The sequence below is a fragment of the Onychostruthus taczanowskii genome, unplaced genomic scaffold (genome assembly GCF_017590055.1).
Source record: "Onychostruthus taczanowskii isolate IOZ18803 unplaced genomic scaffold, ASM1759005v1 scaffold18, whole genome shotgun sequence".
In the NCBI taxonomy this organism is placed as follows: Eukaryota; Metazoa; Chordata; class Aves; order Passeriformes; family Passeridae; genus Onychostruthus; species Onychostruthus taczanowskii.
The window spans coordinates 4,940,507-5,012,595 of NW_024499017.1; the positions used below are offsets into that span (position 1 = coordinate 4,940,507).

Consider the following 72,089-nt stretch of genomic DNA (forward strand, 5'->3'; position numbering starts at 1 on the left):
TTGTTGGGGGAGGCTCACCTCAACTAAATTAAATAATATTTCAGTTTGCTGAAGAGAGAGCTTTTCAAAGGTACTGCTTTTTGAAACTCAGATGTCTGGGTTGTATTGGACTTTCAGTCAGATTCACTGCCCTGACCTTGTGCTGACATACCAAGGACAGGCCAATCCCATTTTACAAAATACAAAGCTGGTGTTTCCCTTGGATCCTTCAAGTGTGATTCATCCCTGCACTGTGACAGCTACAGTTTAAATCCCTCCAATACTCTGCTGTGTTTGAACCGTGGAGAGTTCTTTATGTCTGGAGATGTATGGACAAAATTGGCTTCTCCCAGCAGTAGTATTTTATTGGCAAGAGAAGAAGTTACATTAAAAGGACATGCCCCAGCTTGGAGCTGGCAGGCAAAATATGTGCTGGATTGTCTCTTTGGTTCTTAAAAAGCATCAGTTTATGAGGACTGACTTTGCCAGACATTTAAGGTCTATCTCACATCCAGTGCTGCAGTTTAAATAGGCAAAACACGACCCTGCTGCCAAGAAGCATGGCCTCATCCATTGCTACATGGCTGGACAGCTGCTTGTGCCAGCACAGAACCGGCAGGGGTTTAGAGGAAAAGATGTGCACTTAATGATGCTGTTCCAGCAGCAAGAGCCCTACCTGCATTATTTCAAGAGTGAAGAGAGAATTTTGGACAGACATTGCCAGGCACAGACTCCATTTTAGTCAGCTGTCCACTATCAGGGTGTATTCTGTTCAGAGAGCAGAGTACAGACTGTGACTCCCATGGGGAATTTTCTTCCAAAACCCACCACCTGCTGTGGGTCTGCCTATGCTGTCTGACACGGGAAATCCAGAGCAAGGGGGAAACACTGCCCAGGGAAAAGCAGCACTTTGTATTGGCAGCATCTGCCTATAGATGCCCTATCTGACCCGAGCCAGGGGCTCTGCGGGGGGATCACTACTCCAGAACGGAATGAGAACCTACGACCTCCCGAGCACAGCACGAGGCAGTTTTTCCCTTCCCGGGGGAACCACTGAAGAAGCAAACATTACTGCGGATGACGCAGATGAGAAAATGGGAAACGGGGACGGGGGAGGAGGAAAGTGGAAATGGAACTCTTTTAACCTCGCACGTTTCCTTGGCTCTCAGCGCACGCAGAAAGCAGGGAAAAGCGCTCCCGGAGCGGAGCGGGGCCGTCCGCACACGCGGAAGGCGGGGAGCGCTCCCGGAGCGGAGCGGGGCCGTCCGCACACGCGGAAGGCGGGGAGCGCTCCCGGAGCGGAGCGGGAATCCCGGCCGGAGCCGCTCCGGGAGAGCCACGGGCGGCGGCCAGCGCCCCCTGGCGGGCACGGCGGGAACGGCAGAGCCGCTCCGCGGGGCCGCGCGGGGCGAGCGCTTCCCGCAGGAAAACGGACTGCACGGGGATGTCTGACACTGCACGGGGATGTCTGACACTGCACGGGGATGTCTGACACTGCACAGGGATCTCTGACACTGCACAGGGATCTCTGACACTGCACAGGGATCTCTGACACTGTATAGGGATCTCTGACACTGCAGAGTGACCTCTGACACTGCACAGGGATCTCTCCCACTGCACAGGGATCTCTGACACTGCACAAAGGATGTCTGACACTGCAGAGTGACCTCTGACACTGCACAGGGATCTCTCCCACTGCAGTGATCCCCGTGCTTCCACAGGAATGTTTGTAACGACTCACCGACTCTTTAAAGTGCACCCTTCATGTTTTAAGTGCAATTCCCCATACCAACGGGTGAAGAGTTTAAATCAGCTCTGTCACACTGTATTTTAGTTGCTATGTTCTCATCTCCTTAACAAAAAAGGTCCTAGCATAGGAACAAAAATGGAAGATGACCATTCAGGTACCCTCAAACAAGATGACTCAGATAGAAATTACCTTTTTTTTTTTCCAGCGATCTTCTCTTACACAACCTTTTCCATGCTACTTTGTTTCCAGTGCTGTGAACAAAGTCTCAGAGGAGCTTATTATGAACCTTCTTCTGGATGTAATGAGAGCTTACATAATTGGAACCTATAAAATCCTTAGGGTCCCCACAATGCTGAATTAATGTGAAGGTTTTAAGTCCCCATGGTCTGTATTCACCTCTGAAAAAACAATCTACTGTATTTGTAAAGAGATTCACTTGGTTTCTTTGATGTTAAAACACAATGAGCCATAAAGAGATTACTTGGGTCAGGTAACAGATGGCACTGAAATCCTTTTGTGAGGTGGAGTCATCAACCAATTGCATAAAATTTCATAAGGAAAAGGTGTATATGTTTCTTAGAGTGCTTGCATGAGACCACATTTGCTAAAAGTCTGAGGAACAAAAGATTTCATATTGTTACTCCTATAAAAGAATGTTTGCAAATAGGTATTAACTATCAAAATTGCTGTACGCTTGCACTTCATTACTCAGTGCTCTGAAGATGTAAAAATAATTTGTACAAATAGCACAGTAATTGCAAATAAGAAAGCTTTATTCTTTTCATTGGTTTGAAAGCGTGATATTAATTTTGGCTTTCAAAATCAAAAAAGCAAAGACTTGTTAAAATAAAAAAAATACCCAATAGAGAGCACACCCCCGCGGTATTTCCTGGCTGTTGTCTCAAAGGGATCCTGGCACAGATAAATACCATCCTGATCCCATCAAGTATGTCCTTTACAGAGAGAACAAACAGGCTCTAACTATAAAACTCCTATGAACTGCATTTTTATTAAGTTATTCAAATAAAAGTCTGGATAGTTTCTCAGATTTGCATCTCTCAGCCAAACGACCAAGCTGTGATCAGTGAAACACCCAGGAGTACCACCAGGGCAGAACTAGCACAGCACCTGGCCAGAGCCCATGGGACAGAAATGCGTCAATCCCTTCCTTTCTTCCAGGTCCCTGGGATGTTATTCACCTGCCCCTGGTTTGCATCACCACTCTCCCACACACAGAACTCTTGAGGGGGCACGGCTTGTGTGTGTGCAGTATTCTACAGGTGCAGAGTTCTGTGTGCTGGGGGTTCTGGCAGTGCCCCAGAGCCTTCACTCCTCACACACACACACCCCATGCAGGCCTTGCCACCCATCTGGGTGAGCACCAACACAGCCCCAGCCCCTCACCTGGAGGGTGCAGCAGTGCCAGTGTTGGAGCAGGGCAGGGCAGAGGCTCCTCCTGCACAACCCACCCCTCACACAGAACAGAGAGCAGGTTCAAAGTGTATGCAACATTTTATTGAAAAAATACGAATGTTCTGTACATAAAGTACAATTTAATGGGCTTGATAAAATCTCCAGAGACTTAATGGTTAATATAGGTCTTCTTTTCTTCTTTTCCCTCTAAGGGCATAAAGCATACAATGAAGCAGCAGGTCCCTGTGCCTGTGCAAGTGCAATCCCATCGCTGTGCGTGCAGCTCAGCACCTGGCTCTACACGGGACTCCCAACATGCCCAAAGTACTTTTGATGGATGGTCTGCAAGAATTTAAAGCATGGAAGAACTGCACAGGACTGGTCCTTCAATCCACTGGTGATTCAGAATTTATTGTGAGATCTCTGCTCTCCTAAACAGTGTGCATCTGCATATCCAATATTTCTGACAAATAAATACAAAAATAAATAGGGATCTGGCCTCACAGAACCTGAAGTCTCAGAAGCAACAAAACTTATAGCAAGCTACATACATAATTTGAACTATGTCAACATAATTTATTTAAATCTCTATCAATAAATGTATTAAAAGTATAAATTCTTACCCAATACTGAGAGTTTAGTTCTGGAAATAAACCCAGAAAAGGAAAGCTTTTTCAGTCCTCTCTTACTTCAGTGTGCTCTTAGAAAATGCTTTATAGCTGAACTTCAGCAGAAACTAGCTGCTATATAATGCACTTCTATCCCCCAAACCTAATATAAAAAGCTTTTTAAATCTTTTTACAGTAACTGGCTTTCATGTCCTAACTTTACATACAGTTACTAAAAATACTGCACATAGCAGTGCTGACTAAAAATAGGTTTAGTGTTAAAACTACATGCACAAATGCCGGGGTACCAAAGCAGAAACTGAATAATGTGGCAGCTTCACAATTTATGTTGCTAATTGGATGGTGTAACAAATATTGCAATCCCAAAAGATATGTATGTTGCAAATGGAAAAACAATGAACAGGACTGGATGAGGAGAAAGTTAGGCAAAAAACCTTTTTTTCTTCTCTGTTTAAAACTGGAATGTCCGTAATGGCCAAGAAGGTAAATGTAGACCAGGGCTAGAAGCTTCTAAATCAGGAGTAAATGGTGATGACTTCTCGGCCACCACCTCTCACAAGCAGTACCCTCTCCAGACCCTCAGTCAAGACTTCGAGAAACTCCATGTCTGTTTCAGTAAAGTCAAGGACAAAAAGCATCAAAACCAAAATACACAGGGCTTAGACCAGGGCCAGCTCACAGCCCCCAGCTCTGGTCTCACTTAGTGCAGGTACCCCTCTAAGGATCAAAATCCTGTGAGTTTGTGGCACTTTTTCCTTTAAGCAATTACCACCTTATAGCCACAAGCCAGAATTCTCCACTCAGGGAAAACTTTATCACATATTGCACCTCAACAGCACTGGTGGCCATATGAATTCAAGAGAACAGATTAAAGAAAAACCTTCTGTGTGGCCCAGGCCTTGCCTGAAAGGATACAGTTTTCATCTCCATCAGTATTCTTTGGAGGACCAGGCATGTTGAGGAGCACAAGTCTGGCATCATGGGATCTATTTACAATGACTTCATTGAGCTTCACTGCTGTGTGCATCCTTCGGACATTAGACTGGTTCCTGGAGAAGAAGCACATCAGACTTCCTGTTAGAAACACGCCTCTGAACACTGAATTATTAAAAAGGTCCTCTAAAACCACACTCAAATCTCCTAAATACCCTGTTAAATGTCAACTCAACACAGTGATTTTCTTCAAACTTTATGATGAAGATACAAAAGACATTTCCCAGACTTACTCAGATACAGCTAGCCCGCTAGTTTTTAAGATCTCTGGAGTCAAGTCCAGTTTAGAAAGTTACACTGCTCTTCAAAAAGCATACTTGATAAAGATGATTTAGTGTTGCATAAGAAACTATAGCACAGTTGCAGGAGGGGCTGTGCTCTTCACCCAGGCACAGTCATGACTGCAGGGCCCTCCATGTGGGCAGCCCTGCCAGGAGCCCTCACCCCTGGCAGCACAGGCACCTCTCCAGAGCAGCAGCACCAAGCCCTCTCAGCGGCTGGGAACCAGCATCAAACTCTCTCAGTGGCTGGGAACCAGCATCAAACTCTCTCAGTGGCTGGGAACCAGCATCAAACTCTCTCAGTGGCTGGGAACCAGCATCAAACTCTCTCAGTGGCTGGGAACCAGCATCAAACTCTCTCAGTGGCCTGGGAACCAAGCAGGAGCCTGGCACCATCGTGCTCAGCCACACTGGCCAGGAGCACACTTCCCTCCTGGTGCTGAACAGCAGCTGGCATCTCCAGAGAAAGGCTGGGCCACTAGAGACCGCAGTCACCTAATGGGGAAACACAGGATGGCAGCCCAGAACAGGCTGGATGCAAGGGGCTTTTCTGGAGGGTTATAAGGATGTTAAGCTCTCCTTCATGACACTAATCAACCTCTCTGCCTGGCTGTTTGCAAGAAACACTTTTACCCAGGTGTCCTTAAAATCTCAATCACACTGTCAAACTTGAGCAGCCATTTAGTTCAAAATTTAGGGGAGAAAAGGGAAATACGTGCAGGATAATCTCATACACATCTGCTCCATAAGAATCCAGGCTAAGAGGGATGAAAGCATTAATTATTTGGAACATATTAACACAAAATAACATCAATTCATGCAGGAACAAAACTCAAAAGTAACCTTTGGAGATTTCAAGCCAGGGAATGCTTCCTTCTTACAGGAAATCAACCATTATTTTGGTAACAAAAAAGGAATACAGAAATAAATAAACTTATCAAAGTTTACATATCGGAATATATTTATACTTTTGAGGCTTTTTCAGTTGAGTTTTTGTCTTCATTTTAATGTAAAAAAAATAAGTATTAGTAGAAAGAAATGAAATATGAATCTATGCTTTCATTGATTCAGCTTTACACAATGAGTGAAACTCTTTAGTAACCTTGCTGCTCTTCTGAATATTCAGATTTGCAAAGAAATTATTTATATGCACAAAAAGATGTGGTGGGAAGAACCATGTTTATTATGCTAACAGAATAATTTACCCACTGTGAATTACCTCTCTGTTACTTCATGTTCTTATTTAATTTGGAGCAAGGACACCCTCTGTCTTCACCACATCAGCTTCAGAAAGCCAGGGACAACACTGAGGCCAGATTATGTTTACAGAAAGTGAGAAAAAAACAGCAGCAGGAACATAACAGTTGTTAGCTATATATAGTTAGGAAAGGAAGCTGAAAGCTAAACGTGTGGTTTTCTCTAAGGTGATATTTAAAACCGGCATCTCCCCAGTGATTTGAAGGTGTAGGCTACAAGAAAGGGCTTGTTTAGTGCCCAGAAACTGCCAGCACTAACATCCCAGCAGTGCTGTGCAATGAGAGCTTCTCTAAATGAGTAATGTTTCCTCCTGCTTGTGTCATACTCCACTTCAGAAAATAGGTTCAGACTGGAATTGTTTTCTATCCTTAGTTCTCGTCAGGACAACTCTTGTAGTTTATTACATCCTACTTATAATGATACTTAGCTTAAGTAGCTAATCCTGCTCCCTTTCAAACATTGCTAAGAATGCTCAACTCTATGCCTTTTCTTCCATCAGTACACACAGTTTTCCCGCTTTTATCTGAGAAAATTAAGACTTTCCTCTCAACCATCTTAATGTACTTCTAATTTAAATAACAAACTTACAAGATTTCCCACCCTCTGAAAGCATGGAAGAGGAAAAAGTACAAGTAGTTAACACCAAATTCAGCAGAATTTCTACAGTATGATTCAGTCTAAAACAGATTTGAATTCTGATTTATGAGGAAAAAAAATCTGGAACTTTGCCAAATATGCAGAACTGACTGAGCTCTTCATGTGAGATGTAGGACATCAGAGAAGTCACAGGAGATTCACACAGTTTTACACAAAGCCAAAATAGACCTTTACTTCTCACTCTTCAGTGGTAGTACCCCAGCTGCTGTTACATGGCAGTGCTCCTGCAGCAGCAAGTCTCAGAGGGTTTATCACACACAGATGCTGCTCCAAGCCATTCATCACCATCTCCACAGCTTCTTCCTTTCCGGGTTAAACATCCACACTACACACTAGACGGTGAAATTATCATCTTTTTTTTAAATTCTGATTAGATCAGTGAAATTATCAGTGTGTTTTATGGAGGGACTTGGGAGACGGTAGGGAAGTTGTCACAGGATTTAACAGTTCCAATTTAGCATTTGGCTATACCAAGTGAAATATTGAGGGATGTGTTAGAGGTTTCTGGGGATGCTAACTGCTGTCTTTTCACAGCCAGCTCTCAATGTTTATAGCACAAGTCCAAACCAAGGATTAGGAAACAAAAGATAATTAAAAGCACAGCACATGTAGAGCTTCAAGAGATGCAAAGTGTAGACTTAGACAAGACTCACGGCTTAATGCTGATGAGATCTCTAAAGCTTCCCACAGCACTGCCTCGGTTCCGCTTCTCAGCATCACATTTCTCTTTTGTCCAGGTCATCTGGATATTCTCAGGAACAGGGTCTCCCTCATCTTCCTCATCTGAGTAGAGGCTCTCCAGACGTGCTATTGAATGTCTGTCCTTGACAAGCTGAGCCTGGAGGGCACATGAGTTACCAGGTGAACTCAGAGATTTTATTTTATGCTCTCTGGTGCTCTTTAAACAATTATAGACATTTATTTTGCTCACTCAATTTAGGCTTCAGGAGAGTTCTGATACCAGGCATCTGCCCCAGCCAAAAGTCTTACATACCAAACTGACTTTTAACAGTTCTGATGAGTTTAAGCCAAGCAGAATTTGGACTGACAGAAGCCTCTATTTATACAAGAAAAAATGTCAGTCCAGCTCATGTCATGACATGGTCAGGAACGACAGACAAGACCAGCCCAAAAGTTTTTTAGTTTTGACAACTAAAAAAAACAAAAGCCTAACAAACCCATGCAGAAAAGATGGATCATCTTTCATAGCTACATGTCATAGACATCACAGTCACGTGTCCTATAAGTCCAAACTGGAAAGACATCTTCAGTAGGAAAACAGGATATGCTATAAACAAATACCGGATATCCCATATAAAGAAAAAAACAAGAACTACATGCAATTTTGGGAAACAAAAAAAGCTACACTAAAAGTATTTCCTTACATCTTTAGAGCACAGGAGTTAAATTTAAGCAGCAGCTACATAACACACTGCTAGGAAGGCACTTTGTGTCATCCTCCTCAGCAGCCCATAGAGAACAACCACAAATGACATACCTCCCTTTCCCTCTCAGTTTTTGTCAGCCTCATTTGCCTCAGCATCTGAGATCTCTGCTCCATCATAAGAGTTCTCTCATAAGTATATGCTGAGATATCACTATTGTGCTGCAGAAATAAGAACAAATATTGTGTTTGCAATCAAGTCACAACCATACATCATCATGTGCATAATAAAGTGAAAAATGGGCTCAATTCCCTTACCATTTCTACCACTTCTACCTCTGCCTCTATTCGGAGCTGATAGAGGAAAGTAGCCAAATCTTTCTTCATCTGGATGCTGTTATCATCCATCTGAGCAACAGTAAAAATTCTCATTTTGCATTTTCTCCAAACCTGGTGAGGGAACACCAACTCTCAGTTATTTGAACCAATAGTACTTTGCTCTACAAAACAAAAACTCAGCAACATGTCCATTCTCATTTATCAATACAGGCTGTACAACTGGACCATGTTTTTTTAAACTAAAGAATGTAGAAATAAGTGGGGAACATTCTCTGTGTAGCTGCTTACTTTGTGCTGTTTTAGAAGAAAAGGAAGCAACATCAACATGCCTCCATCATGCACAATCCACCACACATCAATGTTGCCTTCGTTGTAACGCTCATGGTTGCTGGGGTAGAAAGAGACATTTTTGGGAACCAGCAGAGCCAGATGAGCTGCAGTTGTGCAGCGAACAGTACCTGCCCAGGAGGGGAAGAACACGGTTACTTCCAATTCTGCAAGTCATTTATGATTAGAAAAATGCCACTCACTGAGCAAGTGTCAGCAAAACATAAAGTCACCACTTAAATAAAGAAAAGTATGTACAGCAAGGCTTGCACAGACAGGTCAGACCAAGTGACAAAGCCAGGGAAAAGCAGACTCACAGGAACACAAGCCTTATTTCACACTGTAAAGTAAAGCACCTTCAAAGCTAAGTATGAGGAGACAGCATCTGCTCTGATTTGAGTAAGTAACTGGACCAGAGTAGAAGGAGAGAGATAGAAGCAAGGAGAGTGTTATCCACTAGGGAAGGACAGGTTAGAACCACTGACAAAACAGGGATTATCTAGGAAACAAATTACAGTTTGCCACAAAACCAGCATGTCTCAAGCCTATAATTTTTTAAGCATTCATTAGACACGAGTTTTAGCTGCTAGATTAATCTTTGAAGATCTTTCTTAGGTCTTTTACCTAAAGGAACAGGTATTTCAAACAGCAGTTTTGTGAGAAAATACCTGCTTCTCCATCAAGACTAGAAAAAAAGACAAACTCAAAACCAATCTTACAAGGATTCTGTTAAAATCCCATATGTGTAGTAAACACCTCTGTTCACAATGTCTGATCACACCAAACCTTTAAAGCTCACCTATAAATGTCTTCCAAGACCTTGGATCTTCACTCTGTCTCCAGCCATAGGGCCACCCCAAAACCACAGTGTTGTGCTTCATGCCACCGAGTCCACAGGACTGGATCAAGTGAGCAATTCCTTCTCGAACTTTATTGGCTACAACTACTTGACAAAACCCTTTAACCTTCTCAATTTCCATCATATTCTTAATAGTCTGGAAGACAGACAAGGAAAAAATCTCAGTTTTCCTTTCCAAAAGGAACTCCTTTATAGACAGAATGTTTCTCTATCACGAAATTACAATGTAAATTCCTGGTTCACATGTCCATAGGTAAAGCATATTACAATGAGAAGTTCTGCTCATCAGATTTCCCTCATAAAAAAGAGAAAATACCCACTTATTTAAAACAGTTTCTTTCCAAACATCAGCATTTCTAACAGATTAAAGTCAGGATTTTTTGGTTTGTGGTATCATCCCTTATCAATAGTAGTAGATTGTGATATCTGTATTGCTATTTTACTTCCCATTTTCTAATCCTGTAACACTCACATTTTTAAACCCAAGGCAAATTGACTTCATTTGGATTTCCAGTTTCAGATTCCCACATAACATGCTGTGTTATATTAAATTTACAAATATAAGCACCAAATCCCACACACCAGCAAGTATACCTTTTATTGGTTTAAAAAGTAAAACTTGATCAACAGTTTAATGAATTAGTTTTCCTTTTGTAACAATTTTCCTACAGAAAAAGCCTCTGGAGAAAAAAGCAAATAGCCCTGTTTACATCTATATAGCACAGTGTATGATGTCATGCTTACACAATGAGGAAGATTAAGTAATCTATTTTAAAAATTTCAGGACCATCCTTCAACGCTTTTTGCAATAAATTTATCAACTCACTGAAAAAGAACACATTTGCTAAGTTTAACAGCTACTGAAATCACAGAATCACTAGGTTGGAACAGACCTTTAAGATCACCAAGTACTACCCATGCCCTAACACCAGCTCAACTAAACCATGGCACCCAGTGCCACATCCAATCTTTTCTTAAGCACATCAAGGAATGGTGACTCCACCACCTCCCCAGGCAGACCATTCTAGTACTTTATCATTCTTTCCATAAAAAACTTTTACTTGGAATATTCAGAAAACTAAATAGCCCTCTTGCCTCCATTAAGCAGCATAGAGAAACTTCTACAGTCATTATTTCCTATAAATGAAGGCAGTTTTATGCAGTAAGGCTGTTTACAATGGTGAGCATTGATCTGCATTCCCAAAGGCACAACTGGCAGCTGAAACATGTATGCAAGTCCCTTACTGAACAGCTGCAGCACTGCTGAACGTGTTCTGTGTCTCATGGAAGCCTTATTAAGATGCTTTTTTCCACGTATGGTTATGAAACAAAATTTTGCATGACCTGCCCACTCACTTTCAACTTCAGGATTTAGGACACTGACCTGCTCAGCAGCCTGGGCTTCTCCATAAGTTTCCAAGAAATTCCCTTGGATGACTGATCCTATGATAGTCAAACCTTTACCAGCTTTCAGCTGGGATGCAAATGTTAACAGTCTAGGGTATTTTACATGCAAATCTTCATCAAGTTTCAGAAGCACCAGCAACTGAGGCCTGGAGAAAATAAAAAAGACAATATATTTTTTAACTTAAGTATTAACAATAACAGTAAAAAAACTGCCTCTCATCACTTATATTGTGCTTGATTATTAACTGTGAAACATTCTGTCTCTCACACATTCGAGGGGTTCAAAAAAACTGCCTCTCATCACTTATCTTGTGCTTGAATATTATTAACTGTGAAACATTCTGTCTCTCACACATTCGAGGGGTTTTACTTAATACTTTGTTTCTCTTGGTTAAAAGTAAATGTGAAACTGTGGGAATTCTGCTGCTGCATCATGCTGAGAGTAATAAAACCTGCTGATATGCTCAGCTTGAGAGGCTTGCATTAGTGTTTTATTTACAGGCATGCTTTTCAAGACTCTTTTAAGTACTATTGGAGCCCACATAGTGTTCATACTGTAGGGCTGTTCTCCCAGATCTTTCAGGGTACTTGTGCCAAGAAAATATCTGTATTTTGTCTCCAGAAACTTGGCACATGGAAAACACAAATATTTCCATCTAAACACAGATCCCACCTGCCTACTGTTCCTTAAGGTATTGCTACACAATCAATCGAGTTGCTGCCTGTCTGGCTGAGCGAGTATAGAAAGATTTATAAACTCTGTCTTTGATAGATTCCTACTGCTCTTGTTCAGAGCCCAAGGGTTGTGTAATGCCCAGCCAAGAAGAGGGTTCTTGCCCACTCTGTTTTCAACACCAAGAAGGGAAGACATCAGAAGGAAGAATGTTGGCCACTGCTCATTTCCTGGCCTCTACACCTCTGTACTCACAGACCTCCAGTTTCCCCAGGTTCCACTTCTGAATTCACCAATTTGGAGTCCAGTTAAAGATCCAAAGGGCACTAAAGGTCTGCCAATACAGAGTCCACACAGTGACAGCTTGGCAGTGACAGGACAGCTTACTGCAAACTCAACACTTTTTTAAATATCGTGGGCATTTAAATTCATTCACACATCTTGTTTGGAGTCCAGTTTAATTCCTTGAGTGTAAGCAGATAACCATGCCAGCCATTTCATCAGTGCAGGGTGAGTACCTCCAGTTCTTGGTGTGTGGAGGGCCCTCCTCCAGCCTGAGCAAGGCGTATCTGGCTGCGCTGAGCGACAGGCCCCGGATGCCATCACCCCACTCCTTCTCTGCACTGTGAAGAACAAACACTTCAGCCAACACATGGCTCCAGGAGCACTCACCTGCACACTTATGTCAGCTTATAAAGATCTGAGCACCTTACAGTGACTTTAATAACATGACACGTATGCCATCTACATTTATAATTTGTGCATGAATGTCTGCAATATCACAGATCACATAAGAGAAGTGAAATGTTTCAGTAAAATATATATGATGAACCACCATTCTGGGCTTAATTTGTAATCAACACTACAGAGAAGGCTTCCCAAGCATATACAAATATCTGACATTTCAATACCCTATTTAGTTAATCGGCCAAATTAAGTTAGAAAGCCACACTACAGCCTGACTCCATCCAATGCTGATCTCCAGCAACCCAAGCAGTCAATTCAACTTTACAAGAACTGTTCTAGACAGACCTTGGCAGCAGATAAATTGGAATATAATGGTTGGCATCAGGTGTTCTGAGCCTGAAGTAATCATGTGCAGTACACAGCAGATAGATCCCAACCAGCATTCTGCTTCCTGTGATTAATGTTTCACCTAACACCTTTAGAGGCTTAACAACAAAGTATTTCAGGGGCTTTTGCTTAGCAGTGACACAGTAAAATAATGAAAACAAAAATTTACTAATAAGGAAAGCCCTCCAAATCATCTCTGGACAGTTCCTTTTCCCAATGTAAAGACTCTAGAGATAATTCATTAAAGAGATCCAGCCTTCCTCTTACCCTTTCTTATCCAGTTAATACTTACCCTTGGTACTCAATGTACTTGTAAATCATGCCTGCAATAAGCATAGCTACCAAAGCATAATACCACGATGAAATGAACATCAGTGCCAGGCAAATACTCATGCCTAAAAATGAGAGGGCCCTAAAACGAAAAGCAAAAATATTAATAAGCAGTGGGGCAGAAAAGCTTAAAAAAACCAAGTCAATTACATTCTTCCTCTTTTTTATTTAAACAGTCTGTGCTGAACTGGCAGTGAAAGCAAAGCCTCCACTGGATCTTCCCAGTCCCACCAGTTTCAGTATCCTGTTGTTAAAATGAAACTCTTGTGCCATGACATATTTGAGTCTGGCTCTTGTGTACAGCTGATACCCAGAGCAATAAAAGATGCTCCCTGCCCGCCTGGAGAAGGTGCTCAGGTGCAGATTGCAGGCTCAGTGAGGTGCCAGCCCTCCACTCACCAGTGGTAATATTTAAAGCGGGGCCGCCAGTTCGGGGTTCGCAGAAGTGTCTGGACTGCACATGCAAGATTAACAAAGAGGTAACACATCAAGAAAAACCTGAAAAACAGAAGTGCAAAACCTTTTAACATGCACATTTCTAGATCCTGGCATATATTATGATTACCTGATTGATTTCAAGTCAAAATCCTGTTGCCCTGTCCCATGCAGTGTACCTCCACCCCTCTGATTTTTATTAGCCTGAACTATCAGCATAAAGTAGCTAGAACAATTTTTTAATTGGATCAAGTTAGATCTGTTCACAACATAATGCTGTCATTGTTCTGTGATTAAAATGTTTTTTCAAACTGAATAAAAACATAATAAAAACTTGCTTATTCACAGAATACTCCAGAGCAGAAACAAACAGTTTTATGTGTAGAGCCTGAAGTCAGAGCACTCATAGAAATTACAGAAGTGGAACTCAGGCTCTGGGAATTTGCTTTACTGGTTTAAGACACAGCTCTGAAAGACAACCAAACTAGCAAAACTCAAGAATATTTCTATTCCCCCCCAAGACAGCAACCAGCTCTTTCTTACATTGAGAGAATTGGAGCCACCATGTCAAGTGAAGCAATAAGGATTCCCAGCTCAGCAATTAATGCTGTTAACAGAAGAGCCCACGTCGGTTCACCATTCGCTTTTCCATGACCAAAGATCTGAAGAAACAGAAACATTAAGCATATCTTCCTGGTATTTCATAATGGGAATTATGTAATGGGAAAAAAGAAAATTACATATTTTAAAATCAACAGTCATTCTCCTACTAGTAAGGAAGGAAGTAATACTTCCTTCTCTAGAGCAAGGAGTCTAATTAACCTAATGGCTTCCCATGCTTTACAAAATTAGATTTTAAAACTTCTTGATAAAATTACCCCCTAAGTCTAGTTAAAAAATCCTTCAAAGTATTCTTTGTTTCCAACAAAAGAAAAAAACCCATCAAAATAAAAAATACTGCCCCTCACTTCAGCGCTGGGCAAAGCGGGGAGAATAAATCTGATTTTAAGGGGATGAAGTCAGGCAGCTGGTGAGGCAGCACGAGCAGCAAGGCTTTCCAAGGTACACACCCAGAGGAAAGGGATGATGTTGTCCTTGGCGATGGCCTGCAGCAGCCGGGGCGCCCCGGTGAGGCTCTGCAGCCCTGCCCCACAGGTGGAGAAGAAGGAGCCGATGACGATGACCCAGGGCGAGGGCCACGACAGCGTGCCCACCACCAAGTTCTTGTTCACCGCGTCGCCGAACCTGTGGGCAGGAAGAGCCCAGGCACTCATCGGGAACAGCCCAGGCACTCATCGGGAACAGCCCAGGCACTCATCGGGAACAGCCCAGGCACTCATCGGGAACATACTCAGGCATTCGTACTCTAAGGACTATTTTGAAACTCATCTTTCAGGTTTTCAGGTCACTTTTAGCATGTCATTTAAATACTATTATTAATAATGCCATATTTTTAATATGTTGTACTGTATTTAATATGTTGCACTGTATACTGTATTGTATACTATATTATTTTCTTAACTAGAGAACACAAAAAGTAGCAAATCTCAGTTACTTCTGATATACGGATTGGAAGTGTCTGCAGCTTGATTTCAACATTTATTTTCATCATATATATTTTTAAATTATTGTATTATTATCACAACATTATTTTTTACAATTACAAAAAAGATACAAGAACTAAGACACAGGATGGAAAATCTGAGGGTGCCATGTCAGAAAACATCAAATAGAATACAAGAAGATTACAAAAACTGTGCTTACAATTTACATACAAATATGGTTTAAAAGGCACCCAGAAGTATTTTTTTTTAATTTTTAAAAATAAATTAAAAAGAAAAAAACAACAAGAAGAGGAGTGGGGCACACAGAAAACAGGCAAGAAAACACCTACACTGCAAAAAAATAAAAGTAAAACAAAGGAGAGCATTAAAGCAGTAACACTTACTTATCTCTCAGGACAACACCTTCTATGCAGGCTCCAAATAATAACACACAACTGAAGTCTGGAGGACAGAGTGTGTTAAGGAACTAGAATTTATTTAGACATGGCAGATTAAAGTATTGTGGAAAGGACAGTATGTGCCTCCATCCTGTGGCACTTGCACTCCAGCTTCTCCACAAGTACATGGAAGCTGGCAAGGAAATTAATGTCTCACTGCTCACAAGCATCTCCTAATGCTACAAAGAAAGCTTCTTCTAAATTTCAGTTTTTAAAAAAGGACAGGTTTAAATGCTATGAAAAAGGAGAAAAAATCAAATGAAGCATTTTTATACTAAAAGGGTCAGTTTAATCTTCTCTAGTACAGAAGCTGATATTAAAATCTTTCTTTTCTCTCTCCTTTGCCTGTGTGTGATATTTTACACACACACTTTTTTTTGTATCTCTGCTGGCATTCACATCACCAATAAGTCTTTGGCTATTAGGTTTGTTATTAACTGTACTGCTTCTGCATTGGGGAGTACAAAATACCTCAGGCTTTTTGGATCTGGCATTCCTGTAAAGTTTTAGACCTCGTGAATTAAGTTCACACAAATGGTTAAATCTTGAATTCTACCCCTGAGATGCAACTATAAGTTACAAACTGCAATCACAAGAGAAACACTGCTCCCACCCTGGTGCAGCAGGAACAGGGACACACATCCAGTCACCCACTGGGTGAGGCCAGAGCTGCCAGCAGAGCTGGGGGTTAAAGCTGGGACCTCTTTTAATATTTATTACATCCACAAGAAATGCTGACTTCTTGGTACAGGGTCAGTTCCCAAAGTGACAGCAGGGAAATGCTGCACTGCTAAAGAGCTGGGACAAGCAAGCTGCGTCCTGATTTACAGCTTGGCAAGCTTTGGCAAAAAACCAGGAATGAAACAGCAGAATTTCCAGGAGAGTCACCGTCGCAGCCAGCTGACTTTTGGTGAAACTGATTCAGAAAACTCTTTAGACTTATTTTTTTTAGTTTTCTATGTTGATAAATTGTCTCTTAGGACACCAAGAGCTAGATAAAGCTGAAAGATCTTGGCTCATCTCTTCTTAAGCAGGAGAGCAGAGATGAAGACAGTCTTTCCTAAGCAAAGCTCCTGTTGCCCCAAGCCCTGAGGAGCTGAAAAAACGCTTCAGAACACTGTCTAATTTCTGACTCCAGTTTATCTTGTTCTAAAATGTTCAAGAAAACCTATATTCCTTAAACTCACTCCAAAGAAAAGGCTTTTTTTTTTTTTTTAGAAAAGGAACTGAAATTTATGAACTCTCCCATTAAAGTCTCCCCTCATCTTAAAAGTCTCACTGCAACCTTAAAAAAATATCTCCAAGTACACCAGCAGCATGAAAAGCTAGAGATCACTGTATAGCAAAGAACAGCAATGGGAACGCAAAAGAAAAGAACCCACCACAAAAAAAGGGGGTGGAAAGTAACAGGGTAATAATTACAATTCTTTGAGCTCTAGGATTAATGTTCTGTTGTTTTGGGGTTTGCCTCCCACTGGCCAATCATACTTGCACTGACAATTTGGTGAGCTGAAAGCAGCTCCAGAAATCCGATGCAATGTCCCAGCACTCCAGTAATTTGAAAAGGATACAGACTAGTGATGTGGTGACAATGGCAAGAATGGTTCCAACAGGGATGGACTTCTGTGCATCTTTGAGGTCCCCTGATCTGTTTGAACCAGCCATGATACCTGAAAGTACATTTTGGTAAGATCACAGGGCAGGAGGAAGCTCAGAGCCCCAGCAGCCCCCTCATGCCAGCATCTCACCAGTCACTGAAGGGAAGAAGATGCCAACCAGCACCATGAACGACGTAGTGATATCTGAGAGCACATACAGGTGCAGGTTGTTCTTCTGGCCTGCCACATCCACAGAGGGCTGATGTGCTCTCTCCAGTATCTCTCCTTTCTCCAAATAATTGCTCCATAAGTTATCTTCAAGTTATTATCAGACCACAGAAAAGAAAAGCATGTTTCAGTTCAAATCTGTTCTCATTATAATGGGTTTACAACTGATGATTACAAATGCAATTCAGTGATCAACACAGGAAAATGACAAACATATATCAATAGTCTACCGAAGTCTAAGCAATTTAAACTTTATTATTACTAAATGTAACATTCTTTTAACCTCATACCTACTTCAACCCAAAGAAATACACTAAATATTTTTATGAGCCACCATACAACACAGTAGCTCAGAGAATACAAAGCAATATCAACCAGTTTTCTAGACAGAAATGGGTTTGTTCTTCAGTTAGTGGAAGAATTACAGAATTATATGTTCGGCATTTGAAATTTCACTAACAAATGCTGAGTTTTCTTGTAATCTTAGAAACTAGACTGCTGGTTTCTGTGGAAATGGGAACCTTTGGCACTCAGCACCTGCTCTCTGGTGTTCATTTCAATAATGAACACTTTTCAATTATACTTTATTAGGAGTGGGCAAAGAAAGAGACATACTATTTCTATACAAGTACTCCTATCTTTCTGAGGACAATCTTAACCTGTCAAAAGAAGAGAGATGTCACTATAGAGTTCTGAAAATTTTTAATAACTTATTCATGTTAGTATAACTTAAAATTACAGATTAATTCATGCAGAAATTATGAGATGAACACGGGAAATTTAATCAATTTTCAGGAGACAAGTACTGTATCAGGATAAAAGTTCCATCTCCTGTTTTTAAAGGTTATAAGACTTTATTGAAGATCATTTTCTTCACTGTAATTACATTTCTTCATTCTTTTTTTCTTAAACAGCAGGGAAGAATTTGACCCATTTCAGCTGCTCAGCATGCCTCCTTTTTAAGGGAAATAAAACAATGTTCTACCATACCTATTAAAATGCCACTAGCAGCTCCTGGAATTCCTGCTATCTCCGAGACATTGTTCATTAGGAAATATTCATCACAGTGTTCGGTGGTTAAGTTTGTGCTGTGGCAGAAAAGTTCCCAAAGCTTGGAGGCCACAGTCATGTTATCCTTAACTACAGTTTTGGCACAAACATCAAACTGATCTCTTGACAGAGTCCTGTTGCCCAACATGCAAATCCTGGAAGAGAAACATGAACACCAGAGTTATTGGATGTTAATGGGAAAATGAAGTCCAGGCTTACCCATATTTATTCTTTTATATCATCTGGAAACTTCCAGTGGCTCCACTGTGCTACATCATTTCTCACCTTCAAAAGGAAGGTCGTAGCATGACAAACACTGTATCTGTTCCCTTTAAGGGCCAGAAATATAAAGCTACTTTTTTGATTTATGGAATTTGATTGATTTATGTTAAACAATAAAAGGGAACAATTAAGACAACTTTTGGGGGTTTTTTAGGTTTTGGCATTGGTTTCTTTTATTAAACAAAACTACTGGAGTGGAAGAAATGTGAAGAGTACTAGAATTCAAATTACTAGATACTTAGAATATCTAAAGATATTTGGAATCTCATTAGCCGAGTTTCTATATTGCAACACTTGAATTGCAATATAGATATTTTAGATTCAGAAGTAAGAATATATATTAAAATCACAATAAGCAAAGGATCTTCTTGTCAGCAGATACTGGCCTTAATTGCTAAAATCCTGCACTGCCTGTTGTGTTTCATCTAACCAGAAACATCATTTATTTCAGCACTGAAAAATTTTTAATCCACTTGTCTGAAGTCAATTCCACCAGACAGTGATGTAATGTAACAGCTTCCTGCTCCTTAAAGTTCATTCAGCATTTCTTCCCACTGTCAGAAAACACCCACAAGAAAATAAAGCTTCTTTCATTTTAATTTTATTGAATTTTAATTCCATTTTAATTGTTTCACAGGTCCTATTGATCACTGAAGACAGGAAAATGGAAAACACAGGGCTGTTTTTGCACGGTTTGCAAGCCTGTGAACTGTAACTTCCAAGAAGCCTTCCCCTACAAAATTAAAAGTAAATACACTATCTTGTTACTTCAGGAAAAAAAATAAAAGGATTACACTCCAAGAAGAAATATAGGGAAAACATTCAAGAACAATCTAAGAGATAATGAGGGGAATGTAGAGACATTGTTTTACTTTTACTGCTGTAAACCTTCACTGTTGTAAAACACTATAATCATTGGGCCTTAAATACCCAAAGGGAACACTTGAGAGCTGCAAGTACTTAGTTATGGGCAAAGCATTTCAAGATGTGAATAATTATGCATATTCAACTCCCCTATTTCCATTCCATTCATCTCTTGTCAGCAGTATGAGAAAACACCGTTTGCATTCCTGGTAAAACACATACATCCGCATTACTGCTGCTCCAGCTCTCAGTTCAAGAAGCTGATTCCATGTTTAGCTGCCAACATGCCAAGGAGCTCCTGATGGGTCCAGGGCAGGGAAAAACTCCTCACAGAGCAGGGAAAGCTTTCGTGGAGCCTCACACAGCCCCACATGACATTCCCAAGAGGTGCCTGTCTCTCAAGGATTTGACGACACCACGAATTTCCAGCCACGAGGGCAGCGTGTGGTGTCTGACTGGCCTGGGGAAAAGGGACCTGCCAAACTGCTCCCTGAGAACTCAAAATAACCCAGCAACACCATCACTCATATCCCAACAGCTGCAGGCCAAGAGACTGGATTGGCTTTGCAGGAAGCAGAGCAGTGTCAGCCTCCATCAGCCTCACCACGAGACTTCCTTCTACCAAAACAGCTTAAAAAATGTAATAATATGTTCATTTTATCCTAAGAAACTTCAGTTCCATGAGCTCTGCACACTGACATTATAAACAGCTAAAAATATTGGAAGTAATTCACAAAAAAAAGATAGGTTCAAGAATGTATCAGGCACAAGCTTTAAGCAACCTACATTACAGCCCAAATTCCAGACCCACAGGCAAAGCTACAAGCCCCATCCAGGAACATTACTCACGGAAACTCAGGTGGATCAAAGATGGACTTGATAGCTCCAGCATAAATGGACAGGATGGATATTACTACACAGGCCAAGAAGAGGGAAGCAAATTTGTTCACATACTTCACACCTACAAACACCACCACTGCCATCAGGATGAGGAACACAGTGCCATAGACCCTCATGTTGTTCAGCATGGCACTGGATGCATCGTGGGCACCAGAGGGATGAAAAATTGCTGCTTGTGGCACAATATATGTCTGAAACAAAGAGAGAGCAAAAGTGAGCTGGAGGAATGCCAGCACAGAACTCTGGGATTATGTACTAGAAACGTAAATCACTTTGCATTCTGCTGCATGCTCTTCACTGGGAATCTTTTCCAGGAAAAGTCAAGAGATAGCAGCCCCTTCTGTGTCAGCAGTACAACTGAGCTGCCTCTACAAAGATGAGCATGAGTCTTGGGTTAAGCCACACTTTCATCTGTCTTGTCAGAAGTGCTCCCAGTCTGCACACTCAGAGTGTGCAGCTTCCAAAGGGAAGCACTAGAGGTAAAGAACTGGACACCAAGGAACTGGAGACCTTCCAGTCTCTTCCTGTAAATGTATGCAAATATGGGACAAGAGTACTGGGGCACTTTCTGTATGTTATTTGTCTTTAAAGCAGGATTACTCTGGTACTACTCACCAATAAAATTTCAATGGCACCAAGGATATACATGGCTCCTGCAAATGTTGTTCCCAAATAAAAACACAGCCCTACAGCTCCACCAAACTCTGGGCCCAATGACCTAGATATCATGAAATAGGAGCCACCAGCTGTGAAACAAGAAAAGTGAGAGTAAAATTATAATTTATTGCTATAAACATTTAAATATTCACCAAAATAATACAACAGAATTATACACAGTGTATCTGCTATTTGAGGTTCAACTGAAGTATCATTTTTGCTAGCACATGAGTAAAAGCCAAATAAATTGATCTTTAGGCTGATTGATAACAACAAGAAATACTAGATATCAATTCAGGCTAAGTATTCTGGATTATGCAAATTTCTCCAGAATAAAACCACGTTAACAGCTTATAGCAACTTAGGTTTTGGGGGTTTTTTTACCTTTAACACAACTGAGACACTTGCTAACTACACTTACCTGGAACAACACCGTTCGTGGCAATTGCACTCATTGATATGGTTGTCAACATAGTCTGGGGAAAACAGGGAAAAGGAAGCAATTGTGTCAACAACATTTGTTTTTTAAAACATTGCTTATTTCTTGATAAAATAAAGCTGCCACTGCATATAAGATACAGCATTTCTATTTATTCTCCCTCTCACTATACGGCATTTCTATTTATTCTCCCTCTCACTATCTAAAAGAAAACAAGGGCAGCAGGAATTTAATCACTGAGCTGTTGAGACTTCTGTTTGAGAGATGGCCCCTGCTTTATCAGGTCCAACAGTGGGTGTCTGCAGACAAAGCAAGATAAGGGAATGCAGGTGTTCCTCCATCTGCAGAGCTGCCATTCCAGCCAAGGCTGGTCCAGCAAAGCCCACACATGGGACAGGCATGGAAAACAGCTATTTGCTGAACAAACACTATTTATAAGACTGTATTTACACTACAGTTTGCCAGTTTAGAAGTAACAGTAAAAAATAAAATTTAAAATCCTCCAGCTAAGAACATGGCAAAGGTGGCTGACTTAAATCTGACTTTTCTTTACACAAGCACCTACAATGACGCCTCCCCAAGTTTCCCGTTAGTTTCACAGAGGTTTTGTCACATGCATTATTGTACCTAAGTACTTACACAACAGCAGCAAAGCAGTACAATCAGGAAGGACTGAAGAACTCCAGCCATTCCCACCATCCAAGTCAGCCGAAGGAAGAGAATAACCCCGAAGATATTCTGCATGCATGGCAAATACACCCCCATCAGGGTGCCCATGCTGGGTGACTGCAAAAAAATAGTTGGCATTCATTACCTGAAATTATTCAAAGCAGAGGTAACCAAAAAGGCCTTGAAGTTCATTTTTTTAAAAATGAATAGGAAACCTAAGTTAGACACATGGAAATACTGTTGTGCTGGACTTCCACAAAACACAATATAAACTCCAAAATCATGAATTTCTGAACAAAATGCTGCCCCTGTCACATACTTAACTAATTAACCTCAATATTTAACACTGACTAGTAACAATAGGAGATATATTTATGTGGGTTTTTTTGTAGACCCATAGAGCTTTTAGTACGAAACGTGTCAAGTGCTGCAGACCCCAAGATAGATCCGTACCCTACTGCCCAGAGTTTTCTCAAATTACTTTCAAGGAAAACATACTTTTGTCATGTTACAACTAGAAAAGATTTGGAAGCAATCTGGAGACATGGATAATGTATTTTCCTCCATTTTATATATTTCATATAAAACTAATGGTTCTACCCTTTCTTAAGTTCAATGTCAGCATCAGACTCTGAATTACTTTTGACAGTGACTGAGAAAACACAGGTTACATGACTTCACAGGAACTACACATGACTGGCCTTCAACATAGCATCCTGCAGAATAATCATCCAAAATAATTGCAACAAAATGCCACTGGTGAGGGCTTTATTCCAAGGAATATAAAAATGTTTGTTGCATTGGTACACCTGGCACCAGCAGCATTTCAGAGTCCCAAATCTCTGTGGTTTCCTGCCAAGACATTTCATTGCTTCTGCTTTTTTAAGGTTTCCTTTTGCACTTAAAATTATACTGAATTCTAAAACACAGGGGGAATAGAGAGTGTCACTTCTGAAAGGCTCATCCCTTTTCATCCCTTCTATAAATAAATATGAATTCCAAACCACATAAGATAGACAGCATTTAAAGAAGCCCTTGAACAGTCATTCAAATGAGAAGGATATTAAAGGGAGATGACAAAACTTGTTCAAATTTGACTCCCCACAGCATTAACTAGATGCAAAAATAAATAGCACCTTTATAGACAAATGAAGTAATGAACCCAGAGCAACAATATGTAAGACAAGCAATAAAATGTGTGCCAAAAACTTTACATAAGGTAATTCAAGAGTGTATTTCATTACACAAAGCAAAACCCTTAAAGAATCACATGTTTATAAGATCACCAGGTCAAAAGCAACCAAGGAATTTAGCGCTTCAACTTGCAATGACATGTTACAATCCAGAACTTCCTCACCTCACTAGAAACCTGCCCTGCCAGACATGAAACAAAACTGTGCCCAAGAACATGATCTGAACTGTTCTTCGTTAGAAGTGCCAGGAGCTGCTGACTGAATTTTTTGAAGTCAGCTTTGAATTCCTTGTCTGACTAAAGCAGAAACAGATCAACCAGGCTTTTCTCATACACACCACAGCTCAGGTGAACCTCCTGAAGGAAACTGGATGACAGAATCATGCACTGAGGGCTTGCAGGGGAGTTACCCTGTGAGACCTGCAAGCACAGGGCCAGAGCTGTTCCTGTGCCACAGTACCAAAACAAATTAATTCCCTAAACCATCACCTGCCATTTTATACAAATTGCCATCCTAAATACCTAACCTGATCAGCTTTGCCAGGACTGTGTATGAGGACAAAATGAATTGTTGTCTGATAGTAACAGAAATTACACTTGTTACATAAGTGGCCTGATCAGGTCAAGGTGAGGATTTTTTACTGAGTTATTCCAGTGCTATAACTGAGAAGGCTCTTCATGGAGTATTATTTACAGTGCACTTGTTTCCTCAAGGAAGGGAAGGTATAGACACTTTTGATTCCAACACTTTCATCTGATTCACACTTTTTCTTTAACTCCATAAATATAAACTCAGAAAGGACTAAATCATGTTGCCAGGCACTGGGCTGATATTGCCCAGCACAGGGGCTTCCCACTGTCACATTAATGTATACTTTGTCTCTCAACTACACATTCCACATAATTTTATCATCATCTATCTGACCATTCATCCATCAACCCCTCCCTCACAACATCTCTGAGCCCATCAAGTGAATTTATCAGATATGTGGATATCTCAGGATAAAGGAGTTAAAGAGTTTGTCAAAACTGGCATCTCAGAAAAGAAGCCCATCCTGTTGCTCCTGCACAGGAGAATTAAATGACCATGGTTATTGTGTTTTCTACGTGATAGTCCTCCACACACCATGAAAGCAGGTGAGATTTCAGCCTGCCCTTTACACACCTCCCAACACCTGCTTCCTTTGCACAAGAATCCACTTTAGCTCAGCTCTTTCCTACCTTCTGCCCTATGTGGTCCCTGCAGCTTTGCTCCACTGCTCCATTATCTTCTCCCTCACCCTCCTAAATGGCCTCTCAAGCCTATCAAGTTACAAGCTCACTTCGCCCACAGAGGAAGAGAAATTGTGCATTAGCTGTACACTTGTGAGACCACTGCAGAGCAGAGCAGCCTAGGAAATGCCCAAGTGTCTGCCCAAGCAAGTATTAGTAAGTGTATCTCAGGAATAAGAGTTTAGTCTGGATCATTTTATCCTGTGGAAAAAAAATTACTCATAAGAAAGAACAATTTACAAATATTACTTGAACCAGCTTGTTCACAGAAATATTTAACACCAGTAATCTGCAGTGACTTGATCCTTTTTTTTCATCACTAGGTGATACTAAACCAGTGCTGAAGTTTTAACAGAATGTGACCTTAAGTAAGGGTATTATTATGTTCAGCCTCAACAGCAACCACATGAAAAAATGTAACATCCCATGATGCATAAAAGAAATAAAAGAGAGACAATTTGGAGAGCACCATTTTAGAACAACCAAGAAGGGACAGAAAAATCTCGAAAACAGTCTCAGTTTCAGTGATGTGGATCATGTTTCTGTTCACTCTCATCAGCTGCAGACACATAATTTATGTAAATATTGATCTGAGTCTGAAGGACATATTTCCATTGTGCCAGTGTGATGGGTTATTAAAGCACTTGGCTGCAGGGCTGAGGGACATTGATCAGCAATGACAGCTCATGGTTGCTCTGCAGCATGAGGACAGGCAGCAGCACAGAAATTAACTGCCTTGTTAAAGATACATGAACCAAAACAGTTTATCTAATTTTTTCCCTCATGAGAAAGGGATATTTCTATAGCACAGTGACTGTTAAGTGCTTTATTTCAAAACTGTGTTTAGAAAAGAAAAAGCAATCCAATTTCCACCTTATTACACTGGAGTTGTGACAATTTTACCTGATGTGTACCCTAAGAGGCAATGCTACTACCAAAAGTATTTAGTGGGGTTGCTGAAACAAGATACTATGTTCATATCAAGATGTCTTGCACTAAAATAAAATGAATTTGAAAGGATGTGATTGGCAGGCAGGGCTGTGCTAGGTCCCAAAAGGTCCTCACTTTGAGACCTGTCTTACCTGCTCAGAGAATTACAGTCACTTACTAAAAGGATTTCTTTCCTCAGATCATTTTTAAATATCAGATCCAGAGCCTGCTCATCTGCCTTGCTCCAGCTCTTGCCTATGAGATGCCAATTCCAGCAGGTGACAGGCAGGTCACTCTTTGTCACAGCAGCTTTGAGCACACCCAGAGCAGCACCCACCAAGGGAGGGTCACCAGTGATTTATCCACTGAAAACAGAGCTGCTGGTGCTGGAACGGACTGCCAGACCTCTGTTCTCATGCTCAGATGGGAAGGATAAGGTAACAGCAGAACAGTGATTTATACTTCAAAGATGACTAAAAAGAAGTGTGTAGATGAATCCTGTTTGACTTTTTCTGAATATCTTCAATCCATATCCTTGTCCAGTTACTGCTTCTAAACTTCTTGGGTTTAATGGTTATAATTATTGGCCAAGGTTTTCAGTCTTATATTCTGCATGATGTTCAAAATTTTATATTACTCATGGCAAGAGAAGGAGAAGAAATTCAAGCTGCAGTTATGATATTGCAGCTGATGAAATTTATCTCAGAGACAGACATGCAGACAAAGGTTTGCCAAAGGAAACTGCAGTGTTTACACAGAAAACACTGAGATATTAATACAGCATGATACTGTCACTTTTGGAAAGGTCACCAAACCCATCCTACAAAAAACATCTGAGAAGTCTGTGAACACACATTTTTGGGACATGGGAAAGCATAATTCAGGAAAACACAGTTATTAAATCTGAACTCCATTTTGCCATAGAAGCAAAGCTTTAATAAAGATAATAGTCCTTTTTAATGGCAGTAAATATCTTGAAAACATGCAAGCATGAATCACACCTAAATGTAGAAATATTAACACCATACCATGCACAGTACTCTACCAGGGATTGAAAACATGTTCTCAGTTTTCTTTCTCAGTATTTCTGACCCAAATACCATGGGTCAATGGTATTTGACCCATTTTTACCCTGTGAAGTTTTATATACATTTGCTTTAACCAACTGTATACTACAGTCCCATTGCCAAATTCTCCCAATCCTTTTTCCATCAGGGAAGCAAGGGACTAGCTTCCAGATCGCTCTGCATCTTACCCCGGTATTCTGGTCAGGCAATTAATAAGGAAATAAAGAACAAAAGTGATCAGAACTTCCTCAAAATCACAACAACTGTATCTGTTGTATCCTCCACCACTCTACTTTTGTCAGAGAAAAAACTAATCTGCTTCTGATAGCAAGAGGATGAAAATTATTTTAGATTATGCAATAATACCATACCAATAATACAATACTAGCAGCTGATGCCTGACATTATTCCCACCAAAAGCATGCTAAAACAGAGGTGCAGCTGACATTCCCTATTAGTAATGTGAAGGTAAAAGCTTTGGATAAGACTCAGCCATTAGTATAATAACAAGTACCACACAAAAGAAAATCATAATTAAAATGTTTAAATTACTTTTTTAATGTCAGCTTATAGGACCAGAATGCAGCTACTTCACCCAGGTGACCTTAGCTCAGTCCTGTCATGATGTAAAATTAACCACAATATTGCAGCACTTTTAGTGGATGTGGTCTCAAATAAAATTGAATTTTAAGCTTCACGTTGACAAAACAATTTTGTTATCCCCAGTGTAAAACTGCAGAGTAAGGAACTGGAGTGTGAGTAAGGGCATTCAGCATGGGGTAACATGCTTGCTCCTTGAGAGCACTATTGCTTTGCAACATTATCACTGCCATGTCTTTCTGAAATGGCTCAAGCTTTGTAGGGCAGTGCCAGAAAACCTGCAGAATTCAAGTGCTATCTTAGCTTCTTTGGAAACCTTTCTTTTGACAGAGCCTGTAAACAAACTGACAGGCCTGCCAGCCATAAAATGCAATCACACCACTTGCAGGTGTAGCAGTAACCCAAGCACCTGCAGCAGTGCCAGAGGAGAGGGGAGCAGTTAAACACTGCCCTCCTGATAGAAATCAGCCACCAGCAATCCAACCTCACCTGCTGCAGGCACTCCAGGGCCAGCCCGATGGGCCAACCATCTAAATGCAGATGCTTTGGGGCAGAATTCACTTGCCTAAGTGCCTGACACCAGAATGACTCCTGAGCTGCCCCAGGGTGTCCAATCTGACCTCCACCCTCCACTCCAGACGGGTGTTGTCTCCTGCCAGCCCTGTGTCATCACCTACCAGCCTTGTAGAGATGTGTCAGGTACCACTGGGCAGCTAAAACAGCCCTTGGAAAAAGCTGGGCGGTTGTTTAGCGTTTATTTGTAGCCCACTAAAAGCCTTCTTATCTACATCCACACCAAGCATAGGGAATGGCACTGCAGTGCAGTTTTACCCACCACATCTGCCCCAGTTCCCTGTAACAGCTGGCTCCCTACAGCTTCCATGGCATTTCTTTGCAACATTGTCATGGCTCCCGAGAGAACTTAAGAACTCCTGCCAGCCCTGTGTCATCACCTACCAGCCTTGTAGAGATGTGTCAGGTACCACTGAAAAAACAGCCCTTGGAAAAAGCTGGGCGGTTGTTTAGCGTTTATTTGTAGCCCACTAAAAGCCTTCTTATCTACATCCACACCAAGCATAGGGAATGGCACTGCAGTGCAGTTTTACCCACCACATCTGCCCCAGTTCCCTGTAACAGCTGGCTCCCTACAGCTTCCATGGCATTTCTTTGCAACATTGTCATGGCTCCCGAGAGAACTTAAGAACAAGCAGAAGGGAGGCCCCAAAAATCACACAGGGAATCATCCCATTCATCAGTTTTGGCCATGGAGAGAATCTTCACTTACTTTTGATACTTTCTTCTTCGATCCATCGGTATTTTCTGCTTCTTCATGTTCCTTGACACCTTGAGTAAGATTTGTGTAGTTGACCAACTTGCCAAGCAGAGATGACACTTTTGGTCGTATATCAAGTTCTTCCTGTGGAAGAAGACAACAAATCAACCTCTGCAGTCCACAGCATTTCTGAAGAGTGGCTGGGATCACACCATCCTGGGCATGCCTGAGGCCACCAGGGAACACACCAGAAAAATCATCCAGGAAATGACAAGAGTATTTCACTGTGCCTCAACCACTGGTGAGAGGTTTTAATTTCTGAAAGGAGGGCAACTCAGATAGGAAAAGGCCAAAATGTCTGCACCATGTGAATCATTCTCCTTAGGTGCTGAAAAGCAATGAAGAAGTCTGAGCCTTAGAACTGTGATAAAATGAATGTGTAGCTTGCATGTATCTCTAACGTCAACTTACATCAACAGATACACTTCTTAAAAGGTCAAGCTGACAAACAAATCAGAGATTTAGTGATTAAACTCTGCTTACTGTAGACATGTATGCACTCTGATGATTTTATTACATTTTCCAAACTATGCTATCTAATTCATGTGGATCTAGACAAAATTCCCAAAAGCCACACGTATGGAGGGCCTGACACCTTTATACTCATCCCATCCAATTTCTGGTTCTGGTTTGGGGGCAGGGGGGATGAAAAGAGACCCAAAACAAAATAATTCCTTTTCCCTTTCAAATTAAAGTCTTGTATGTCTGGTAACACAATAAGGAATTGCATGGTGAAGAGAAACAACTTTCCACACAGGAAACAAAAACCAATTGAGAAAGATTTCACTGACTGCAGCTTTATCATATCTTTAGATATCACCTTGAACAATTTTTGGTAAGATCAGTAGCATTATGTTCTTTGTATATGATGCAGAAACTGACCCCAAATGGAATCATCCTTAAAGGGATGACATGAGCCAAGCACCCCTTTTCTTATCCCTTCCTGTGATCTGACCTGCAGCTGATATGTTTAAAAACCTGATTACAATTTCTTCCAGAAAGGGGCTGAGATAACATGTACCTCCTGTTCAGGAGAGCAGCATGGCCTTTGGGATCCTGGTGCATCCCCCCTCTACTTAGTGCCACAGAAGAGCCTGCACACCTGGTGTGGTCCTGTGCTTATGGAAAGATCTCCAGCAGGAGTGCCTGCCCCTCCTTAATTGCAGATATTTACATTTATACAGAGTTATAACTCTGCCTCACAGACCCAGCTGTCACCACACAGGATGTCACTGCCCACTGGTGTCCCTGACAACAGATGGACACCCACAAAAAGGCACGTGGGGGAGAAAGATGCGCTCAATCCCGCCCATCATGGAAGATCACAAATCACATTGGAAGTACAAAGAAAGGCTAGAAATTACCTCAAACAAAGCCAGATTTCTGTCATAGTAATCGCCTCCCTTGCCAGCTTCTGAACTGTTCAGGAAAGGACTGTTTTCTTTATGGTTGCCATGACCTGTGAAGAAAAAAAGAAGCAGATTTTGATAACCAGAGAATGATACTGTAACTTTGAAGAATCCGTAGGTAAAAATCTCATTTCATTAACTGAACATATTTCTTTTTAGTATCTCAAGTCATACAATGTTAATAATATCAAAGGTGTTACCCTCAAGGCAGAGTTATTTCTATTTCTACTCCTCTGTTTCCTTAAAATAGAACAAGAAGTCACCTCAAAGTAAAATTTACAAGTGGGGTCACAGCTACAATGCTATATATGCCTTGTGTGTGCTCACTTCTGTAACTGGTTTTATACAGAACAGCTGCAAGCACTGGGACAGCTCCTGCGCATTTCGAAATGACTCCTAATGACAACAACATCCTTTGAGCTGTGTGTCCAACTCAGTTCAATACCTTTAGCAAGACTGAACATTTCAAAGACTAGTAATGACAATACAAAACACCCCCAAAGCACCTTTTTAGTTCTTAACTGCTGTTTGTTATTCACTATGCCCACTAATCCCCAGACATTCAACACCCTTACTGTGTTTTGAACATTTAAGCCGTGCATTCTTCAGGCTCCGCTTATACTCCTATATTAAAACCTAATATAATATACATTAAAATTAGAATCAGAGCATTCCTATATGCAATGAACAATGTCAAAAAAAAAAAAAAAAAAAAAAAAAGAACATAGAAGATCTGTAGAGTTTTCTGTAGTAAAAAAGAAAAAAAAAAAAAAAACAAAGAAGATCTGTAGAGTTTTCTGTAGAAAAAAAGAAAAAAAAAAAAAAAACAAAGAAGATCTGTAGAGTTTTCTGTAGAAAAAAAGAAAAAAAAAAAAAAAACAAGGGCACTATAGTTTAAAACAACCTCTGAGGGGGAAAAAAATTAAATTGATTTCCATCTTCAAAATAAGTTCTTGGATCTATGTCTCCCATCACCCTCTGCTCAAGAAACAAAAATTCTTCTCTTTTGCCTGTACTTCTTCACTCCCTGCTCTCCCAGCCAATACAAATGAATTATTTCCAAGAGCATCTCCTTAAGAGAGGATTAATCCAAGGAATACACTTCTCTATTTACAAAAGATATAACCACTACAGAAATTAAAAAAAAAAAAAAAGACATTATTATGTCAAATGAAAATACTACAAGTTAAAATACTCTGCACTGAATACACCAAGAGATTAAACATCTGGATTTTTGGGTGCATCTTTTCAATTATTACAGCAATCAATTCAACAAGGCTACACTTAAATATTGTAATGCAATTCAAGTGAAAATCTCTCTGCATTCTGAAATTTGAATCAACTTACAAAATTAACCTAACAGACAGAGAGGAGAATCCTCCACTATATATAGTGATCAGCACAAACCACACTGTTACAAAAGTAAATGTTATAAGCCAAGAAATTATGATAACATTCAGTCCTACTCTTACTGAAGGGAAGGCATGCATGGAAAGCAGCACAATTTTCTGGAAATTGCTGACAGGTGCTTTGAACAAAACTGTTGGAAAAACAATGCTCACAAACAACAGAGGGATTTTTAAACTTCTGTAAGTAAATACTTAGCTGACCAAAAATATGAAAAGAGCAGCCTGTTATGTTTATGTGCCTAGTGCCCTTCTCACAGCTCTGACAACTAACCCCAAAATGTTAATTAGCAGCTGCCTTGAACAAGGGGGCTCAGCTTATTTGCTGACCCCAGCTACACATAAGAGATGCTCACTTTGCTGTAATTGTAGAATTTTTTACATTACTAGAAAAACAGCAGTAAGCTTAACAACACAGCATCAAAATCAAACGGTTATCAACTTTAGCAAAGGTTAAAATCTGCGAAAGCTGCTTGCTTGCTGTATTTGTTATGCTTATACTGGAATATACCAGATCAATTTTGCTGCAGTGTGTGCTGCAGTCCCGCCATCCTGTTGTGGTTGAAGTACATTTACAATTTTTGCTGAGGAAATGGAGTTATCTGCCATACACCTTTTACTTATTAAATTGGACACAAATGATGGGGCAAATTATGACATCAACAGAAATACTGTCTGCTTGATTCTTCAAGACTCTGGTCTCTGCAGTATCTTCTCCATTACATTTATTAAACTCAGCAAGGTCATGAGCAATTTTGGTTTGTTTCCTCAATTCCTATATTATACGCTATATAGGAAAACCTATATACTGGCTCTGGTGACAATGTTTGAAATATCAGCCTGTTGTTTTTGGGTTTTTTTTATCACTGAGTGATTTTTAAAGCAATTCTTTGCTGCCTTAGTTTTCCTCCTTCCATTGGGAACCCTACTTTATCACTGCCTCAAGTCAGCATAATGGGTGTTCTTTTACTTATAACACTTGGAGAAACTCTCAACCATTTTACGTACAAAATCCCACTGTTGCCAAAATACATTCATACATTCAATCTCGGTTTTTTAAGCAAGATGAAAATTATTTTGCTCTTTCAAAATGCCCTTGTTACCATAATCCACATAACCTCTCCTTAGTTAGTTAAGATTCATACCATCTCCTTGAGCCTGACAAAGACCAGTGACTTAAAATGAATCTTCAACTTGACTGTCATTATTTTTTAGATGCATCTTCATTTTACCACCAGTGAATTTTTCACAACTGATCTGTTCAGAAGACCTCTCTCTCTCTAAAGAGCTTCCATCTTCTCTCTCATTCTCCATTTATATGTTCAATTATCACTCAGACCTTTCCCATTAGACTGTCCTTCTGAATTTGACCCCTTGGCATGCTGGCTTTTTACACCATCCTGCACTCAGGAATCCCAAACTGAATAGGAAATTCAGTAGAACTAGTGACTGGAAATATAGTATTGATTTTGCAATTGCTAGGGCACATTTTCTTCTTGGTGGTTCAGATGATAGAGAAGTACAACTAGCTTTTTACCACATTCACAGCACTAGCTCCATTGTCCTGAAATAACATACATATGAATTACTGCAGGCAATGCAAAAATAAAAGTGAACTTTCCTGCTGATCTAATGAAGGGCCACTTTTAAGTCCCTCTCAAACACTGTACACTTTCCACAGGAAGTGAAGGTGTGAAAGTTTACATGCAAGTTCTTCACAATGACATCCTAGCTCCACATCACCAATAAGCAGAACTGGAGCTGCAGAGATGTGTGCTGAATCAAGCTACTACATTGCTAACTTCAATACAGCTAATTAAATGATGGCCAAAAAATCACCTCCATTACAGCTGCACATTCAATGCAATCTCTTCTTTATACACATGTTCTAAACCAAAGCATTCCTCTCACTTTCCCTCTTCTCACATTGTGCTTCCATTTCAGGAGTAAAACCTCCAGCAAATCACCATTTCCTCAACAACAATCGCAACTGTACTTCAACAAAACACACCAGACTGCAGCACAGGGCAGAAACCACACTGCAAGGAAAAACTGTCTCCAGTTTATTCCCTGTGCCAGTGAGCAACAGCAGCAGCTTCAAAGAGACTTACTTGCACGGGAGGAGCGCGTTATCTCCATCAGTTTGGGGAGGGAGCGGATGTGACCTCGGAAAGCTACTCTGGGGAGTTCTCGCCCCCGCTTCACCCCAGGACGGTTCACATCCTGCAGCACGGAGGCTCCTGGGCAAGCACCATCCTGTGACATGTGCACAGTTTTCCACATCCTTAGTTATCAAGTCTTTGGTCCTGGCCAGTAGCTATGGTGTTAGCTTTCATCACTCAAGATTGATTTGCAAGGAATATTTCTCAAAGAGGGAGCTAAATACTCTGCAACAGAGAATAATTTATTTGCCTTAGTCCCTAATTAATCTCAAATTTTGAGGTATTCAAGCTGTATTCCAAGTAGGTTAATGTTTCCTCTTCACTTGTTTCATTGCTCCTCACTCTTCATTATCTTTCAATAATTAAGGCATTTTATTTCTGAATGCTACCAGTTCTCTTCCAAACCAGATAATTCTATTTGCAAACACCACATCAACTATCTAACTATCTACAGTTTATCTAAACATCTCCAGCAGAGTTCCCTGAACATTCTACTCCCCTACTCAGATATGGGCACAGGTCCAGAGAACAAGTTCCTCATCCTGTGGATACCTGTGTTCCTTAAAACATCAGAGATGATCCATGGAACAAAACCTAAAACTCTCAAGTGTGCATGCTCCCACACATGCAAACACACAAGCTCAGGAAACAGAACAAAAGCAATAAATGGATGGATGGATGTCCAAACTTTTGCGTCACAGCCAAGAAAAAACACTGTGACTAAACCACAGCAGATATTCTACTGACTGGTTTTACTTTGTTCTTCTCCAAAAGGTTAATGTTGTCTCTACTAAAAAAAAAAAAAAAATTAAAAAGTATTAAGAACACAGAGGACACTATTCATGTTACTGCTTTGCTTCTGGAAGAGGATTAGGCCAGACAAACAGTTTCACTGCTTGAGCATACTGAATGCAAGCCTTTTGTGCAAGCCATTGTGTTTCCTTAAGTAACTGAGAGATGAAATCCAGAATTTAGAGAGAATTACAAACAAAAGGCATACATGAAAGTAACTAAAAGACAGACTAGTGAGGATAAATGAAAGCTGAACAATTAGGCACAGTGATACATACTTTACACAGTATTGCAAAGAAAAGACCAGGAAGCTTCACAATGATAAGGCCTACTCTGCCAGACTAAAATAATCATTGAGAAGGTGGCAAGAGCAGTTGCATGACTTGACCTGTCAAGGTTTTATTTTTCTCTACTGCCAGTTTCTAAACGCCCTTACAAAAAAAACACCACTCCCCTACTTCACCACATTCAGATAAAGAAGCGGAAATTAGTGCATCTTTAAAAAAACTTTCATCAGGACATGACTAACCCAGAGATGCTCACCTACTTCTTATGGAAACTTCATCTACCTGGCAAGTTAAGACGTGCTGAAGGCACAGATGGACAGAGCCTGACCAGCTTTAGTCTCACCCACACAGACAACAAAGTGAACAGAGCAATGCCAATTAAGCTACAGCAAGGTTAAAACATTAAAGAAAAAGCAAACTCTGAAGAGGGCTGAACTTTGATAAGAAACTTCTGCCACTTTGCCTCTCCAGGCACATCATAGCAGAGGCCATGCCAGCTGGCAGAGGCACGCACAGCCTGCTCCCAGCATCTCAGGAGGAGCACAGCCTCCAGCACACTGGAGGCAGGAAAGCTGCACAAAGCCCCAGACACTGCTGTGACAGGTGAGGGTGGCACACAGGGCTGCCACAATCCTCCCTGCCTCAGGTACCAAGTCTTAAGTGAGGGACTAAATGTCTTCAGATAATTTCACTGTGAATCAGAGTTCAAGTCAGAGCTGGAACTGAAACGCTCAGCTTGACCAAGAAACACGTTGGTTTCTTTACCCCTTTATAAATAACAAACAGCAGGTACTTCCTAGAAAACTAGCTCAAAGACAGCCCAACACTCCTCCCCTCAATGTAATTTAATTTCTGGAGCAGTGTAAAAGTTAGTATCTCACTTGTAATTGTACTATGCATGTACAGGCTCCTTTGTGTCCACCACAGTAACAACCACTGTGATGAAATAGCCTGTCTAGCAGCCAACACCACATTTCGCTGTTATTCAGACACTATTCCACAAGTATTACTGGCTACAAAACCTGTGATAGTTAAGGGCACAAACTGAGCCATTTTCATGCACAGGGAGCACTACTTGATCTGACTTTTTTTTTGTTTAATTACAACAAAAAAATATTCATATTTATAATATTTCATCTACCAGTAACACTGGAATCTAAGATTAGAAATCAGAGTTGATACCCAAGTAGTTGCTGCAGGTTTCCTTTAATATGAGCAATCTAACAGCAGGCTGTTAAAGCCAACTAATCACACAAGCTCACTTCTCACTCAGGAGATGGCTCAATTAGCTGACCCCTGGAGTGCCTCTCCTGTGCATGCACCTTGACATGCTGCAAATTACCTCTAAAGAGCCTAACCTAAATAAAACCCTGATTTATAGATGTTTTAAGACGGGCAATATGTATCCCACTTCAGAAAGCAAGTTAGTTCTGTGTGATTTATTTGTGCTTTCTCAGATTTTCACGTGCCAGTATGTTCTGCAAATTTCTACACAAGTGGCAATTAAGACACGATTTACTTTGATTTTTGACCACAAAATCAAAATAGGTTTGCTATACTTAACTGCTCTCACAAGACCTAGAAGCAAATGAATACACCCACATTAGGTATTCTACTGGGGGAAAAAAAAAAGAAAAAAAAAAAAAAAGGAGAAACAATGGGATTGCTCCAAACAGAAATTATTGCACAATCAGGTTTTATTACTCAGGTTATTTTCAGGGCATTTGTTCACAGCCTTATGGATCAAGTTTAATACAAAAAGCTGTGCATGTCCATTTTTATCACACTTTGGGGGTTTGGTCTGTTTTTAACAGCTCTTAGACACAGTTTCCCAGATGTCAACGAGGATCAGGCTCATGCTGTTCCTCCCACAAGCTGTGTGATGTTCACAGTGTTCTGCTCATCACTCACAGGCCATCAAGACCTGCAGGTCTGGGTATTGCTGAGAAACAGAAAATCCTCAACAAGCTTCCCGGACTTTGCCAGCAGCCCAAGAACCCTGGGATCTGCACATCTCAGCAGCCAAGCACTCAGGAGCACTGCTGCAGTAAACCAAGAGATTGTTCTTCTAGGATAACCCAAGAAACATGCAGACAATAATTTGATTTCAAATACATTCCATGTCTGCTTCTATTCATGTGGTTCCTCACATGTGGCTGGACTAAAGAAAACTCATTCCTTCTCAGAACTGTTATGGAATATTTTTCTTGGTTCATTCGTGAGACTATACCAAATAATTCAATGTACAAGTATGCTTTTGCAGATATCACTACCTTGACATTTCATTAACAGAAATCAGACATTGCTTCTTTTCTTAAATTACTTTCAACAATTTAGCAAAAATCCTAATCCATCAGCAGCAGTCCAAAATAAAGATAACTTTAAGCAATAATAAAAAAGGCAGCCTATTAGAAATACTTGTTTCTCCATGGACAACACACAACTAGCCAGAAACACAAAGAATTTCTAAAATGACAATTCTGGTTACAAACTCATTTATGGCAGCAGAACAGGCAGCTGGCAACACGGGATCTGATAACATGAAATACTTATTTTCCCTTTAGCTACAAAGTAGTCAGTAGTACTCAAAGCACTTTTTCATGAAAAAACAGAAAGTCATGACTTAACTTTCATACTTTTAAAAACTGAAAACAATAATTCCTTTATTTTGCAGTAGGAAAAAGACAAAAGTAGCAAAGTGACATTCCAAGCTCAGAAAAAAAAACATTTCTCAAAATGTTTTGAAAACTCCACTAAGTTCTTGTTTTGAGGCTGGGCTGGTTTAGGTGTGGGAGTTTTTTTTAACAGGATTATTGCATTTCCACCAGAAATAGGAGAAACAGGAAATAACCACTACTGCATCTAGTTAGACAAAACTCATTCACACTGCAAACTAGGCATTGCTAATGAAATAACCAACTGAAATCTGGTAATGCCAGTTCACACAAGACCTTGGCTACCAGGTCATTTTCATTGAAGGTGGCAGAAAGCACAAGCTGTAAAATCCCAGCTGTAAAATCCCAGTATTTTACGAAAATAAAGGTCAAAGCCACACTAGATAGGAACCCACACAACAATGAGGCTTAGGAGAGGGAAACACAGCAGAAAGAAAGGACAGACCTTTCCCTGGAGAGCTCTGAGATCCTCTGTACTTGAAACACAGGCTCAAACAATCAGTTTCACTGGCAACACTGAACACTCCCATGCCTGCTCCAGACACAATTTCCATCAGAAACCGCAGCTTAAACACAAAACTATTGACATCTGTGCTCACGTTAACACTATATGTTGTTCATTCACTATTATAACATTATTATGCTATGTAATAGCATTATTTACTTCACTGTTAATTGACACTGTCAATATAATTTTGAGTTTACTGGATTTTATGCAACTATTAAAGCCGTGATTCTTAAGACTTATTACATACTACACTGCAGTACACACTTATTACCAGCAACAGTGATGGCACCTATAAAAGTGACACAAACAAAGAATAATTGTACCCAAAAACTGAAACAAAAAGCTGTATTATTGATAATATAGTCATTCCTCTGAACCAGTTCAGAGTTTAAAAGATGGCACTTGCTTTTGTTCTGCTTGAAAGGAACAGACAAAACTTTCCCAAACAACATCCTATGCAACAGATAGGCTGGAGCAGAGTACAAAATTAACTATACAATTAAGCACAGATCTTGGATTTATCCCTAGATAAACATGTGTGAAGACTTCTACTGTACTTTTCAAAACTAGATTAGAGAACAGCCTTACCCATCAAGTTGTCTGACCCTACACAACTCGAAGGATTTCACAATTTAATAACCCTGTGTTTCAGAAAGCATTATGACTTTATTTTTCAGTTAAAGATACACTGATAGTTTCAGAACACTTACAATTCTTTGTAGGTGCTAATATCAACATAAAATACTTACCCTTTAGCAATAGTTCTTTGACATTTTCAGTAACTTGGTTTACCATTATTCTTCTTCCAGCTCTTAGCACACACTTTAGTAAATGCTTCCCCTGTGAAGTCTTGAGGATTGGTCAACTCCAATAATATTGTATTTCTAAAAGAACTGTTTCTACCTGCTCTGACAAAGTGCTGGCTGCAATGTTGAATTGGACTGATCTCTTCCAAGAAGCAAGAGGTCCTTACAGAAAGTTAAGCCGACACTGATATAATCCTGGCATTATAATCCTTTCAACACTGAGAAAATACACAAATACCAGGATCTTAGTGAAAATGCTACTTGTGAAATCCAAGCCCAGCCACATTTAAGAGGCACATTGCAGTTGTTTGCACAATAAGAGAAGTGTGCCACAAATCTGCTGCTTGCTGAGTGTGGAACCAGACAGGGTTTTAAACCTGTTAGTGCCACCAGAAGTGTAGCTCTGTGACGTTAGCCCTGCAGGCATTTCAGCTTTCAAGTGAAAACACTGATCTGATTCTTTCCATCTTCAATACACTGGAATAGGATGACCCATTAATGGATGAACCACATGTGAGATCACAAAAAAAGCTAGCAACAGCAGGATGAAATGGGAGGTTTATATAAGACACACAAGAAAACTAACTTACTGATTCTAAGCCCTTCATAATTACCAGAGCCCCCACCATTCTGCCCATTCACAAGGAAATTCTCTGCATACCAGCACACACCTCACCAAGACTTATCTACATGCTGAGGTAGATGCAGTCACCAGGAATACCTGTGTAATTAAAGATGCCAAGTCACTTTTGAGAAATTGGATTTAGGAACTCACATCACTTGGAAGCTTTCATAATATAACCTGTCACTACCAGATGAAAAGAAAAAAAAAAAAAAAAAAACAACACTATAAAAACAACCTTTATTTCACTGTAATCCATTTCAGAGGTTCTTTCATGTGGAACAACTCCAAAATCATTCTCACAATTATCCTCCCTGAAACTCCATCCCTTCACATGCATGAGGGCACCTCAGATACAACACACCTTCTATCAAAATAGAGGGAGCAGCATCCTGGTATTTTCCCTGCCTCAGGAAAAGCCTCTTGTCTTGCTATAAAATGTTCTCACCTTCTTTTTTGAAGGACTGCAACATACATCTATGAGACCAGTATGCAGATTCCATGCAATATTCAATTCAAATGCACCTTTCTTTCTGATAGCAAATACATAAAATTCTTTTCAGCCCTATACATGGCTTCTATAGCACAAAAGAGAGAACAACAAAAAAAAAAAACAAAAAAGCCCAAAAAACACACACCACTATTTTGGACGTACCTGTTCCCTCCTCCAGCTCAACACAGAAAAAAAAAATACAATTGCACAGGCACAAACCTTGGAGTGAGAGAAAGCAGATGGGAACAGTGACCACTAAAAGCCAGTATTGCCACCAGCTCAAAAAACTTCCTATAGGGAACAACTGGAAAGAAATAAGGTAAGAGCTAGGATGCTAAATATGCTCCAGATATGCAGAAAATGACAGAAGGAGATTTAATTACTTTGAACATTTCAATGTATGTACATTCTGTGTATTGCATACTACACAATGGACATTTACAGACATCTATCTACTATCATCCATTCCTGGAAGACAGCAGAAAGATTTTGGTAACCACTTACAAGCTGATTGTGAAACCCTGAATGTCATTAGTTTTCAGTCAGTTAACTCATACAGAAAGTGCTGAATGTCAGATATTTCTTTCATTTGAGAAGTACTGTGTTCCATGTGGAAACCAAGTTCATGAGAGTTTGGGGTTTTTTTTTAAGCCAAGGAAAAAGGAAAGGGGGAGGGTGTTTCAAGGAGGAGGAAGAAAAAAGAAAAATAAAAGTTAAGCATATCCAAGGATGACCTTTCATTGTGAAGTGCTACAAACAGCCAAAACTCACTACAACTCCGGTCAAAATACTTAGAGAAATTACCAGTCAGCATGATACTTCTCCAAGCAAAGGGAGTAACTGCTTCCCACTGAACATCTCAGAGGGTGGAGAGAGCTCTGACATTGCACATGATAAAGAGCAAACCACTGTTCTTCTAACATGCAAATATTTTGACACACATTTACAAAGAGCCCACAAGTCTCCCAAAACAGCACAACACATTTCCCACAGTACAACACAGCACAGACCAAGAAGTAGTCAGATGTCTGGAGAAGCCACAATGGCTTTTACCATCATTTTACAGAAAGTTCATCTGTTTGCAAGAGCATCAGAGCAAGTGGGTATAACACAATAGCTCAGAGAAACTCTTCAAAGAGCAATCAGCAACATTAGATCACTCCTCTGCTTCACCAGTCAGGAATTAGGCAGCTGGAACACAATCTAAGTCAGAAAACACTCCAAGATGTATAATAGTGAGTTTGCTCCTGCTAAATACATGCTTCTACCAAAAAGTCTACAATACAGTGTCTTAAAAGGGCAAAGGCAAAATACTGCAATTAAATAATTCTCTCTGTTGCCTTGAGTTAGAGCTTTCAAGCTCCTTGCATGTGTGCTAAAAGGCATCTTAACACAAGGCAGATAATCATCCCACTGTCTGCTTACACAGAATTGGGATTTACCAAACATGGCTCAGCTATAGCTCCTTTCATGACTGGCCACCGTGTCACAGAATTTAACCCCTGACATCGTCACCAGATTTCCTGGAACACAGAAACACATCAAGAGTGAGTGGTTTGTGTTGGCCTAGACAAAGAAGACAAGACAAAAGTTCCACGCAGGAGCTGAAGCAGGGGTTGGCTTGTGATGCTCTCAAAACAGCCATGCTCCAGCACAGGGTGCAGAACACAAACAGGAATCAAAGGAAAGGAAGGGATGCTGTTGAGGGGATGCATGTGGTCAAGTGGTACTACTGCCAAACACTTCACACCGTGAAATCACAGACTGGACATTAAAACCTTAGCAGAACAAAGCCAAAAAGACACAGGAGCAGGAGGTTCTAAAATCAGATCTGCAAGACAATTAACAAACTTCTACCTTTGAGTCAGCTCTGGACACAAATACATACTACAGCAAGTAGTAGAAAAAGTAAGATCAATTATACTATTCAGAAGAGGATCAGCAAGACAAAGCTCCTGAATGCAAAGGTAGAAGGCAGAGGAGAAACAGTAATGTGCTGTCCTCCACCAGAGACAGCAGCAGCTATGCCATCCTCTTGAATTACTCCTAGTCCTGACTCAGATGTGACCTCCTACACGGAAATCCAGAGCGGACTTTGCACACAGTAACTAAGCTCAGGGCTACTCAGCTTGCAAACAGAGACAGGGCCATAAAATAAAATAGCATTGCTATAGATAATTTTATGGAAAATAATTATACTGCAGGGTATAAAAACTGTGTTTTACTGCAGCAATCAGCAATGTAAAGTATGCAAGAGCAAGTCTCAACAAGTTTGCCCTTCTTAACTCAGCAAATGAGCAGCTTCTAATGGCACACCATAAAACTTCTTTTTTCCCTTTGACATGGAAGTGAAAGTCAGAAGGTTGTATGGTCTGCTTCATGATAAGAGGGTAAATGCAGTGATGGAATGATGTTCTAAATCCCTCAGATAAACAGAAGAAATTGCTGGCTACTGGCAGGAGATGAACCTGAAGGCTGGTAATTACACTGCAGAGGAAAAAAATGTGTAGTCTTGTTGAGGCATAATTACCTTGAACCTGCCCACAGCACAGAGTGCCTCTGCCCTACACAGAGCTCTGCATTGCCCCTCTGCCAGGATCCGCTTACACAATCCCTGCAAGCCAGCCCCCAACAGCGCTCACAGCTCTGATTCTCCTTTCTAAAGCAATCGATAGATTGCATCCTCATGACAGCACAGACCATGTGGCAATCAATGCAAGAGCTGGGCTTCTAGGACAATGCAGGTCACTTGGGTGGAGAGAAAGGAACAAATGAAGCATTCTGCAGTCAAGAGGATGGACCTGTGGGCCAAAAACCCAGGAGAGATTAGGCAAATCCAACATGTGAATACCTGTGGAAATACTGGCACAGAGGAGCTTCTTGGAGCAGCACTGTGACCATCAGTACAGAGGTGGGATGACAACCACTCCTTCACCAGCCCCAGCCACCTCCTCCCTCACCCCCTGCCTGCCCTGCCTGGCACTGGCCTCTCATCTTCTGCTCAGCAAAATGACATTTCATTTATATTTCCAATAAGTCTAAAGCTGCATCCAGTCAGCAAAGCATAACTGCCAAGTTATCAAACTTCCCCATTCATCCATAAGCTAATTGAGTAAAAGCTTTCTGGGGGCAGTTAGCACTTTATTCTGCATGTCAAATTCCATCTCTCTGTCCTACAGAGCACAAAGAAGATCAAAAGATGATTAAGAAAGAACTCCACTTGCTACCTTTAACAGCAACAAAAATTTGAGAAAATGTATTCCCAGAACTGTTCTGACCTGTACTTCTGCTGCTCAGACATGATTTAACACTGCTGGAGAGTAAACAACCTTCTTTTCCAAGCCATACCTAGAACCCACCTCAAAATCTAAAGCCCTGTAAAAAGCCTGTTAGGAAAAAAATGCTACCCCATTCACTCCAGGAACTTCTTTTTATGGTTCAGAAGTGACAGTTTGAAACTTGTGAAACAGTGTTTAAAATAAAAGCCACAGGGAACAAATAGGCAGTAAACGGGCTACAAAATAGCCTCCACACACAGTTACATACATATACAGATATATATGCAATTACAGTATACAAAATGTTGTCATATTCCAATTCCAGAGAGGTTTACCCTACACGCATTGTAAGGGCTGTATTTTTGTGTAGACCTTTTAAATTTAAAGGCAGATATATTAACTGTCAAGTATTTGAGTGTGTGAAAAGACTAATTATTTTGTGTATGTATTTTATGTTGCTTGCTTAAAACAAAGATATTGTTTGCTTGGCAATCGCTACAGCAGCCACTGTGAAAGATGCTCAGTCCTCCACGCATGACAAAATTCAAGCATGCTGAAAGAAATCATCCAAAGCAGCTCAAATGAAAGAACAAGAACAGTACTACTCATTGCTAAGGGATCACTTGGCAGCACTTAAACAGTTGCCTATTGAAAACTAATAATTAAGAAAGAGGTTTTACTAAATCAAACAAAAAAAAAAAAAAAAAAAAAAAAAAAAAAAAAAAAAAAAACCAAAATTTTTTTTTTCAAAAAAAAAAAAAAAAAAAAAAAACCTGGAACTTTATTATCTAAGAATAAAAATCAGCTTAGTAAAATTAAGAGGTCCAAAATTTCCAATTCAGAGGTTACTGAAGACAAAGCAAACACACCTAAAATGTAATTCAAATAGGCTTGAACCATGTCTTTAAATGGTGCATTTTTTTTTCTCTGTAATTCAGGTCACAGAACAAAGTATTTAAAGAGCAACCTTGAGCCAACAAGTTGAAGATGTGGACCTTTTCATCAAAGAAATCTTGCTCCATGTATTTGTGCTAATAGCAATTCTTCTGTAATTTAAAGCAGTCTGCACATTATTTGCTGCATCACAATAAAAAACAGATGTAAATCCTTAACTTGGTCTTGGAAGGGGAAAATCACCAAATGCAGCTTTCCTCTGCCTGTGGCACTGGGCATCCCCCATCCAGTTACTTGCACTTCAAAACAAGGCAGTGATCACTAACTCTGATCTATCTCAAGGTTGTTGCTCCAACCTCAGCCAACAGCATTTATTAGGATACATTTTTAGGTTTGGCTACATTTACAAGGCTAAATGTATTTGGTTTAGCTACATTTCCCAGTCAATGAGACTGCAAACTACCTTAGTCTTCATTCTACACTTTAGCAAAAGCCAAAATTAAATTTTACATTGAAAAGCACGCAAAAACTTATGCTTTAATTTTGTTGCAGCAGGGAAAAGAAAGCAGATGTCACTATTTTCTTTGAGGAAGTGAAACACTGAAGAAATTTTTAAGGGGAAATTGAATAACACACAGAGATCAATTTTATACATGAAAGAGAGATGTAATACAAACACAAAAAACCCAAAAACATACTTAAAATTCTTTAGAAAAATTCAGAGATTGTATAGGAGATATCACTTCAGCATTACTGAAAATTTGGAAATTTGTTTGCCTAAATTCCCAAACTTAGTCTCAACTCAAGTTTGGAATGGCAGCTTAGCAAGTACAGGCAGAGAGAATTAGGTAGAAAATCCATGTCTTTTCATGTACAAAAGAAGGTTCAGCCAAAAGAAGGCTTGGCCTTTTAATGCAGGTGTTCTCCAAAACACCAAAAATCTGCAGCTGCAAAAGACCAACCGAGGGTTGTTTGGGTTTTTCAACAATCTTCTCTTGGGTTTTTGCACCATGCAGAGCCACACACACACGGGTACAGGAGCTGCTTTCACATCACTCAGACATATCACAAAGATTCTTCCCAGAGCTTTTTCAAATAACTGAAATACCAGAGAACCCACAAAAAGGCCCATGTTTTCCTATATTTAGCTAAGTCTCCTGTCCACCAGCAGCTGGCACCACGATCCCCTTGGTACTGGACAGCTGCAGCCTCTCCAGCTCAGGCCAAGTCACTGCACAAATTACAAGAAGTAGGAGACATGTTCAGCAAAAGTAGCAGTTTATGCAGCAACAAGAACTTGCTTGTTTTCCTAGACAAGCATTTTAACAAATTAAACCTTACCACACTACAAGCCAATAAAATAAAATAAGAGGTATCGACCACGGGCTCCAGGAAAATGAGCTCCTCAGAAAAATTCCTTTGATTACAGGGTATAAAGAAGTATATACCACCTCCTTCACCCACCCAGCTATTACAAACAGCTAATTATGTCACAAAGCACTTTTCCACTCTCATTTTTCACATGCCAAACTCTTATCTTTCCTTATCTGAAGCAAGAGTCCACTCCTCTATGCACCTGTATTGCTGAGAAAAGAATTCTGGAATTCAGCACAGGAATCAGTGCTGTGCTAATTGCTGATTGCTCAAACAGAAAGAAAAAGAATTTAAAAAGAAAAAAAAAAAAAAAAAAAGAAAGAAAAAAGGAAAGAAAAGGGAAAAAGCCCTAACAACAAAAAACCTTCAAGGACTTCTAAAGTATGACTCTGCTGGTAAGATCCCTTTCAGGATCTGCACTGAAAACCATAACTATTGCTGTGGATCCCACAAGTACTCTTTCTGAAAAGAAATAAATACTGACATATTTAGCGCTGACACGGCACCTTTAATATCTCCAAATTTGCACATCATACTTTTCAGAGAGGGGAAACCAGATGCCAGCAGAACAGAAAAAACAAAACCTTCCCATCAAAATGCCACTACACTGAAAAAAAGGTGGTCTCCATTCCATTTTCAGTAAGAGAACAGTTAACAAATCACCAGAAAAGACAGTTCACCGACATCAGTATTGCTATTCTCAGGTTACTTTCTTTTCTCTGAAACAATTCAGAGGTTCTGCCTCAACTCCACCCCAGGCTGCCTCCTCTATGACCTCTTTCTGCAGCTTTTAGACAACACAAAAAATGCTGAAGACGCTTGTGCTACAGAGGTTATGCAAAAATATTCAACTATGACCACCATAACAGTGTCATTTAACCACACTACTGCCAGCAGAAGTTCTTAAGATAACTTAAATGAAATTTGGACATGTTTTTGTCATCCTATTTAACTCTACTGTCTAATTTATTACATGACTAATTTTATCTTATCTCTGAACTTGGCCAAAACACACCTACATGTAAGAATTAGGCACTTTGAAGAAGAATTTTTGAATGATTTATGTGTCCCCATTAAAAGTATCTTCAGACACGTTTCATGTGAGCTTAGTTTCAAGTCTTGCAAAAGATGGAAAATCTTTACTAGTAAGTTACCACACTTTAAAGCAGTGAACCAGGAAGTTTAAAGTAAAAGCACACTGCTATCACACCAGGACTTTACCCACATTTTCCAAAGCAGCTCGCTGCAAATGAGCAGTACAATCTGCTGCTGCACAAGAACACTGAACACACTGACACAGAATGTGAGCTCGAGGTAAAGGTCTCAAGCCTGGTTAGAGAACTCTGGGCTTGGGAGGAAGCCGTGAGATAACTGCAACATAAGCAGAGCAATTCCTTGGCAAAACCAAGGGTGGCAGCTGACCAAAGCTAGTTAGTGACACCAAGCTGATTAGTGTCTCATTTCCACACAAAAGTCAAGGGAAGATAAATAACTTCCCACAGGACACATGATATTGCCACACTTTGGTTAACTGGGTGCACAATGACTGTGGAGCTGAGATTTCTATTAAAGCAAAGTGTATTTGGTATTTTAAACACTTTCAGACCCCAATGTCCCCCTTTTTGCCCTGTGTACCCAACCTAATATGCTGGCTTTATTTCAAAGACAGAGGGGATGCCAAATTCCCATTTCTCATCCCTGACGATCCATAAAGAAGGGCTCACATGTTTATCATAGGATCACAGAATAATTCTTTGTACTTCTTTTTCTAAATGAAAGATGTCAAAGTCTATTACAAGCAGTGGCAGCCAGTGGAACCTACTTAGAAATAAAAGGCTCATTTTATTCATAAGCAAGCACTGGAACTATCTGACAAGGCTAAATTATTGCACATTGACTAATGTCTTCTTATGGAAATGTTTGACAAGAAATTCTGTTGCAGAACAGTTTCACATCTGCAGATGTGAAACTTGATGTCCTAAAAAAAGCAAAATTCAGGGGGGAAAAAAAAGCCTTCAAAACCAGAGATATGACAAATGAAGGCAGCGGTAAAAAGATCAAACCAAAAAAAGAATCCACCAGAATCATAAGCAACAGCCTAAGATACTGTGCAAGGAGTACTGCACAACACAGGCACTACCCTGCAGACTGTTACAGAGCAGCTACAAACAGCGACAGTGCCACGGCCACACTCTGGGAGGGCCACGTCCTTACTGAGTCACCTCAACCAATCCAACCAAAATGAGCAATCCCAACAAGCCTTGAAATCAGGCTCCGAATAGCAAGCTGACAAAATAAAGTCTTCCCAGCAGAAGGTTCACCAGAACAACTGCAATCAGTTTCTCACCCTGCCTGCAGTGGGGTACTTGATGGCACAGACAGCCTGGAGCACGGGCACTGCTCAGGCAGCTCTGTGTGCATCCATGTGTCAGAATCAACTGTGTGCACTTCCAGAAGGCCACAACCTACAACTTGAACTCTGCACTCAAGTCAAACAGTTTATCTTATCTTGAATCAGGGGCATCCCCAACACCAACATATCCCTCCATGAGCCCTGTAATCAGCTGCTACAGAAGGCTCTGCAGGGTCACCCTCTTGCCTCCAGTCTGCTGGAGCCAGTGCTGAACAGCTCTGAGATATTGTGCCTTCAGCAGGAGCTGCCACCTCTGCTGCGTCATATCATCAACACCCCCTGTGTGAGAGGCCAGGGTAACTGCACAGGATGTAGAAACCAGCACCAAAACAGAAAAGAATAACACAAGACTGAATTCAGATTCCCCGCTACAGAGCTACAAACCCAAGAAACCTCGAGAAAAACAGAAAAGGCTAGTAAGGAAGAACATGCTTGTCAGGACAGGTAGGCAAGACACATATCTTTATACATACACCCCGAGGATATGAAACAATACTTAATTACTGTGAAAGTAAATTAAAAAAATGGAAGGCAGTTAGAGTTCAAACAAAAACAGAACTAGCTACCATATATTAGTAGAGAAATTACTAGATATTTATCAGCTTTAAAACAGAGAGACTCAGCTAACTTCCAGCAGCATGGTTGTGCACCGCAGCTGGGACAGCAGCACATTAGAGGCCACAGCCTGCCAGTGACTGATGGACTGTGACAGGAGCTGAGTGGGTACCCTGAAGTGTGCTGGTTGCACACATCCTACAGGCAGCCTCACACCTAAATAGGAGATGGTTTGAGTTGGCCTTCCTTTATCCACCATGGCAGCAGCTTCCACAAGCCACACTTACCAACCCATGGCCAAAGCTAGTTACTGGAAAAAGCACTCCACGAGGTGTCCACCTCGACCTGCTGAGATGGGTAAAAAATACCTGTTACTTTCATACATACAGGGACTATTAGGTAAGTAGCCTGAGAGTAAAACAGCCCTATTTTACAAAACAAATTAAAGGCTCTGCACAGCCTTTAGGGCTAGTGCCTCAAACTGTCTGTAGTAATAGACAGCTTGGGAAAAGCACCTCCCTTTCATCACCCTAAAACACCCACACTAGGCATGGAAAGAACGGGCATTGGGGCTACATAAGCTACTTGGTATTCAAAATCTAAAATTTCCTTGAAAATGATACAAAGAAAGAAATAAACACCCAATGCACACATACTGGAGATTGAAAAGCATATTCTCAGAGAAATGAGCAAGTTAACAAGGCAGGAACTGAACTTTGTTCTTATGACAGTTGAGTATCACTCAGCAAAACAACCCTGTTGCCTTCCTTAAGCACAGGCCTGAGCAGTGCAGGCTCCCTTCAGGGATTACTGTACATTCAGTAACATTTGCAGTCTGAGAAGTTTGACTGCACGGGCAAGGAAGATCAGGTCAGGTGGTTACTGCTCTTTCTTTTGTTGCCTAGAGTCACTCATGATTCACAGAGGGTAAGTCAGATTCACCAGATGAGCCCATGGGAAGATCCTCTTCCTAAAGGTTACAGAAAGCTAAACATAACCAAGGCAGGAAAAAAAAAAAAAAAAGGAACAGATTGCACAAAGAGCTAAAACAACCTTGTACCAGGACTACACTACTTCCCAAATCCAAGCGTCCTTCACATTCCCACTAGAAACACTCACTGTATTTAGTGATTTATATCTAGAAGTCACAGCAAAACACCAAGACAGGCAGAGCACTCATATCAGCTGCCTAGTTAAAGAATGTTCTTCTCACCACCCAAAATCCCCTCCTACTTACGTGATCTTCTTCTGTAATTGGAATAAATTAACCCCTAAGAAAAAGCAGCTCTGCCTGGCAGGAGCACTTGAGAGAGCCACACAGGCACAAAGCACTTGCTGTAGTATTCAAGGGCCCGGTTTGCGGGAGAGAGACCTTGCTGGGCAGCCGCGGTTTTTAAGATGATATAAACAAGTAAAGCAGACACCGTTAAATTCGACTAATTTAACTGCATTCTCTATCACCCGTTTATTTTGGCAGTGGAGCGCTGAAAACATCTGAGCCTATCTCCACGTACTCTTATCACCTCTGGAGAAGGCAGCCTGTGGGAGCACCGATAAGAGCTATACCCCGGGCCAGCCCCGCTCCCCGCCGCACTCCGGGCTATCACCAGCGGCTGGGGGGCGGAGGGAACCCCGGGCTGCCTCCGGGGAACCCCGCGTCCAGGGCATCCCCGGCTGCGTCGGGCGGGCAGCGCTGCCACCGCTCGGCCCGGCCCTGCCCAGCCCGGCGGGCTGCCCCGAGCCCCGGCGCGCCGGGCTCCGCGTCCCGGCCGTGGCGTCTGCCGCAGCCGGCGGCAGCGGGGCGGGGAGCCGCGCTCCCTCAGCCCCCGGAGCGCGGGCACCGCCGCCCCCCGCCCCGGCCGTGCCCGCTCACCGTCGGAGCTGACGGTGTCGTAGGAATCGCCGGGGGCGGGCGCCGCGGCCGGCTCCCGGTAGTCCACCCAGCTGAGCCCTTCTACGCTGTCGTACTCGGCGCGGGGCTTGTCCTCCACCGGCACCACGGTGAAGTGCGGCATGGCTGGCGGGGCGGAGAGGGCTCCCCGCGGCACCGCGGCGAGGCAGGCGGGACGCGGCGCGGAGCCGGCGGCGCATTCCTGCCCCGTGCGGTCACTTCCTCTCAGGAAACCGCGCTCCTCAACTCCACCCATTCCAGTGCGAGCGCCGGGGCGGTGCGGATCCCGCCGATCCCGCCGCCCCCGGGGCCGCCGGGCGAGCACCGGGCGCGGGGGCGGGGGTCGCTCCGCCGGGCGGCCGCGCTCAGCAGCGGGGGCGCGGAGGAGGGGCCGGAGGCGGCGAGGCCGGCGAGGGGAAGGGGGAGCCTTCCTCCCGCATTCATCGTGACAGGAGCCGGGCCCGGGGGCGGCGGGAGCGGGGCGGGGCGGGGCGGGCGCCCTCCGCCCGCCGCCCTCCCTTGCGGGCGCTGCCGGGCCGCCTCGGGGAGGAAATTTCCCCTCCATCGTGGCCGCGGCTCTCTCTCCTGCTGCCGCCGCCGCCGCCATTTGCTAGGCGGGAGCGATACGCGGCGGGGATGGAGCCGGGTGGTCCCGGAACGCCCGGAGGGAACGGGGTGATGCGGGCAAGCATCAGCAAGTGAGCGCGGGCAAGGGACCCGAGAGCCCCGCCGGGCCGGGCAGCCAGAGTGCTAGTTAGGGATATCACGGCTCCCAGCAGCCGGCTCCAGCCCGGCGTGGGGCTGGCGGAGCAGCGGCACCCCGAGAGCCGGGTGTGCGCCGGTGCCGGTACCGGGCGATGTGCCGCTGTCCCCGCTTCCTGTGCCTGCGGTGGCAGCGCCGCGCTTTCCCTTGAGCTCGCTCTGGCTCCGGCGACACGAAACCGCCGGCAGGGACGAGCGGAGCAAGCCCACGGGAAACGGGGAACATGGCAGCGCCGAAGGCGTGCGGGGAGCGCTGCCCGCGGGGATTTGCATGCGGGCCGCGGCCGAGGGTGTTGGTAGCTCTGTGCTAAGCAGCCAGTTGCTAAGGCAGCAGACGGATGGACTGTGGCCCTGGCGCTCACACAGGGGCTGCCGAGCCGGGCACACCATTGTTCGGTCCCACTCCGGAGGCAGAGCCGTGACATCCCCTCCATGAAGCTCAGGGCATGCCAGCCACCCCGCCTCTTCCCCCGAGTGAGCCTTCACATTTAAAAATTAGATATTGCCTTCACATTTGTAGAAGCTGACGCCAGCAGCAGGTATCTTGGCCTTCACTTCGCGTGTAGTAGCCTTCACGTGGCGTTTAAACTTGAATTAATAGGTGATAATGCCATTTATTGTCTGCATTTGAAAGCTGGCCTTGACAGTAGAAGGATCTCTTTTTAATGTGTTGTGTAATCATGAGAAAAAAACTCTGGAAAACAGTTTGTTTTACTGTGGACTGCCAATTCATACTAATTGTAGATTTCTGTAGACTAAAATACTCCCTAATCAAGAAATGGGTGTACAGTGACAAGACCTTCCAGCACAGATGTAAGATTTGTCTTTGCATCACGCAGGAGTCTTCAGGAGGATGCAGAGCTTAGAGCAGAGGAAGGGGCTAAGGCTGGACCTTTCCTGTGCTCCCACCTCACCCCCAGCTTTCTGAATATGTCCTGCCTTTCTGACAAAGCACCCCCCAGGTCACTGAGAGGAAGAAAAATTTGTAATGAGCGGGAGAGAGATAAACATGAGGGAGAATGCTTTGTTCACAAGAATTGACTAATAAGTCTACTTTTAATTAGTTGGGGTTTGAAATGAACATGAAGGATCCATGCTGTGGAGTGACTGCTGCCAGGGGGGTACAGGTCTCTCAGTTCACTTAGCACAAGGTTGCTGGTGGACCACCTCTGGGGCAAGTCAGAGTAATTCCACCTCTTGGTATTGATCAGACAGGTGGAAAGACTTCTAAGACTCCTGTGCTTTCATATGACCTGCATTTTACTTTTGACACTTATCTCTGTTGGAGGAAACAACAAGGATCTTCACATGGCCATGTGTATCTTTGTAAACAGCCTTATCTCTTCTGGAGGAGATGGAAAAAAAAAAAAAAAAAAGAACAGAATTTCCTCTTTTGAAAACTGCTAGTTTCTTGAAGACTTAGGGTGAGATTTTTTTTTCCAGTAACCCTAAAATGAGCATGTTTGTAAATATGCTCCCCTGAGATCTATAAAGTTTTACTTGCAATTTCTCTGAACAAGCAATAATTTTATTGCCCAAAGGAAAGCAAAACAATGGGCCAAAACGTAGCATTTTCTGGTTTACCCTCTATGGTTGAATTACATTTCATTAGTGTTCATAAAAGTTTGACCACCAAGAAAACAGGAATATTAATTGATAGGGGACAAATAATTTTATATAGAAAAGGGCAAGATGCTAATTCCCCATTAAGCATGTTTGTTCATGTTCAGTCTTCTTTCCTCTGTTCCACTTTATAAAATTCTGAGTGAAAGTGTCTGCTCTAAGTAAGCTGGCCTAGAAAAAGAAGACAGGGAATGCAAGAAATATATCTCCAGAGTTAATGTTTTTGGAGTCATGAATACTCAGGAAGAAGCATTAAAGTGGGTGCTTCCCTCTCATGGCACTTTTGAAAGCAGATGTGGCAAGGAGACACCACTCTTTAGGCACCAAAACTGCATCTATGCCATCACAAAACATTTTAGTATCATAGAATCAGTGGTACCAAAATTGTAACCCATGAGCAGAAAAAGTTAAAAAAAAATGTAGGCTCAGGCACATATACCAGCAACTCCCTTCTCTGGAATGGAAGCTATATCCAAATGCCTTAGCAGAGAATTGAGCCCTAGGAAACCATTCAAGTCTATTGAAACAAAAATATTTCTTTTGTCTAAGGACAAGGGATCCTTACTGACTTGCAGAAAGACCATATGTAGAGCTGAGAAGTTATCTAGCCAGATCAACTTTGTTTAGCGTCTGGTTTGTAAGAGAACAGAATTTCAACCTGGGTGATTAATTTTTTTTTTTTTCAGAGGATAATAAGTTACTCTGAATGGTATGAGTGGCCATCAAAAGTTGTCTGCTGTGAATATGATGCTGGAATGAAACTGGATGATCTACAATACTACAGTGTTTACCTGAAACAACATTGCTGTCTTCTCATTAAATAAAAGGGGTGAAAATTTTTACAAATCTAAATAGAATTTTTAGGGATTATGGTTTCATATCGGTACAGACTAGCCGGCAAAAAACAAAAAGCAGAGACAATAATTTTAATTTCCTCTCTTTTTTAATCTTTTTACACATCCCACTCCAATATCAATGAGAAAAACTGCACTTCTAAGAAAAAAGCCTGGTGGTTTCACTGCAAAAAACAATGAGTTCAGCTCTGCAGAATCTTAATAGATTATTAGAAGGCTTATTAGAATATAAAAGGTCTGTATTTTCAGTAGTCTAGTTTACATTTACAGCATCTGAAATCAGCAGCCTGAAGATCAGCAAATCCATTGCCTCCCCTCTACACAACCAGGAACTGCTTTTAAATTGGTCCTAACTACAAATCCTGTCATCAAAGGCACAGTTCATCTCTTCATTAGTAAGCCACTGGATATTTGTGAACTACCTTAAGCAGGTAAAGCTTCCAGCTGAGAGGTCAGTGCCCCTCCACAGTAGAAACTGTGTTTTCAACTCAAAGGCTGTGTGAGAAACTCTGAGTCTGCCAGAAGGGTAGTTCAGTCAGCTGCTGTGGAGCCTGAGAGAAATCCTCAGGGCAGGCAAGTGAGGTCAAGTTTGCCTTGATCACTTCTTACTGCAGGTGCCCACCTCTGCAGCACTGAAAAACGAGCTTGGCTTTTACAGCCCAGCGTGAGACAGGGGCTGCACACATCCCCAGCTCTCAGGCAGGCTTGGCTGTGTGCAGGGGGATTCATCTCTTCCCTGCAGCCTGCACTCAGAGGTTCCCCCAGGACAGAATTACCATCAGGATTTGTGAGCATTCCAAGGGTTCAGCCCTCACAAGGGGTGTGGTGCACACCATGGTACAAGCTCTGGAGTGTTGTTAACTTCCAGACTTGCAACATGTGATGTTAACCTCAATCAAACAACAAAAAGTAGCGTCATTTCTATTCCTTATCAAAGCAAGTGATTTCCCATTTGTTTAAAGGATCAACACAGCATCTGAAACTCTGTTTTTGAGAACAGCTTTTCTTATCTTTCACTCTTCCTGAATTTCTATTATTAATTTTAGATACTTTTGTTTTTTCTAACTGGGAGAATCAAGACCAAGTGAAAAGTATCATCTGTAGAAATAAGTCATTACATTGCAATTCAGATAATTTTTTTAATTAATCTCTAAATTTATGTTGCCCCTAACACATCAGGGAATCTGTAACTGTTATTTATTGGTTTGAAAGATTTTTCCCACTAGAGTGGAACCTGGGTGACAAATGGGCAAGAGCTGACCATCAGAAATAAAATAACAAAACAAAATTCACCTCTGCCAAGGCATAGTTTCCCAGGGCATCAAGCTTGGCAGGGACTCTGCCAGTTCATGGCCAGCATTTCACCAGAGTGAACTTTGGTTTTCAGCACATTCCTGCTTCCCCACGTGCGAGGATCACACCAGCCTTGTGGACAGAGCAGGCTGGAATGGCAGCCTGGCTGTAAAGGTGTCCCACTCACAAAGAGCAGCACCCAGTGCCCATGGCAAGGACAGGCGGTGGCTGGAAGAGATCCTTTGGAGAGCACCACGAGAGGAGCATCCATGTAATAAATGCTTGTAGGAGATGCAATGTGCAATCCTCCACAGGCCGTTTCCAGGAGAAAAGGAAAGGCCACACTGTTGCAAGACAGGAGCTCTTCTGCTAAAGACAACTGGAAACTTTGCTATTCTGCTAGAAAACATATCGCAGCTTAAACATTAAAAGACCACAAGAGGACACTATGGTGCCACTTACCTTCAAAGTTTATTTACTTTAAGGAACTTCTGCTTCACTTGTAAAATTATTTATAACTGTATTTGATGCATGGAATAGCTATTTCTACAAAGAAACTTTGATCTCATCTTTAGAAACTGAAAAGTTGCTTAGTCTTTGAGATATAATTTCTTTCCTACACACCCAGGTTCTGCACATTCAAAAAAGAACAACTATGTCAAGGTTTTCTACAGCAAACTTGTTAAACATGGCAGTAATTTTTAGTGTAGAATTAAGATGCTGGAAAAAAAAATGCTACTCTGTGGATCAATTTTCAGATCAGTTACATTTTTAGCATGGATAAATTTGTCATGGTCTGTTTAATTTTTAATGAAGGGCTCAGAGAGGAAACTGAGCACAGGCCTAGACAAGATTCTTGAGATGCTGAGTTTACAGGAGGAAACTCAGGAAGATTAATCCAAATCCAAAGCTGTATTAAACTTTTTTCAAATGTTTGTATTCCAGGCTAAAGGGACCTTCTTTTGATTTGTGTGATGAAACTTGTGTTAAGTTTTAATCTCACTTAGTTTGATCTTTATTTTGTTTCTCAGTTCCCCTGTTTCTCAGGGGAACTTGAATTCTTGTTTCCTGGGCTTTATATTTTCCTTTAATTGCAAAATCGACAAAAGAAATGTTTTATGAAAACAGATAGGCCAGGTGTTGAGAAAAGGCTTCAGAGGAAAATACCCATTATACAGAGGAAAGAATCATCTTAATGGAGTTTAAAAAACAATCTGGGGAGAAGCAACAGCAAAAGATCAGAATTAAGTGCCCTCTCGTTTGAGTTCTTATTGTTAGGGCCAGAGCCTTAATTAGAAGCAGCAACATTTTTCTGGTAAGATAAATGCTGAACTTTGTTTACTTAGCTTGAAATTTTTTTTCCCCTCCACTATTTGTTGTCTCATGACAGAGAAGCAGCTGAACCAAGTCCAATACCTTTCTGAGGTCACAGTTTTTGGAAAGGGTTTGGTGTTGCTTTTGTTTGCAAACAAAAAAAAAAGTCATAATGAAGTTATAAATAAATGTAAAGGTTAGTGAGGAACTTTTTCCACTTCTCTGGTGTCAGAAGATTAAAAAAAAAAAGATAATTATAATACCAGCAAATAATCATTCCCATGTCAAGTTGTTTTATGTAGTTGTAAGGCTTCTAGGTAAGATAGCAGAACAAAAAATGAAGACCAGATTAAAAAAAAAAAAAGTAATAAAAAAAGGAAAAAGATGATTCTTGAACCACTGAATCAAGCCTTCCAGAACAGTCCAAATAGGGTTATCCAGGACCACAGTCTGCCCTGGAAATGGTTCAAGAAGATCAACTAAAATACTGCTTGGGGTCTGGAAATTAAATCCAACAAATATTAAGAGCAAATAAAAGCCACTATTAGTGGGAAGAATCTTCTGTTATTTAATTCTTTTGTAGTTTAAACATGTTATGTTTTCAGAATTTGAAGCAATTTGATCATTTCCATATGTATAAATCCAGAGAAGAGCAAACAGCACTGCTGCTTTCAATAGGAAATGGAAGAAATCCAAGTTTCTTCAGTCTCACTCTGCTTTTCACTCCTCCCCACCCCAAACAATGAGCATGGTTAACCCAATCACTGACACCATCAGCAGGAAACTCATCCCTTGAAGGAGAAAAAGTTTTCAGCTGGCTCAACCAGCTTAGACAAACACCAGTGCTGTCTCCAGGAACGGGGGACACAACCTGCAGCCAGGGTCAGAGCAGAGCACAGCCACAGCTGGCTCTGGCATGAGCTGCTGCGGCACTGCTCCTCACTCCACAGCTGGAGGATGCAACAGCTGGCTTGGCAAAGTTGGTTCTGTGGGGCAGATACCCACTGAACCTTAGGTGTGCAATCAAAGTTAATGAGCTCATATGCATATGGGTGGTTAGGCTTAATGCACAGTGTTTGCTGAGCTTGAAACAGAAATATGCTGGCATGTTGCTTGAGCAACTCAATGACATGCAAGAAGGAATGCAGGTGTTAAGCAGAGCTGAGTATTTTGTATCCAATGTAGAACATGCAGGAGTCCTTCCATGGCCCAGACAAGTCACCTGCTGGGGGCAAGTTTGGTACAGGAGCTGAACTACTCAGATTTTAGGTGGCAGAACTGTCATGTGTGTTGCACCAGCAGCAGACTTTGGAGGTTTGGTTTCTAGCATCACCACTTGCCCGAATGAGACAACTCAGAAGTGAAGTTATTTATTTCTGTGGATGCTACAGTCCATTAGTCAGGAAAAGAATAGTACTGGGGGAAGGGCCCTGGCACCAGCCTTTTAGAACCAAATCAATAGTCTGCATCAGTATTTTCCCTGTAGTTCTTGGCTGCTCATATCACATACATAAAAGCATGAGCCTTTGATTGTTTAAGATGCCTTCAACTCTGGGCCTTTTGAAAATCAGCCTAAGATGCTTCATAGTACATAGATTTTGAGATTTACAGAAATATGAATAAATATTTTCAGAATTCATGTTAGCACAACTCATTATTTAGAATGACTTGCATTCTTTCATTTGGCAGCCAACAGAGCTTATTACAAAGTTTGTATCTCAATTACATCTGGTACTTCTGGTACTTCACTGATACCAGCAGCCATAATAGAATCTGTCAGCTGAACTTGAATGCATTCAAATTACCAATGCAAATGGCTGTTATTAATTGGGGCAGGGCAAAAGCATTCAATTGCAGCATGAATCACCCTCCCATTGGGAGGCAGAAAACAGAATACAATCATTTTGTGCTTGAGTTGTTACAAATGCAAAGTTGTGAAGACTAGAAGTTGCTGTCAGGGCTGGAGACACTAGCACCAGAGTGAAGGGTCACTAGTTTTTCTGGGAGCAGTCATAGCTGTATCTTACATGATTTTACTTTTGAAATTAATTTCTAATAAGATGCCTTTCCTACCATGTTTCAAGTTGTGTGGTTTTGATCATTTAAGAAAAATAAATTAGGTTCATCTATTAAATAAGCTAGATAACATGGATAATCAGTGCACAAGATTCCGTCTGCTGATTTTGCCTTCTGATTTTGTTTCTCACAATCAGCTTATTTGAAGCATTCTGAATTGACATTGTAACTGGTAATGGAAAAGGGACTTTTAGATCACAACACATATGTGAGGAGTGCTGTGAGGCAGAGGTTATGCCAACCCTGGTGCAGGCAGCCCCTTTTGCCTTGTTCTCTGTGCCTTGGCAGCTTGAGCAGGGACTTGCTGCAGGTACCACTGTCCTCATGGACTCACTGCAGTGACTGATCCCTTCCCATGGGCACTTGCTTGGATGGGTTTAGCAGTATCTGAATTTAGATGGGGCTGACTGCCTACATCCAGGATTAAACCTACTTGAATTTCAAGCAGGGGCTTGAAGGGCAGCCCTTCCCTTTGTTATTGACCCAGAGTCCTCATGTTACTCTGGCCTTATTTCTGCCACAGGGGTGCAAGGTTCTTTCAGGGTCTCATGGGCCTCTGAACATCTACACTGTTCTGTGAGATTACACCAGTGTCCTTACACAATTTTAAACAATATTTTATTGATATTTCATGTCTCTGTTTTGCCACAAGGTTACAAATTGCTCGTTGCACAAACAGTCAACAAACAAGTACAATACATTATACACAAGAAGTCATGGAAAAATATTTTATGTACCTTTAAGAAAAGGAATATATATTTTTAGTCCATGCTGTAGTATGGGAAGGTAAAAAATAAAAATTAGCAGGCGGTAAAGTGACAGAACAGTATGAAGAAAACAGCTGGAAGGAAAAAAGAAACATCTTACATTTTGTGTAATGAAGCATATCAGAGCCCTAGTTCTGAGAAGAGAGACCATGTATGGAAGTGTTCCAATGGCTTATGAACCTATTAGAAGAAGTACTGATGGGAATTAGAATTAATCATTTTACCAGTAAAACGTGTTCTTATTACAGTCAAGCAATATCAGAGAGGCCAGACTTCTGAATCAGTAATTCACCTTTCTACATGCATATCCAGGATGAGTATTTATTGAGAAACTATTCTTTTAAAGTTGACTTGTGTGCAGCTAGATTGTTCCACATGATTTGTAAAGAATTTGGTAACATACAGAAGTACAATTAGAATATATTTATCAAGGAGATCATCTTATCAGAAAGATTAATGAAGCTTAATTTTGAAGCTATAAAAGAACAAGGTCCTTCCAGAAACCCTACTTGTACAAAGAGCACAGAAATGGAAAATGGTGGTAGGAACAGTCTCGAATTCCTCTAGAAAAAACCTAATGTGCTGTTTTTTCAGCCTGTTCATGCTCAGCCTTCTCTTGTTGTTAAATACTTTGTGTGTTTACAAATGCTTTCTTTAGATCAGTTACAGGGCCTTTATTCTACACTAAGTCTAAATTCTATAGATGTCATATGAGTAAATAAAAATTGGTATAATAAAATTACCATTACCAGCAAGAATCATGGGAAAGAATTTACCAGCAAGCACTGGGAACTGACCATACAAACATGTGGTGCTGCCATCTTATAATTTAATGTTAAATCTCAGTATATTTGACTAAAATGTCAGTTTTGAGCCTACAAAGAGCAGGCCTATTTCAATATATGCTCTTCTCTGTAATAGGAGTTTCTAACCCTGCATACCCTGTGTATTTCAAAATGTATTCCAAAGGCCAAAACAGCAGATTTATAATAAAAAGATTTCTGTCTAATCTCATGTCTATGAATCCACTGGCCATGGTCTGACTTTAGCCATCTAGAATAGAAATGAAATAATACAATATGTTATTGATAGGGATAATTGTTTAAATGTCAAAAAGATTTCCACAACCCTCTTGTTGTTCTTGCTCCCATCATCATGAAAATGCTGCAAACAGCTGTCCTCAAATTACAGAAAAGTATCCACAGTGTTGCCTGCACCTGAACGTGAGAGATCTACCTCCACCCTTCAGTAATTGTCCAGTTGCCCACTGTCCTGGTCAGGATTCAAAAATAAGAGTTTAGTACTGCAGGATGAGTCTCTAAAGCTAGTTGTAGGCATGCAGTTCAAACTTGAATAAGCTTGTCACTCATCTTGTCATCTTAAAAAGCAAAGCAGAACCCCAAGCAAACCAAAAAAGCACTCTTCTCCATATGGCAGGGGTGGTCTTCTCCCATCTCTGATGAGTAAGCCATCAACTATTGATGGAAGTTTTATGATTTAACAAGAAGTAATATTTGAAAACTACTTGGCACAGATATCTTAATCATAATCTCTAGTTTCCTGTGTGAAACTGGTGGTTCTGGATTCCAGTATTTATTCCACAATATGGGTACCAAAACCATGCATCAAGTATTACAGAATTTATTCTTTAAATGTGACTATTTTCCACTAACGATGTTGGTCCTGGTCCAGCTGAGGTGATACAGAATTTATCACTTCAAATTCTAAACACTTTTGCTACATCATTTATAATTTACTTAATTTTTCAATTATGAAGATGAATTTATAAAAATTATGTTTAAAATTGATTATAGTCTTCCATTAACAAATCACAGAAAGATAAGTAGTTGCATTGCAGAATATTCTATAAATCTCTAGACCCCATAGATCTTATGACACATAACACAGCATTAAACATGATACAAGTGTCAGACTGAAAGGTTGTGCCACAGAAGGAAATCCAAAGGACCTGGATGGCTGAGGCTGAGGCTTACGCAGGTCTAGGCGACAGGAATTTTGTGCTTCTTGCAGAATTTCACTTTCACCTACGTCCATTACTCCAAAAGTGTTCCGCACCTACAAAAATTCAAAATGTTGTCCCTGAAAGTCAGACTGGCACAACAGCAAAAAGCTTTATGCAGCTAGCAAATTCAATGCTGTTTCAAGTTACCCAACTCAAACTGTATTGCAAAACCACATCTGAGTGTGAGGAAATCAATGTCATTATTCTGCTGTTTGCATTCCTATGAAACACTTTCCAGAATTCAGCACATTACAGGCAAGAGTCACAGGTCTGGCTCTTCTTTGTCTTGGCTCTCTCTACATATGGAGCAAACAAACTCATGAACCTTCTTCCCTGAAAGAAGTTCACACTCTCAGGACAGAGCTTCAATGTCTCTAATTTAGAAAGGAAAAAAACATTACTGAATCCCACAGATTGGTTAGGAGTGGTGAATTTGAGCCTCTTCATAATGTCAGTCTGCCACACAAGGAGGTCAGCATTATGGACATATTTTGGCATCTTAACTGGAATAGTTCAAATTTCCCTCATTTCAGTTCATCCAACATGCCCGAAAAAGACAAGTGGAAGAAAGGTCACTGTGAAACATCTGTTGTCTGTAAGGCTTTTTGTGTAAAATCTACTTACCTACCCCTGTCAATAAAAGTAGGAGGCAAGCAGTCTGAAGTTTCAGCAGAGGCATTTGTAAAGTTACCATTGAGGGGGCCCTACTCTTATCCATCTCCTTCCCTCCTCTCCTCCCTCATCCTTCTGGATTAACTTCTACCATTTCTACTTAAAGCTCATTGGGATCTAGTTGTTATGTTTATGGCTTGTTAGTGACATGGCCATGGCAGAAGCCTTTTGAACAGCAGCCCAATCCCATGACAAGAATTCAATTGATTTGCAGGAATCAACATTCCTTCCTGCCCCAGCGAACACAGCCAGACTGTGATGCTGGTACATCCGCAGCTTCTCCAAACCATGAAGTGATTCCATTTTGAAGTCACTGATGTGTGCTTATCAGATTACTGCAGAGAGAAAAACTTCCAAAAAGCTTTGTCTGCTCTCTCTCATTTTCCTTTATGCTGCTAACGCTCTCTTGCCATCTTGGTTTCTTTCCCAGCGTTTGGATTTACTGAATTAGGTGCTTACATTCCCTCATATCTCTCTCACTGAACAAAAAACCCCTCCAAAACAAAACACATAAAATGGAAAAAAAAAAAAACCAAAAAATAAACAACAAAACACCTACAGTTCCTCTTTCCCTCTTGGTAAGAATCAAGATTCAGCTTGGATTTAAATCTTACATTTTCTACTTCCCTGAAGACACGGAGAAAGTTCTCCCTTAAGACTCCTTTCAGTTCAGTTTCATTCCATCCTCTTCTAAGAAGTTCTTCTATCAAAGAAGGGTATTTAGAGACATCTTCCAATCCCTCTGGAAAGCTGTTGGCAAGAGTCACACAAGAGCATTCAACACACATCGCTAACAAACTGGAGAAAAAGGGTTTTAATTAGTCTTTTGCACGTATTGACTTTTGTAGTGAGCTGACTTTGGACCCAATTCTTCCTTTGAGAATTCAGCTGACAAACAGAAACAGGACTGAGACACAACAAAAGTGTTTTTCTTCACACAGGACCCAATAAACAGAACACAACTGGAATGAAGATGAACTTCAATAGAGGCAAAACAACAGCATGGAAGGATATAAGAACAAAAGGGAAAAAATAACCAGAAATTCATGTATTTGGCAATGCACACTTTCCATCAGGCCTTCAGAGTAAGAGGAAACAGCTGCATCACAGATGAAGCTGGGGCAAGCCATTCATGTAACTGAGGACAAAAGGAAACCTACAAACACATGATGAGCTCTGGAGTCGCTGGCAATTTTGTGAACTCTGTTGTTTATGAACTATTTTCAAACAAAATCCCAATTAGAATAATAATATTAGTTTGAATTAAGCCAATTGTTTAAGCAGTGGAAAGAAACCGATTCAGAGCCCTCTACCAAAGAAATTACAAAAAGCAAAACTGATCTATGCCTTGTGCTAATTCTTTTCAGAAAAAAAAGAATTTAGAAATAAAAAGCTGCAAAACCTGCATTAAACAGCTGTTTTAAATTGTATTTCCATGAGACTTTGAGGTTGTTTTGAGATGACTAATATTTTTATTACTTTTCTGTTCCATGGAGGTATGGTGATAAGCATATCTCAAAAACTCTGTAGCAGTACTAGCAGGAATTAGGGCCTTAACAACTCCACCACTAATTTAACTGATGTTCTTTGAGAAAATTCATGATAAAATGTGCCCTTTTGTTGCAAACTGTGTTTTTATTTTGAACATTATCATTTTAGAGCTATGATATCATGGGAGCTGACACAATGGGTTTGTGTTTGTACTTTACAGATGGGGGCCTGATTCTGACTTTCATTCCCAAGCAGGCTGGACTCCAGGAGAAAAAGAAAAAAGAAGAATGAGATAATGATTTAACAGAAAAATAAAAATGAAAAAAAAAAATTAAGGGTACAGCAAGAAATGCCACCCAATCTGCATTTGTTTCCTGTGCTGTAACTGCAGAAGCCCAGGAGTGAGGAGAGGTTTTGTGATAGGCTGCTCACCAGGCTCTGCTTGCCTCAAACACTTCCCAAAAGCAGGAGGGGTTTCACAGCACCCTAGCTCTTTGTCCTTTCCCCAAGGATAGTGGAGGAAAGAGTTTTGCAGCACCTCTCTAGACTGAACCATTTACCATATAAAGGCTGAGGCAGCTTTTCTGTCATTCATGGGTGGCTTTTGGAGAAAAACAGCTCCTATCACTGGTCTTGTATGCCCAAACCACCACCTAGAACACATGGCTTCAGAGTTCACAGGGCATGAGGATCCATTTGTGGCACTGCTTCATGCAGTTCTAAAAAGAAATCATTGTGCCCCTCTTTGATAAAACTTGGGTAAGTCTCATTACAAGATAATCTGATACCAGTTTTTTTTAGTCTGCCTTCTTTTTTCCCTTAAATGAACCAAAACCAACATAATTTGAGGAGCAGATATCAATGTTTGTACAACTTTACTCACTGTTCCACTCCATCATAGTCACCACCAATTCCTATAGATTCTGAGCCTGCAATTTCCTTTATATGGTCAAAATGATCTGAAAGAAAATATCAAGATAATATCTAAGCACCTAGCAAAAAAAAAAAACAATATTACAGTTCACACATATTGGCACTGGGCAACAACTCTCCTTAATCATGGATTCCTGATCAAATCCTTTTTTAAAAAGTGCAAAGACACTCCAGCAGACAGCAACCTTCAAAATAACAGCTACACTGATGAAATGCAAGTGAGGAAAGAGACATGATCATTACAGCACATTCATTCCTAACAAGCAGCCCAATTATACCAATAGAATTTTCATTATCCATTACTTACCTATGTTTCCCACTCTTAATTGCATAGGCTTAAGGTGTTTTCCAGAAAGTAACAACTACTTTGGGATTAATGGTTGCTGGCTCTGTTTGTGAGCATCCTGTCCTCCAGCTACACACCCACCTTGTACCTCTTGTTATTGTTTAATGAGTATTAGCTCAGAAAGTACCTAGAGCTGGGCTAAGGTGTGGATGGAATAAACAAGCAGGGTAATTTACACAGCCTTGGAAATTATGCATGCCCCAGGATATTCACAGAATTTATAGAAATTTGTAGAACCCATAAAAACTACAGTATATAAACATCAAACCTGCAAGGGTAGAAATATTAACAACTTTTCTGCCACAGGCCAGTACATCTGCATTGAAAGTCACCATGATAATCCCCTTGTTCTTTTTCTGAAAGATATGAAGAGACAAGTGATGAGTGAACACTCATGCCCTGCAAACTTCATGGGCATCTTGTATAGAGTCTTCTACACCCGTCCACCAGCGAGAACAGCAACACTAAGTCAAAGTTCAGATGGCAACATGAGGTTTTGCCTCCCTGTTCTTTCCCCTGGGTTCATTTTACTTTCACGTAGACTGAATCAGCAGAAGTGCAGTGACTACGTCAAACAAACTCAACCAGAATTTCAAAGTATTTGCAAACACTTCATTTTTGTAGTCAAAGGCTAAACAAAACCCAAAGAAAATGCCTCAGAAGCAATTGTAAGCTGCTGCTCAAGGACCTGCTTCTAAATCAAATTCAGGGATGAGGAGGTGGAAAGTAAACATCATGATCTGAATGCACGTTTGCTGCAGCCCATGCAAACATTGCCATTAAAACAAAAACCAAAAACCCCAAGAAGCAGAACCAAGAAATTTCTTCCTCCAAAAACAAACCCAAGAACCATATCACTCACCAGTTGCTGGAGGATATCATCAGGAACATTTCTTGAGTGATTACAGAGAGAAAATGCTGCCGAGTGGCTGAAAATTACTGGTGCTTTTGAGATATTGAGTGCAGCTTTTACAGTGGAGTAGGAGGTGTGAGATAAATCTATCAGCATACCCAGGCGATTCATCTCCTTTACCACTTCCTAAAACAAATGTACAGACAACAGTGTCAGTATTAAGTTTCCTGAAAGGAAGCTGTTTAGTTGGTATATGGAAACAGATTAATTCTGCAGCTGCCAGCTAGTCATAAACATGCTGTACCTGTATGTGTTGCTGTGTACCTATTAATTCATTAGTGATTTATTCACTCAAAATTAGCCAGCATGCCACCACATGCTCACAATTTAGAAAACTTAGGCAATCTAAAATAAGTAATTGGAAATGTTATTCACATCTTATTGCTTGTGCATATGAATTCATACATCTAATCTGTATTAAAGCAATTGTAAAAAAATCTAACACTTCTTATACCCTAAGAAACATCACAGGCAATTTGATGATCACCTCCTAACTATCAAGAACTTCCAGAAATTAATTTTTAATGTCAATTTGCTTTTGAGAAGATAAGGTCAGAAGTTGTTAGTTGCATTACAGATTGCCCAGATTAACATTTGAAAGAAGTCCTTACTTGGCCAAATGCAGTCAGACCAATAACATTAGGATAAAAGTTGTGTATTCCTTTAGATGATGATTCAGACCTTAAAAAGGGGAGTGAGGGAGAAGAAACATCTTATTATTCTGAAGAATACAGTATCAGCAGCTGAAATCTCTTACATTACACACAAGAAAAATGACTACAATGTCATAGCCAAAAGTGGGGATAATGAGCTACATAATAGGTATCTTGTTCAGGCAGGGCTTTTTATGTTCATAACTGCTTTCAGGTTCCCTAATGTTGATTTTTGTGAAGGAATTTAAGAAAATCAGATTGTCAAGTGTCCAAATTATAATTATAACAGGCACTACATAATGGATGGAGTCTCCTACCGTATACACGGAAAATTATTTACTCCCAAAACCTATCACCTTGACTTGGTTCAAAGTCTTTCACAGGATAAGTTTGTGTCTGAATCCATAGTTCTCCCACCATGCAGCTGCCACTCCTTTGCATTAGACAGCCACACAAAAATGTGCACACTAGTTACCAAGGGGTGTTGCAGGAGTGTGTTAGAGTCATGTAACGAACACCCAAGTCATAGTACATCCTCAGTGCTGCCAAGCTGCTGTCAATGGAGTGGCCACCTTCTATTCCAATCAAACACGCAATCCCTCTACTGTCAGAGATACCTGGAAAACACAGAGGGAGATGATTCCAAAGTAATTCCATGACAGATAAAAAGCCAGCACTCCCAAGCAGCAATTGTCTGTGTAAATTGCAAGCAATAATAAAGATATTTTCATAGAACTGGAGCTTACAGAGTACATGTTTATATGGCAAATTTTCTCATGACTGCAGTGGACCAGGGCTGTGCACAGCCAGTGGCTGCGGTTCAGAAGAAATGTTGAAGTGACTCTTTAAAGCAGGACAACTTGTCTGCTTGCATCTCTCTGTACACACCTCCTGCAATCACATTTTAAAAAATTCCTTTTTTAAGGAGGACCATCACCTTGGGAAGTCATCACAAGCTCCAGCTCTTCATAGCTGTTACACATCCTCTTGACAACATCGATTTGCTCTAAGGTCAGGCGCACAGCATCCTTGTTCTGAGCGCTGCAAAGAACATACACTGACCAAAACTGAAAGAGACATTGACAAGTAAAACAGATAATTTGTGTTTTGACTTGGACTTCCATTTGCTTATAGTTCAGGAGCACAGACCAAAACAACTTCCTGCAGTTTACAAGGGAGTTGCCACTCCCCAAAGAAAGCTTTTTCCCCAAAGAAAGAGTTATGATACAAGGCAAGAGCACCCACTCCAGACATGACTAAGGCCTTCTGATGCACTCAGCTACTCCACAGTACATGCAGGAAAGCAAATATAAGCTTCCTTTAATTTATATATCACAAAACAAATGCTGCTGTTTTGACTAAGTGTTCCTGAATTATAAAACCCAAACATTTGAAACACAACTGTCGTGAAAGATTTTCTGTGGCTTTTCAGTTCTATTATTTTTTCTTTTTCAACAAAAAGAACCAAAATCAGGGCTAGGAAGGAAGCAAGTGTAGAAATATATTCTGAGCCCCACCACCACAGCAGTACATACCTGAGCCCCCACATAACCAGCCTGAAGTTTCACAAGGTTTGTGTGGGTCATGTTGAGTTCCCTTAAGTTGACTCTGCTGAGTCTATTTTGGTAAAGGATTCTCAGCTGCAGTACAAAGTCATTGTGGCTAGAATGGAAAACAAACAGGGCTTGTAATAGAAATAAGTTGTTCCCTTTCTAACCCAAGTGTAATTTCTTCCATTGTTTGAAGTCCCTTAGACCGTTAATTGCCAATAATCCTTCCAGCAATAGATGCCTAAAAATCTCTCTTCTTTTCTGCTTCTCACCCCATGCCACCAGTGAGCACGTTGGGGGTGTACAATAAGTTGGGAGTGAGACAGCTGAGACAGCCAACCCCAGCTGGCCAAAGGATATCCCAGACCATATGCTCAGCATATAAAGTTTGGGAGAAGAAGGAAGGCAGGGGACATTCATAATCCAGATGTTTATCTTTCTAAGAAAATGTTATGTGTGATGGAGCCCTGCTTCCTGGGGATGGCTGAATGCCTTAGTCATAGGAAGTAGTGAATTAATTCCTTGTCTTGCTTTGTTTGTGCATAGCTTTCCTTATTAAGTTGTCTGTGTCTCAACTCATGAGTTTTCTCACTTTTCTGATGCTCTCCCTCATCCCAGCAGAGGGACAAGTGAGCAAGGGCTGCGTGGGGCTCAGTTGCCAGCTGGAGTTAAACCGTGACACCTGGCCAGAAAATCAAATGCTGTTTAGGATAACACAATCCTGCATTAAGTACCCTCTGAACAAAAATTCCTTCCCAATGTATCACTGCAATGGTAGCTCAGTGCTGTGTGCACATAACAGCCCATGTCTCTGCTAATCTGACACTTCAGCATTTCCTCCTCACTTCTCAGACTCACAAAGAGAGTTTAGTTGAACATATTTTATATACCCATCAATCAAACGTGCATCTTGCATCAGCTCAATAGCTCTTTCTCTCATTGATTTCTCACAGCTGAATGGCACAATATCAGAAAAGGACATCAGCAGCCACAACAACTTTGCCATATTTCTCTCCATTTCCATTTTCCAGTGGAAAAAGTGCTAGAGCACAGGGATACCACAATTGTTCACTGATGACAATGAAACAGCAAAATTTCCAGTCTGCAGAGACTGTAGGTTTAACAGTGCAGGCAGAGCTGAATGCCCCTCCTTCTGATAAGGCCACTGTGAACTCTGGAGGAGGAAAGAAAAAAAACAAAGAAATAATAGTAAACAGAAGGGAAGATAGCATTGGAAACTGAAACTGCTACAGTCTTCCCAAAGATTTTAGGGTCTCTTGCTATTGTGGTCTTGCACATATGACCTGTCCTAAAACTCTGCTGCTGCCACCAGCTCAGTGCTGAAGAGAACAAACTGCTCAGTCTGGCAGGCTGAGCCTGCTACACCCTGGCCTCACAGCTCTCAAAAACAACTTCCAAAACAGCAGAAGAAGATAGGTTTTTCATTATGCTAACTTGCTTGTTCTCTTTCTGTGGTAAATCTCACACTGAAGTGAGCACCGGAACTGTTTTCTGAGAAAGTTGAGAAGTGAGCTGCTTCTGAGTAAACTGTCTTAAAACACACAGAACATCAGATGGGGTGAGAGGAACAGTAATTGCTAGAAACAAAACCATCCTCAAAACCCTTCCTCCAACAGCAGTACATTCTTAGAAGTTTTTCTTCCATAAATATGCATCAGAAATACACATGCATTGTGAGACCCAAAAACTTTAGAGGCACAGCACTTCTACAAACCCATAAAGTTTAGAGAGCAATCAGAAGCTGTTCCTTTTCTGCTCTGTGGCAACCATAGATATTTCCCTCAAATGTCAAAGCACAAATACAGACTTACCCTTTTACCACAAATGCAGATTTTGTTACCACAGGGAAAAAAGTCTTTGTATCTCTAATCTAGAAAATGTTACATTTGTTTGTGGCAGGTCAGCATGCAAAATGTTAAAAAGACAAGGTCAAAAAACTGCCCAAGCAGAAGAATTCTGACAAGCTAGTACCACAAAGGCAAATTAGTTTCTGTAGGCATGTTTTGGTTGCAAATTCCTCAAGCCAAAATACAGGATAGATCTGCAGCCCAAATCTCTAGAGCTCTGCCACATCCTGACAAAAGGACTCTAAAGGAAAATTTATGATTTTACAGCTTATTATCTGCTCTGGCCTCATATAAATAATGAAGTTGGTATAATATGTCAGTTCAAACTGCTTAATGGGAAAGTAGCTAATGTTTTTCACACAATAAAACTGTTCTGAAGCTATAAAAACTGATACACACTGTAGATTTTGGCCCAAATATTCACAATTTTTTCCTGAATTCAACAGCAAATTTCAGGAAGATTTTTCAGTAGGAACTAAGTGTTCTTCCAGTGGTTTGACTGGTAAAATAAATTATTTTCATCTATACATTACCAAATCCCCTTTCTATGCAGTTCTTTGTAGCTACAAGAATTTTTTATAGATTTGCTATATCAAAGTATCTTCTCAGTTTCATGCAAAATATTCTTTATACTTTGACAGTAAGACTCATTTTCCTTTGAAACTGTTTAGGTATAAAAAAGACTCATGATTAAATCATCATTCAGAGATCAGTACTTGAAAATTGAAGGAGTATTGCAAGCACTACACAAAATTAAGAATATGGTATATTAGCATCCCTGTTTAAACATCTGAAATACAAAACCCACAGAGCTTTTTGTCATGCTGACTGAACAGAGCCAAGAAATGGAAGCTGAAATAAGATTTATAGCTTTTCTTTTGTTTATCTAGAGGCTCCTTGGAGCAGTTACCTTCTTCAGATAATACAGCCGAGTCGAAATCCACATTCCACTGTGCTGGATCCAGCAGCTAAAGCTTGGCACTGGAGCTGCTTGGCATCACAGCAGCAACCAAGAAACCTCCTGTGCTCCTTTAGCTCGTGTCCCAGGCTGCACACACAGCAGGCATTTGGGAACTGCCACTTTGTGAGATGCAAGGGCTGTGCAGGAGCTGTCAGCTCAGCTACACCCACGGGGAAGCCCCACCAGGCTTCTGCTGTGCCTTGCTCAAAACCCAGCATTTCCTCCCTCTCGTGGCAGCCTGGCTGTGCAGTGCACAGTGCCTCTGTTCACTAGCAGATGATGTGCAACAGTCGCTGTTTGTGTGGTTCAGAAATAGGCGCCTCTCTTCACAGAATAATTTAGGTTGGAAGGGGTTTTTGGTCGGGGTGTCATCTAGTCCAGCCACCTGGTCCCAGGTGAGGTAACTCCAAAGTTAGATCAGGTTGCTCAGGACCTCACTCAGTGGAAGATTTGATATCTTCAATGAAAAAGAACATACAACATTTCCAGGCCCCTGTTCCAGTGCTTGTTTACTCACATTGACTATACCTCAGCCAATAAGTATCTACTTTGTGTTACTATACCTGCTGTATTTTATTCAGGACTTACAGTGCCATTGTACTATATTTACAAAGGTCAAAATAGTCACAAGGTACAGGTGACATTTCCAAAAATAATTATGTCTCTGAACCTACTATGATTTTTCACTCCCTTTCAAACATGAAAATTTGGAAACAAGGAAATATGTGCAAAACCATGATGCTAGAGTTTCACAAGAAGTGGTTTGTTTATCATAATTTTTATTTCATTTCATACTTTTTACTGGAAACCAAAAGGGCATCGTGCTTTTGTTTATGGTTCCATAGCAGAGAAATGACCAAGTCTCATGATCCAATCTCCCACAGACCTGTTGTGCAAGTCCTGTCTTAAGTGATCACACAATTCTCATCAATCCTCTAGTTCCCACTAAGTGGAAAACTTAAACAGAATGCCACACATTCCTGGGAATTCTGCTGCACATTGCTGATTCGGTGAACTTCACTTATAAACATTTACTATCCACTTCTCTGGACTAGAGAACCCTAAACAATACAGATGAAGTAACAAGAGAAAAGACAAATGTTTTCTCTTTCTAATCTGAAGTTTGATCCAGGCCAGAGCCATCATTATGGCTATGACAATTTCATATGAAATTAAAGCAGCAGTTATCAGGTTCAGACTCCTTTTCCATTTATGGTCTAGTTCTAGCCCATATTTCATTGTTAATTTTAAACTTTTAAGGTTTTCATCACTATCTTCCAGAGTAATTAAATATCACATGCCTTGCAATTTATTTTTCCCCTTTTCTGAATCTTCTCTCCTTGCAAAGTCAAGTTAAATCTCTGATCTGATTTCTACCTGAAACTCTTTTTCCACATCTTTGCAGAAAGCTGCACTCACCAACTCCTTGTTCAACAACAGTTCTTGCTGAGCCATTGAGCACCTTCTTGAGCTTTTAACAGCTCACTTCTTTGTGGATTCAGAACATAACTGATTTTTAAAGCTGCTAAATGCCAAATGCTTCCTTTGGCTCATC

At 41.0% G+C, this 72,089-nt stretch overlaps 2 protein-coding genes across 8 annotated transcripts; both read right to left on the reverse strand.

Annotated features, from left to right (window-relative positions):
- Positions 1-3,226: 3,226 nt before the first annotated feature.
- SLC12A4 (solute carrier family 12 member 4) lies at positions 3,227-50,706 on the reverse strand. Of its 6 annotated transcripts, none has more exons than XM_041400484.1 (26): positions 49,782-50,049; positions 48,832-48,889; positions 33,797-34,072; positions 30,235-30,329; positions 28,823-28,954; positions 22,447-22,593; positions 21,790-21,844; positions 21,327-21,457; positions 20,661-20,902; positions 18,606-18,820; positions 17,538-17,702; positions 17,361-17,459; positions 15,736-15,793; positions 14,858-15,032; positions 14,331-14,449; positions 13,752-13,850; positions 13,315-13,434; positions 12,467-12,571; positions 11,253-11,421; positions 9,809-10,004; positions 8,971-9,140; positions 8,662-8,793; positions 8,458-8,565; positions 7,613-7,797; positions 4,687-4,820; positions 3,227-4,378 (listed from the first exon to the last, which is right to left on the reverse strand). In XM_041400484.1, exons 3-26 carry the CDS (start codon positions 33,966-33,968, stop codon positions 4,287-4,289), a joined length of 3,315 nt encoding a protein of 1,104 aa, XP_041256418.1. In that variant the 5' UTR covers positions 33,969-34,072; positions 48,832-48,889; positions 49,782-50,049; the 3' UTR covers positions 3,227-4,286. The 6 variants fall into 6 exon arrangements, with proteins under 6 accessions (XP_041256418.1, XP_041256416.1, XP_041256420.1 ...); XM_041400482.1 differs by having other exon boundaries at positions 48,832-48,892; XM_041400486.1 differs by having other exon boundaries at positions 33,797-33,941; positions 49,782-50,045.
- An 8,296-nt stretch (positions 50,707-59,002) lies between these two features.
- LOC121333892 (dipeptidase 2-like) lies at positions 59,003-70,635 on the reverse strand. 2 transcript variants are annotated; one of them, XM_041400672.1, is made up of 11 exons: positions 70,484-70,635; positions 68,596-68,879; positions 67,691-67,817; positions 67,093-67,222; positions 66,631-66,772; positions 66,114-66,183; positions 65,452-65,628; positions 64,858-64,945; positions 64,194-64,269; positions 62,434-62,569; positions 59,003-61,200 (listed from the first exon to the last, which is right to left on the reverse strand). In XM_041400672.1, exons 2-11 carry the CDS (start codon positions 68,727-68,729, stop codon positions 61,015-61,017), a joined length of 1,266 nt encoding a protein of 421 aa, XP_041256606.1. In that variant the 5' UTR covers positions 68,730-68,879; positions 70,484-70,635; the 3' UTR covers positions 59,003-61,014. The 2 variants fall into 2 exon arrangements, with proteins under 2 accessions (XP_041256606.1, XP_041256607.1); XM_041400673.1 differs by lacking the exons at positions 68,596-68,879; positions 70,484-70,635 and having other exon boundaries at positions 67,093-67,196; positions 67,691-67,801.
- Between the last annotated feature and the right edge of the window lie 1,454 nt (positions 70,636-72,089).

What these genes read in the sequence shown, in the direction of transcription:
- SLC12A4 (XM_041400481.1), bottom strand. Translation starts at nt 50,691, where the DNA reads ATGGGTGGAGTTGAGGAGCGCGGTTTCCTGAGAGGAAGTGACCGCACG. An exon ending in CCACACACCAAGAACTGGAG is followed by an intron (nt 11,422 to 12,466) that starts GTACTCACCCTG and finishes TATTTTCTCCAG; the next exon opens with GCCTCAGTTGCTGGTGCTTC. An exon ending in TTCTTCTAAAACAGCACAAA is followed by an intron (nt 8,794 to 8,970) that starts GTAAGCAGCTAC and finishes TTCCCTCACCAG; the next exon opens with GTTTGGAGAAAATGCAAAAT.
- LOC121333892 (XM_041400672.1), bottom strand. Translation starts at nt 68,729, where the DNA reads ATGGAAATGGAGAGAAATATGGCAAAGTTGTTGTGGCTGCTGATGTCC. An exon ending in GATGCACGTTTGATTGATGG is followed by an intron (nt 67,818 to 68,595) that starts GTATATAAAATA and finishes TTTCCATTCTAG; the next exon opens with CCACAATGACTTTGTACTGC. An exon ending in ATGATATCCTCCAGCAACTG is followed by an intron (nt 64,946 to 65,451) that starts GTGAGTGATATG and finishes CATATCTTTCAG; the next exon opens with AAAAAGAACAAGGGGATTAT.